Source organism: Martes martes (genome assembly GCF_963455335.1).
Source record: "Martes martes genome assembly, chromosome: 10".
Taxonomy (NCBI): Eukaryota; Metazoa; Chordata; class Mammalia; order Carnivora; family Mustelidae; genus Martes; species Martes martes.
This window is the reverse complement of record NC_137898.1, coordinates 15,340,516-15,412,604: the sequence shown is the minus strand read 5'-3', so window position 1 is coordinate 15,412,604 and position 72,089 is coordinate 15,340,516. Positions and strand designations below refer to the sequence as shown.

At 36.9% G+C, this 72,089-nt stretch overlaps 6 protein-coding genes and 1 pseudogene across 7 annotated transcripts; 2 read left to right on the top strand and 5 right to left on the bottom strand.

Annotated features, from left to right (window-relative positions):
• Nucleotides 1-5,806: 5,806 nt before the first annotated feature.
• Nucleotides 5,807-6,799, top strand: LOC308350725 (olfactory receptor 5T1-like; the record flags this gene model as incomplete). Its single annotated transcript, XM_080816233.1, has 1 exon — nt 5,807-6,799. One exon carries the CDS (start codon nt 5,807-5,809, stop codon nt 6,797-6,799), a length of 993 nt encoding a protein of 330 aa, XP_080672359.1.
• A 6,910-nt stretch (nt 6,800-13,709) lies between these two features.
• LOC308351048 (olfactory receptor 10AG1-like) lies at nt 13,710-14,666 on the bottom strand (the record flags this gene model as incomplete). Its single annotated transcript, XM_080816532.1, has 1 exon — nt 13,710-14,666. One exon carries the CDS (start codon nt 14,664-14,666, stop codon nt 13,710-13,712), a length of 957 nt encoding a protein of 318 aa, XP_080672658.1.
• A 10,424-nt stretch (nt 14,667-25,090) lies between these two features.
• On the bottom strand, nt 25,091-26,035 carry LOC308351078 (olfactory receptor 5F1-like; the record flags this gene model as incomplete). The annotated part of the gene is made up of 1 exon (XM_080816558.1): nt 25,091-26,035. The coding sequence occupies one exon, from the start codon at nt 26,033-26,035 to the stop codon at nt 25,091-25,093; it is 945 nt and encodes a 314-aa protein (XP_080672684.1).
• Nucleotides 26,036-33,253: 7,218 nt separating this feature from the next.
• Nucleotides 33,254-34,151, bottom strand: LOC308351165 (olfactory receptor 10AG1-like; annotated as a pseudogene). Its single transcript has one exon. The product of its transcript is annotated as an olfactory receptor 10AG1-like (transcript).
• A 20,383-nt stretch (nt 34,152-54,534) lies between these two features.
• LOC308350724 (olfactory receptor 5T1-like) lies at nt 54,535-55,527 on the top strand (the record flags this gene model as incomplete). Its single annotated transcript, XM_080816232.1, has 1 exon — nt 54,535-55,527. The coding sequence occupies one exon, from the start codon at nt 54,535-54,537 to the stop codon at nt 55,525-55,527; it is 993 nt and encodes a 330-aa protein (XP_080672358.1).
• A 3,074-nt stretch (nt 55,528-58,601) lies between these two features.
• On the bottom strand, nt 58,602-59,558 carry LOC308351047 (olfactory receptor 10AG1-like; the record flags this gene model as incomplete). The annotated part of the gene is made up of 1 exon (XM_080816531.1): nt 58,602-59,558. One exon carries the CDS (start codon nt 59,556-59,558, stop codon nt 58,602-58,604), a length of 957 nt encoding a protein of 318 aa, XP_080672657.1.
• A 10,368-nt stretch (nt 59,559-69,926) lies between these two features.
• On the bottom strand, nt 69,927-70,871 carry LOC308351076 (olfactory receptor 5F1-like; the record flags this gene model as incomplete). Its single annotated transcript, XM_080816556.1, has 1 exon — nt 69,927-70,871. The coding sequence occupies one exon, from the start codon at nt 70,869-70,871 to the stop codon at nt 69,927-69,929; it is 945 nt and encodes a 314-aa protein (XP_080672682.1).
• Nucleotides 70,872-72,089: the final 1,218 nt, after the last annotated feature.

Genomic DNA, 72,089 nt, shown 5'->3' with positions numbered 1-72,089 from the left:
TCACTCGTTGACGGATATTTGGATCATTTCTAGTATTGGAATAAATTGAATAAAGCTGTTATAAATGTTGCAATAAGGACTTTGTGTGAACATGTGTTTTCTTTTGTCTTGGGTATGTAACCCAAGTGAGATTTCTGGGATATGTGGTAAGTGTATTTTCACTTTGTAGGAAACCATCAGATTGTTTTTCTAAAATGGCTGCACCACTTTGCTTCTTAGTAGCAAGGAGTGAGGGCTCCATTTGCTCTGCATCCTTGTGAGTATTTCTATTGTCATTTACTATTTATGCTTTAACAATTCTAGTCCTTCTAATGGGTGCATGAGACCATATTGAGGGTTTAAGTGATATTTCCCTAATCTCAAGTGCTACTGAACAATTTCTCATGCACTTAGTTGACATCTGTTTATCTTCTATGATGATGTGTTTATGTCCATTTTTATTGTTTATTTTTCTTTTATTTTCACATGATTGAGTTATTAGTATCTTTAAATCTTTTGGATATATCCAGATATATACCCGCTCTTTATCAGGTAGCTGTCTAGCAAATGTTTTGTACAAGTATGTGGCTGGCTCACGCCCACGACAGTGTCTTCTACTAAGCTAAGATTTTAATTACAATGGACAGTTTATCATTTTTATTTTCTCCTATGATTAATAACTTTTGTGTTTTATATACAGATTTGTGGCTAACCCATGGTCACACAAATATCTTTTCCTCTCTCTACAAATGTTATAAGGTAAGGTTTTATATTAAGGTCTAAGATCCATTTTGAGATGAGGTTTTTTATATGGTGCAAGGAATGAGTCACTGTCTCCTTTTTTGTGCTGTAAGATTATTCTTCATATTCAACATCATTTTTTTAAAGACTATCTTTTCTCCATGGATTTCCTTAGAAACTGTCAAAAATTAATTGATTATATTCTGTGAATGAAATTCTGAAGACTATTGCCTTCCACTTATCTAGATGGCTATCTTTTCACCCATGCCATACTCTTTATTATTTCAGCTTTGTAGTAAATCTTGATGAACTCGTGTGAATCCTTGTAACACTATCGTACTTTTACAAATTGTTTTGAATATCCTTATTTCCTTTGAAATTACGTATGAATTACCCTGTCAACTTCTGCAGAATGGTTATTGATTTTATTCATTTTAATTAGAATTACATTGAATGTGTGGATAATTTGGAATTGCATTTAATGAATAGATCCTTTGTTCATAATTGGAGTGGCTACAAATACCATCTTCTCAGCTGGGATGCCTATGAATTTTTTCTTCATTCCTTCCTCCCTCTCTTCCTCTCCCCCTCCTTTCTTTCTTTCCTTCCCTTTGCTTTCCTTTCCTTCTTTCTTTTTTTTCTTTCCTTCTCTTTTCTTTTCTTCCTTCCCTGCTTCCTTCCTTCTTTCTTCCTATCCTTCCTTCTTTCTCTTCCTTCCATCCTTCTTCCTTCCTCTCTGTCTTCCTTTCTTTCTTCTCTCTCTCCCCTCTTTTTTCCTCCCTTTGTCTCTTCCTCTCTTTCTTCTTTTTCACCCGATTCTATGGCCAATATTCTTTAACTACTAATTTAGAATCTCTGAGTGTACAGTTCAGGCATCCATGTATTGTTTACAATTTCAAAAAATTAAATATATAAGTAGGTACTAATATATAGATTAGTATATGGGATTAGTATACATATCTCATATATATAAGACATGTTGTGCTGCATTAGATTTCTATTCCAGCCCTATGCATTTTTTTTTTTTAACTAAGGATCAGGTTATTCCAGAGGCCAAACTGCACCATATAACCATTTTTCTCATGTAGTTAATTAACCCAGAACTAGTCACTTATTCATTATGGAAAAGAATTAAGTCATCTTGTTACTTCTCTGTCCCAGAAGAGAACTATTGTGTTTTGTCCTCGGGGCATTGTTGTGGACTTCAAGAAAAGCTTGGGAACCTGGCATACAAGTCCAAAAGCTTAATATTTATAGAGAACCTTAGCCGAGTGAGCAGTTCATTTCCACAGGTAAGAGGAAAGGATTTTCATCACTTATAAAATATTTTAGAGGCTATGACCTTAAATGTCAAACTAGATTCTACATTTTAAATTTAGATCTGAGATAGAAAGTTCTAGTCAACTCACTGTTGAATTAAGAATTGAAGGAGGGTATTCCAGGGAACATAGTAGGCGAAATAGGAAATATTTCCATTATACTCAGGTCACTAGAGTTATAAATTAGAAAATCACTCTAATTTCTTTGATGGGAGGTAACAGTGAGAATGAAGATAGTAGAAATAAATGGCTATATTTAAAATTTGGGAAATTTATTAACTGGGAAAATTAATTATCAGCCAGCCATTGAGAATATGCCATTTGGGGTTCAAAAATCACCTTAAAATTTATGTTATTAGTTAGCTAATTGATCTACAAACCACTGCAGATTTTTATTTCATGTGCTTTAACATCATAGTGTACTCAAGCTTGGTGATTTCTTAATGAAATTCAAATACACGTAGATGTTATATTGTATTGATTCTAGGAGATAGCGTTTCCAGAATTAGAACATGTCACAATGAGTCTGCAAAATGGACAAGTGGAAGTAGCTTAAAATGTGTGACAGAGACTCCTGGACTTTTATCCTCCTTCTGTTAGTAATTTATTGTGTGGGTTACGTCAATTTACAGTTCTCGCTGGTCCATAGTGTTCTCATCTATAAAAGGATCCAAATTATTTAGTTTGTAGGTTGCACAAGATGAAATACACAAAATCCCTAACCTCTCTTGACCACTTTATAATTTGTGGTAGTTGCCATCATAGTTTGGTTTCTTCTCAAGCTTAGTGTTTATAGTAGAGTTCTCATGGGTGTCCATACAGTCTGTTTCTAGCTGTGTTAGGGCTGAGGAACTCATTTGACTTTAGTTTGGGATCTATATTTTTGCCTTTCAAGCTTCTGTCTCTCAAAGCAAAATCAGGTAGGTATAAAAACAATCAGTTTTAATTTCTTTAAATATTAGGTGACAGAAAGGCCTGTTTAGACCCATCTAGGATGAAATAAATGAACCTCGTGTTTTGTGTCTACATAATTGCTCTAATAGGACATTATTTGGAATAACATTTACCTTCATTCATAAACTACATTCCTGTCCTACACATAGGATCAGATGTCATGAGTTATGGGAAATTATTATGGATAAAATGATGAGGAGGATTTAAATAAACATACTATTATTTTATAGAAATGCCCAAAGTCAGAATGCAGTGTCCTAGGTGCATTTTTAAGATGTCTGATACCATAGAATATTGGGATTCACTGGATTTGGTCTCATGAGAATGGTATTTTAATATGTAAGTGTCGTATAACACGCATATGCCTACTAAAGAAGAAACACTTGGGATCCTTTCATTGCTCAATGCTTGGATGAAAAATTGATTTTATAACTCCCTGTTTATTTTGTTGTAGTTAAATAAAACTTGGAAGTAATATATCATATGTATGCATCCCTCACATATAACAAACCCTTTACTAAAACATATTTCAGTGCATGTCATATAAAGCACTCTGCAATCACATGATATTCATGTAGCTGAACAAGACATGCACAAAAATTTTGTCCATCTTAATTAGTCTTTGGTTAGGAGGATAAAGTTAGTAATCCCAGGTCATATTAGGTGCTAAAGCTGAGACTCTATTACAGAGTTTGAGACTCGAAGTGTAATGTTCTTTATCTTTCACAGGTGTGCTACCTGAGACACATCAGTTAAGTAAAGGTTAGAATTATATTGAGGCTGGAATTTCCCATATGTATGTTAGTCAACATGTATTTTTTAAGGGATTCCTTTAGTAGACCACCTATTAGTCCATTTTTTAAAATTTGCTTGTATATTTTAATTTCTTTTCACTCTGCTTCTTTCTATCTCCTTGATTCCTATTTTGTATCTGATTCTCCTTAGTAAATTTTTTTTTTATGCAATGCATGGATTCTGGAAAGAGAAAGAGAAAACAAAAAACTTGTTTAAATATAAATGTATGTTTTGATGGTCAAACGATACATTACTGCATTTTAGTGTTGGTAGTTGATGGTTTTACAAGATATTTCATTCACATAACCATTTACACTAAGCTAAATTTTTTATAAAGCATTTGTGTGTACCTGTGTTCTCATGAGTAAAGTATGAATTCTCTGAATTGACACAGATGTCAATATTTAGCTTAATTACATTTTTTTTTTTTTGCTCTGTAATTCTCTAAGGATCAGATAGACTTTTTTTGTTTGTTTGTTTGTTTGGTAACCCCACATTTAAAAAGCTATTTGTTCTATATATCCAGAAGAATTTCTCCATGAATCTGGGAGGAATCTTGGAGAGAAAATAAAGAAATGTGGATTTCTTCTCCTTCTAATAATAGTTTTAAGCTGATTTGCGCATTCTTTCCCTGATGTACGGTGTCTCAATATTACAAAAATAAAGTATGTTTCATGTTAGGAATATAAATCATTGCTACTCACTGAATTCAACCCAGTCCTATGCACTACAGATTTGTCACTCCTTTATAAATATTGGTCTTTGACATGCTGTGGAAAAACAGGATTCACCATGCTAAAGTCTTGCTTCTAAATATGGTAGGTGCAATATTTAATTATGTTTCAGGGTCGGAGGCTTTCAGTTCAGATACTAGTGACACCTCAACATTCTGTTATACACTTTCCTTTCTTCATGCTCCACTGAGTAAGAGACAGTCTGACAGCACAGAAAGAACAATAATTATTAGACTATGTTGTGGCTTACACAAGGATTTTATTGTTTTAGTGATCACTTCTATAAGCAGTTTTATGAAATTTATTTTATAGTAAATATAGAAAGTCTGTAAGCAACTGTAACCTAGAAGAGGAGTGACCATGAATTATCTTTCACAGAAATGAACCTGAAAATACACCAAGGACTTTTCAGGGACGATGACTATATGTGCAGAGAAAAATCTTGAATTAATACAAAGTTAAAATTTGAAAAACAATAACAGTAAAATAAGCAGTGACAATAATAAACAGGTCAAGCAGGGGCAACTTACTGTTGTGTGTTTCAGAAAGCGAGACTGGAAAACACACAAAAAAACATTGCTCTGTTTTTGTTTGCAAACAAGGTACTTCCAGTTTCAAAAGGTCTTTGGTTCTGCCCATCACTGTTCTCAAGAAATACTAATGAAATGACACAATAGCCAGAAAACAGGACAGAAAACACTTTGGTTGGAAAATGTTGCCCCATATGACACACTGAAAAGTAAGTCTCTTTTCCTAGCAATCTGGAAAATTTGGAAATTAAATGATTTTCACATTGATTTTTCATGTAAACCCAATCCAATCTTGTGACGTAAGTGTATTTGCTCCCATTTTACCCATTACGGACATTAAGGAAAGGCATTCCATGCACCGTGGACTATCTAGGATTAGTACTCAGATGTCTATTTTCTATCACATATTTTTGTATTCAAAAACTCCTATATTTAAGTGTCTTTCTGAATGTGAAGATGATGTAATATGAAAACAAGAGGTACTAAATTTAACGGAAAGTGAACTGGAAGTTCTATCACGTAAGGTGCCACTATTTTTCACACAGCAAATTTAGCCAACAATGACATCAAATAATGTATTTAATCTGTTTGTACAGGGTAACGCATCCACTTGGACCACATTTTTTCATCTCTGCCTATCCCTTCGGGACCAAAGGTATCCATACGACCTTGTAAGAGACAGATATGAGGATATGACTGAGTAGATGATATATTCAAAAAAAATTGTCTTTAAAACCTGTAAATAAAAATCGAAATGTCGGCGGTGCCGTCAGATTTACATTTTTACAGGATTCAGATGGAAAATGTGACTCAAGTCACCACATTTATTTTGATGGGCTTCACAGATGATTTTAAGCTGCAAGTTTTCCTATTTTTACTATTCCTAGCAATCTATCTTTTCACTCTGGTAGGAAATTTGGGAATGGTGATACTGGTCATTGGGGATTCGCGGCTCCACAACCCCATGTACTATTTTCTGAGCGTGTTATCCTTCCTGGATGCCTGCTATTCCTCAGCTGTTACCCCCAAAATGTTGGTCAATTTCTTATCAGAGGATAAAACCATTTCATTCCTTGGATGCGCAGCAGAGATGTTTCTCTTTATTACTTTCGGGACCACGGAATGCTTTATCTTAGCTGCAATGGCGTATGATCGCTACGAGGCAATCTACAACCCTCTCCTGTATTCTGTTAGAATGTCCCCCAGAGTCTACGTGCCACTCATAATTTCCTGCTATGTTGCTGGTATCCTGCATGGTACTTTACACACTGTGGCTACTTTTACTCTATCCTTCTGTGCATCCAATGAAATTAAGCATGTCTTTTGTGACATCCCTCCTCTTCTTGCCATTTCTTGTTCTGACACCCACCTAAACCAGCTTCTGGTCTTCTACTTTGCCGGATCTATTGAGATATCCACGATCGTGATAGTCCTGGTCTCTTATGGTTTCATTCTGTTGGCCATTCTGAGGATGCATTCTGCTGAAGGGAGGCGGAAGGTCTTCTCTACATGTGGCTCTCACCTAACTGGAGTGTCAATTTTCCATGGTACGGTTCTCTTCATGTACGTGAGACCTAATTCCAGCTATGCCTTGGATCATGATATGATAGTATCAGTATTTTACACAATTGTGATTCCCATGCTGAATCCCATCATCTATAGTCTGAGGAACAAAGATGTGAAAGACGCAATGAAAAGAGTATTTGGTAAGAACTGGTTTGCCAATAAAGTATGCTTTTCATGCTAAACATCAAATTGAAAGAAATTAAGACTGATGTAATTGTCTTCATCTGAAAACACTATGAGTACATTGTTTCGTTTTCATTTATTAGTGTCTTTCTATTCTACTTGGACATTTTTAACTAACGATCAGAGTCAACTCACTGCCAATGGGGTTTTTACACATGCAGAAACTGTCATCCATTTGCTTCTCTGGACTGAATAAAGGGAAACCCATTTAGGACGGAGTGAGGAGGCCAGGAAGAGGAGCGTTACATGCTACCGCTTGTGGTCAGCAACAGAACAAATGGGAAGAGTTGGATCTTGTATTCCCAGCAGAAAGAATTCTGCCCTATACCAACCCTAGCAAGAGGGAGAGAGGTTTCCTCCTCCCCTGCAACAGCCAAGCCGGTGAGAGACTGTCACAACCCAGCCAATGCAAAACCACTATTCTTGGAAATCTCAATTTAGTCCAATAGACTTTTGCTTATAACAATCCTTCGCACCTCCCGCCTTCCTCTATAAAAGAACAACTCCCCTCTTTCATGATCTGGGTTTGCCAATGTTTTTACATAGCCTGCATGGCCCAAAGAGCAATTCTCTGTTACTCTTGAATACACCCATTTTATAAAGTAATCAGCTGTTTTATTTTTAAGGTTAGCTCTCCTTAATTATATATGCACATAAACATGCATGCACATAAAATATCATGCTGATGCTGGTTGTATTGGTTTGCTGGGGCCACCATAACAAAGGTACCACAGACTGGTTGCTTAAACAACAAATTTTTATTTTCTCTCTCTTCAGGATACGAGAAGGTGATGCCAGGGTTGATTTCTCCTGATACCTCCCTTCTACATTTGTAGATGGCAGTCTTCATCCTTTGTCCTTAAGTGATCTTCTTTCTCATGTCAGTGTCTTAATCTCTTCTTCTTACGAATTAAATAGTCATATTGGATACAACATCATTTGAAGCTAATTACCCCTCAAAGACCCTATCTCCATATACACTTATATTCTGAAGTACTAGGGGATAAGATTTCAACATACATTTACTGGGTTTATTTACAGGCACATATACCCATAGACATGCATGGAGTCACATACGCATGTCCTCTCTACCTTGGATTATATAGTATTATCTTTCATCTCCATGTAACTCAAATTGGATAGGCACCCATAGTTGCAAGTATAAGTAAACATTATACTTTTATCTAACTTGTGCAAATATCACTTCATTCATAGCAAAACCACCACTCACATAATCCCAATTCATTTTTCAAGGAGTCATTCGCATCTGGTTCCAGATCAAACGCTCTGCTCTAACCTTGAGCGTGGGCAGCAATCTGATCCCAGCCTGACTCTGGGTCCACAGAGAGTTTGTTCAAGTGCCTGGTGTCATTACCGGATTCCTTGTGAGAATGCATTTCTCCCACTTTTATTATTTCATTCAGAGCATGGATATTGAATGAACTTTTACTTCTACATAGAACACAGAGACCAGGCGGTAGCATTAGTCAAAATTATACTTAAACTCAAGAATAACAAAAGACAGGCACAATTCAGGGTAAGATATAACCAGATGGCAGATTTGGGTCATGACACAACTAAGCCCCAACCCATCTTGACAGATATCTCTACATGCTTGGTTCAGACTCAGCTTTGGCCCTTTTTTTTTTTTTTTAAGATTTTATTTATTTATTTGACAAACAGAGATCACAAGTAGGCAGAGAGGCAGGCAGAGAGAGAGGAGTAAGCAGGATCTCCATGGAGCAGAGAGCCTGATGGGGGGCTCGATCCCAGGGCCCTGGGATCATTACCTGAGCCGAAGGCAGAAGCTTTAACCCACTGAGGCACCCAGGCGCCCCAGCTTTGGTCTTTTTCCTAGCACCCTGGCATGCCCTTACAGATGGCACCACTCCTCAGTGCCTGGGCCTGAGAACCAAGGCACAGAAGAGAGTCTCTACCATACACATCTTTAGTCCTGCTTTTGACACGCCTTATTTGCACTGTAAGGATAGATCTCCCTCAATGTTGATTATAGACACACCTCGGAGACATTGCAGATTTATTCCAGACCACTGAAATGAAGCGAATATCACAAATAAGCAAGTCAAATGAGTTTTTTTGGGGGGGCGGGGGTTCAGTGCCTCTAAAAGTTATATTTACACTACACTGTATCTTGAGTGTGCAATATCATTTGTCTAAAAAACAATGTTCATCCCTCAAGTTAAAAATACATTATTTCTAAAAAAATATTAACCATCATCTCAACTTTCAACAAGTTATTATCTTTTTGCTGGTGGAGGGTCTCGCCTCAGTGTTGACAGCCGCTGACTGAGTAGGGTGGTGGGTGATGAAGGGGGGGCGCAGCTGTGGCAATATCTTAAAATGAGACAACAATGAAGTTTGCTGCATTGATTGGCTCTTCCTTTCATGAACGATTTCTCTGTAGCAGGTGATGCTGTTTGGTAGCATTTTACCCACAGGGGAAGTTTCCAAATTGGAGTTAATTCTCACAAAAACCTGCTGCTGCTTTATCACCCAAGTTCATGTACTATTCTAAATCCCTTGTTGTCAATTCAACAATCTTTACAGCTTCACCAGGAGTAGCTTCCATTTCCAAAGACCACATTCTTTGTTCATCCACACAAAGCATCTCCTCATTCGTTAGTTTGATCATGAGATTGTTGGAATTTAATCACATGTTCAGGCTGCCCTTCTAATTCTGGCTCTCTTGCTATTTCCACCATAGCTACTTTCCTTCCTTCACTAAAGTCTTGAATCCTGGTACTTCCTGCACTAAAGGCATTGGGGATGGTGAATCCTTTCCAGAAGGTTTTTCAGTTTATTTTGTCCAGATCCATCAGAGCAATCACTCCATATGGCAACTCTATCTTTACAAACAGCACTTCTTAAATAATAAAACTTGAAAGTTGTCGTTCCTACCTGACCCATGAGCTGCAGAATGGATGCTGTGTTAGCAGGCACGAAAACAACACTAATCTTGTCCATCTCCATCAGAGCTCTTGGGTGATCAGATGCATTGGCAATGAGCAGTAATATTTTGAAAGGAATCTTTTTTTCTGAGCAGTAGGTCTCAACGGTGGGCTTAAAGTATTCAGTAAAAACCATGTTGTCAATAGATGTGCTGTCTTCTAGGCTTTGTTGTTCCATTTAAAGAAAGGCAAAGTAGAGTTAGCATGATTCTTAAGGATCTTAGGACTTTCAGAATGGTAAATGAGGGTTGGCTTCAACTTAAAGTCACCAGCTACATTCACCCCTACCAAGAACGGCAGTCTGCTCTTTGAAGCTTTGAAGCCAGGCATTGACCTCTCTCAAGCCATGAAAGTCCTAGATGGCATCTTTGTTCAATGGAAGGCTGTTTCACCTACATTGACAAGCTGTTGCTGAGTGAGGCCATGGTCATTAACATCATAGCTAGATCTTGTGGATTGCTTGCTGCAGCTTCTCTCCCAGCAACTGCCCCTTCACCTTGCACTTCGATGTTATGGAGACGTTTTCTTTCTGAAATCTCAGGAACAAACCTCTACGAGCTTCAGACTTTCCTTCTGCAGCTTCACTTCTCTCAGCCTTCATAGAATTGAGGAGAGTCAGGGTCTTGCTCTGGATGAGGCTTTGGGTTAAGGGAATGTTACGGCTGCTTCGATCGTCTATCCTGACAGCTCAAACGTTCTCCGCGTTGGGAGGAAGGCTCTTCCACTTTTTTATCGTTTAAGCACTTTTAATTTCCTTCAAGAACTTTTCTTCTGCATTTACAACTTAGCTGTTTGGTGCGAGATGCCTACCTGTCAGCCTATCTTGGCATTGACCATGCCTTCCCCCCTGACCTTAATCATTTCTAGCTTGTGCTTTAAAGTGAGAGTTGGGTGACTCCATCTTTCAACACTTAGAGGCCATTGTAGGGTTTTTAATTGACCTAATTCAGTATCGCTGTTTCAGGGGATAGGGATGCCTGAAAGGAGGGTGAGAGACAGGGGCACGGCTGGTCAGTGGAGCAGTCTGAGCACACACAACATTTATTTGATGAAGTTCACTGTTTTATATGCATAGAGTTCACAGCGTCCCCCCAAATGACAAATGTAACATCAAAGACCAGATCACAGAGTCCCATAATATTTGTAATAATAGTGACTAAAATTTGAATATTGCAAGAGTTACAAAATGTGATACAGAGACATGAAGTGGACAAAGGCTACTGGCAAAATGGCTCCAAAAGGCTTGCTCAGTACAGGGTTGCCACAAACCTTCAACTGGTATAAATGCAGTGCCTTGTGAAGCCCAATAAAGCAGAGGACTGAAGGAGAGGTGTGCCTGTGTGGGCAGCTTGGCAGGACACAATGTCCCGAGAGCCCCTGGCTTCTTCACTCCAGAAACATGTTCTAAATGTCGCCTTCATGAGAGGTATTCAAAAATAAATAACCACAACCTCCTGACCTGCTTTGACATATTCCATCAGAAAATTTTCAAGGCCTTCCTCACTTCAAATGCTTCAGATTAGTACCACTTGCTCTGTGGAGTCAGCAGAGATAAAAATGCCTATAAGTTAATGTCCTGTGTCCCCAACAACTTGGCAGTATTTTGCAGCTCAAGAGCTCATCCTCACCTGGGACTCCCCTCTGGTGTGGCTGGTCTCCTCATCCACAAAGTCAGGCTGAAGCTAGAAACCCCACCTTTCTCCATGGCGTTCATAGGACTCGGGAAATCCTCCAGACCACACAAGGGTTTTGCTCTTTTCAATAGCTTTTCTATAATATTCCTATTTCTTTCATCCTTCTCAGACTGGATGTTCCATATGTAGGGTCTAATACAACCACATGGTAAAGCCACACATTTTAGAAAGAAATACAATTCTGTTGTTCCTATATTGACTGAATGCAAAGTTTAGAATACCAGCCCTGTGCACCCCGATACCCATCCTTTCTTCTGCTGCTACAAACATCTTTCAGAATTTTAATATTCCAAACAGGATAGACAACCCCGATCTTATTGGGGGAGGAGGCAGTTCTAGAGGTGACATTGCTAAAAAATAAAAATGAATAATCCCCCTGATACTTGTTTTGGTAGCACTTTCACGTGGAAGTTAAAAACATCTCTAAGATCTATTTTCTTATGATATGTTTCTCTCTTTCTCAGAGATAACGTTTTTTGTTACAATTGAACACTATTATGACCTTGATAATTATTTCTTAATATATGTGTTTTTTTTTCTTTTTTCTATTTTAAGTTGAGGTTTTATGCCAGGGAAAATTGTGGAGAAGTTGTGTTGTGTGTACTCTCTCTTCCTTCTAAAGGACTCTGATGATAAATGCAGCAGGGGATGCAGAAGGTGGAGCGGAGTGAAGGTACTCCGTGTTTTGAAAGGAATATGATGGGGATCCTGGTGGGAGTACCCAAGGGCCTGGAATCATTGGTACCAGAAGTGTACAAAATTCAGGATCGTGTGGAAGAAATGGTTGTGGGAAGAACAGTGTTGTTTTATATTGGTTTTATAAAATTTTGTTTCTTTCTTTTTTACCTTTTAAAAGATTGTATTTATTTATCTGAGAGAAATTGAGAGCGAGCTAGATCACAGAGGGAGAGGAAGAGGGAGAAATAGACTCTGAGTAGAGAGTAGATGAGGGGCTGGATCCTAGGACTCTGAGATCATGACCTTAGCCAAAGGCAGATGCTTAACTGACTAAGCCACTCAGGCACCCCAGATTTTGTTTCTTTAATGTTCAAATTTACTCTTTCTTGTCTTTCTGCACAGTCATTTCTTTGTCATTAAGTCACTATAAAATTTATTTTAATAAGAGGAAGAAGAGGGGGTACCTGGGTGGCTCAGCCCATAAAGTGACTGCCTTCAACACAGGTCATAATCCCCAGAGTCCTGGGATTGAGTCCTGCATGGGGCTCCCTGCTCAGTGAGGAGCCTCCTTTTTCCTCTCCCTCTGCCCTTCTCCCCTGCTTGTGCACGCTCTTTCTCTTCTCCACACAAATAAATAAAATCTTAAAAAGATAAAATGGGAAAATTGAGGAAAAAAAAAGAAAGAAAGAAAGAAGGGAAATTGCCGATTTCTCCTTTAAGAAGGGAGGAAGAGGTAAGGAAAGAAACTTACACAGCCCAGAACAAACATTTTAATAGTTCTACAAAAAAATTGTTTCAATTACTCAAATACTTTTATCTGCCCCCTACTTGTGTCCTCTATGTACATTTATAATCTATATATCTATATAGAATTTACAACCAAGTCTCCTAATTAATATAATAAAATTAAAGGGGATTAGCTAGTATTGCAGACTAAGACTGGATTCTGGAACTGAGATAATGTGTCCTCCCCTTTTCCATATGTGAATTTAGTTTTAGGGAATTAGCTGATGAATCACCAATAAAAATCAACTCTGTAACACATCAACCCTACTCACTGCTGTTAGATTCAAGTCCTTCCTTTCCTTATGTGACGCCACCTGATGATTATAATGCAATTGTTGTTCATGAGTAGATAAAATATCAGTAGTTCAGCTTTTCCTATTAATCATCCTTTCAATCTAACAAAGTTAATTAGATGTCTGTTATTTTTCATAAAGTATGTCGGGACTGGAGATATGAAAATGAATAATCTTCTTGTGAAACAGAAAATGTTGGCCATATTCTGGAATCTTAAAAAGCAGCAGGAACAGCAACTTTTAATAACTTCTATGTGTTATTTTCACTATTTCAATACCTGGAATTAAGTTTGGAATTAATTAATATTTCAAAATAACAATCAAATTTATTTCACAGAAGATAAAAGAATGACAGCACTTTCGTAGAAGAATTAAGAGTCATGGCAAAAATTGGAGAAGCACCAGCATGAGTATATGGGGACTGTGATAAATAAGTAACAGATTTCATAAAGTTATGTTTTTGAGTTATAGTACAATCCATTTCTGAGTCATAATACAATCCATTTCAGTAGGAATTTTTTGAGTGCCACCATAACGTCTTTGTTTCTCAGACAATATATTACGGGGTTAAACATTGGTGTCACAATGGTGTAAAAAAGAGAAAGAAACTTGTCTGTTCCTGTTAAATTACTGGACTTGGGGCTCAAGTATGTCATGATGCCTGATCCAAAGAACAAAACCACAACCATGAGATGTGAGGAACACGTGGAGAATGCCTTGGCTCGCCCAGCTGCTGACGGCAACTTCAGGATGGTTGAGATTATTTTCCCATAAGATCCAAGAATCAACATAAAAGGAATAGTGACCACTAGAACAGCAACCGCATAAACCAACATCTCAATCGTAAAAGTATCCCCGCAGGCAACCTTAAGTACTGGAGGTATGTCACAGAAGAAGTGATTCAACTGATTGGACCCGCAGAAGGGTAGAGAGAAGATCAGGTAGGTGAACCCTATGTGTACTGGAATTCCAGTGACCCAGCAGCTAACTGCCAGGTGGATGCAGAGCCTGTTGTTCATGATGAGAGGGTAGAGTAAGGGGTTGCAAATAGCAACATACCTGTCATAAGCCATTGCGGTCAGAATGAAGCACTCAGTGGCTCCAAACACCAGAAAGAAATACATTTGTATAGCACAAGCCAGAAAGGAAATACTTCTATTTTGTCTACAAAGATCTGTTAATAATCTGGGGACAGTGACTGACACATAGCATATTTCCAAGAAAGAAAAGTTCCTAAGGAAAAAGTACATGGGAGTCTGGAGGGAGGGATCGACCTTGGTTATTATGATAATGAGGCTATTTCCCATCAGAATAATCATGTACATGATCAGAAACACCCCAAAAAGAAATCCTTGGAGGTCAGGAACATCAGAAAAGCCAAGCAGGATGAAATCCATTAATGGAGTCTGATTCCCTTGCAGAGGATTTTGTCCTGTGGATTCCATCTATAAACAAAATGATTTCAAGGCTTAGAATTCACTTCAATTGCTGGGCCCAGTTGCAGAATGGGACATAGTAAATAGACGATTTCAAATCCACTGACAAAGGATAGATACTCAGCTTTTTTGTTTTTTTGTATTTTGGGTAATAAATTTCAAACCTAATACCCCAAATTCTGGTAGATAAAAACAGAAAGTAACCAACTCTAATCTTCCTGCTAATATTAATAGTATATATAAATGAACAACACACCAAAGCACACAATAACAAAATAAAAGCAAAACATGTCAAATAGCCTATTCTCCAGTGTTAGTTAACACAGGACATTCTCTAATGAGATTAGTATCTCCTTCCTTGTCAATCAGGTATTTAATGCATCTTTAGGTTTTTCTGCTTACCACCCTTTTTTTTTTTAAATTAACCTATCATGTATTATTTGTTTCAGGGGTACAGGTCTCTGATTCATCAGTTTCACACAATGCACTCACCATAGCACATACCCTCCACAATCTCCATCACCCAGCCACCCCATCCCTCCCACCCTCAAACCCTCCAGCAACCCTCAGTTTGTTTCCTAAGTTTAAGAGTCTCTTATAGTTTGTCTCCCTCTCTGGTTTCACCTTGTTTCATTTTTTTCCTCTCTTCTTCTATGATCCTCTGCCAATTATCATATGATAATTGTCTTTCTCTGATTGACTTATTTTGCTTAGCATAATAGCCTCTAGTACCATCCACATTGTTGCAACCGAATATTTGATTGTTGTATGTTTGGTTTGATGTTTTCCCTGTGACCTGCATGTCACATAACCACAGGGCAAGGTGGTCAGGAAGAATGCATAGCCAGGCCCAGCTCAGACCAGCCTGGGATGCTCATTATCTGGGAAAGAGACTGAGACTCTGATCAGGAAAACAGGGAATATTGTCTAGTCTCCATCATAGAAAACCATTTCATTTAAGATATCATACAAAGTTGTATTAGAAATCATGCATCAGGGGCACCTGGGTGGCTCAGGGGGTTAAAGCCTCTGCCTTTGGCTCAGGTCATGATCCCAGGGTCCTGGGACCGAGGCCCGCATCGGGCTGTCTGCTCAGTAGGGAGCCTGCTTCCCTTCCTCCCCCTCTGCCTGCCTCTCTGCCTACTTATGATCTCTGTCTGTCAAATAAATAAATAAAATCTTAAAAAAAAAAGAAAGAAATCATGCATCATAGCAAGTCATACGTTTAGAATGTGAAATAAATTATATAAGATTTGACTATAATATGTCCTTAAATGTACCATGGCCTCCAAAATCTTAGTAATTCTGCTTATATTCTGAATGGTATGACTTTGGGGATGCGTGGGTGGCCCAGTTGGTTGAGTGTGTACCCTCAGTTAAGGTCATGACCCCAGGGTCCTGGGATCAAGTCCCACATCAGGGTCCTTGTTCGGCAGGGAGCCTGCCTCTCCCTCTGCCTGCTGCTTGCCCTGCCCTTCTCTCTCTCTTTCTCTGACAAATGAATAAATCTTTAAAAAAATAAATGCCATGACTTTAGGAATAATTAGATAAGTTTAGGGCATTTACAGGATAATTAAATAAGGAAAAGGAAAAATAAAATGGGCAAGAGAATTTGATCTTAGGGTTCATATACCTGATGCCAGACAAAATGTGAAATTCATTTTTGTGTACCCTTTCTTATCTCTGAGTTGCTGAATATGTATAATACATATTATCAATATACACTATATTATTCGTTTAAATATATATTATGAACATGCCAATTGATATAGATTTTGAAGTACATATTATAGCTTATGTTGAATAAATGCTATGTGTTATGAATATAATATATCAGTTGACCCTTGAGCAATGAATGCACCAATCCCTCTCCAGGCAGTCAAAAGTCTGCATATCACTTTTAACTCCCTCAAAACTTAATTACTAACATAAATAATCAATTAACTCATGGTTTGTATGGTATATGCATTCTGCACTGTATTCATACAATAAAGGAAGACAGAGAGAAGAAAATGTTGCCAAGAAAATCATAAGAAAGAGAAAACAATTACGGTGTGAACTGTAAAAATCTGAGTAGAGTGGACCAATGAGGTTCAAACCCGTGTTGTTCAAGGGCCAAGTGTATTCTCAATATCTACAGCTGACCAGCCACCAGGAATCACAGGGCTAAACGCAGTGTAGGCAGATTCCGGCCAGCTCTTTCAAGAATCAAGCATTTTTCGACCGCTTAAGTTCGGTCTCTCTGCCACACAGTGCACCTTAGACGCCATATTCCTTTTTGTGACCTCCATCTAGTCTTTCATGAATATTAACCTGGGACCTTTTTCACAGATTGTCACATACTCTGAAACCCAGATTGCCGTGGGTTTTGAAGTCTCTTTGTCAATTTCCCAGGTTCCAAATTTGCCTTCCTTCCTCCACCATATGGCCGCCCTTTCTTCTTTTAAGACCTGATTCCTTTCACCTGTGACAGATCCCAGACGGCCGAAACAATTTGCAATGTCTACTTTGTATTCCCTTCTTCTCACTGTTCCTAAATCTGTGGTTTATTAAGGGTAAACACTGAGCATCTTCACGACAAAGTAGACTAAGGACACTAATGACAAATAAAGGAGCTCAGTTTCCATCTTTACAGAGTTTACAGAAGTCAGCTGTCAGGTGTTGCTGGGAATGTGCATGGTCTATGAAGAGAGAATTACAGGATGCTCTGGGAGCACCAGACAATTTCATATGAATATGGTATCTCATCTAGTACTTCATTAGATTTTAAGGTATCAGAGAAATCATTTTGTGATTTTTGATTTTGAGTAAAAATAGTAAAGCATATCTGAGGAACAAAAGGTCCTCGGGTGTTCCTCAGTTTCATATCCCAATAGCTAATCAATTTCTTGCATGGGTTTTTAAATATTTTTAATTTTAATTTTAATTTAATTTTAAATATTTTTAAATAGTTTTTAAATATTTAAATATTTCCTCTTGGGTAATGGCAAAATGAAGTTTCCCTACTGATCTCAGCAATCATGCTGCATTCAACAAGATTCAAATTCACTGACCAAACAATCTCATGTTGAGTGACTTACAATGGAAATTAGGTATATTCTGGCAATATGTCCTTAGTTAAATGACCAGAGCTCATTTTTCCTTGTTTGAAAGTATATGCTATAAAGATAACATGAAACTCAGGGAGCTGTCTTGAGGACTAAGCAGCTTGGATTGTATTAATCACTTTATTTAGACTCTATTACAAGTATCCTCCTCATTTTGTTTATCATTATGACTTAAATTTATATATTTTTTTCTTCTTTTGAATTTTGCTCATCTTCCAACTCTTCTGGAGTAGAGTTTTCTTAATCTGGGGAGGAGAGGATGTATGGGGTAGTATTTTCCAGGAAAACTAACATTATCAGTAGACTCTTCTATGCTGGATAGATGCTAACATAGAAATAATAGTAAATAAAGAGCTGGAGTTTTCATGTTAAAATTGCAAAAGGCCATTCATTGTTAATAAAGAGAATAGATCAGTTTCAGAAAAGAAAATAACCAAAAAACGTTATTGCTGAGGATGCTTTCATATATTAAATGGGATTTGAGTTAGGCTTTAAAATTTACTTTTGCTTAGACATCTATAACAAAGCCTGCTTCTCTTATTTGCTCAAAGTACAGGACGCTGGCAGAGATGAGAGGGAAAACAAAAAAACAAACCTGAAAATGAACATCCAGCAAATTAAAGTGGTTTTCCCCCAGATACTGCTGCTAGTTAGTAAGAATGGGAATAGCTATGGACAGTAGAGAGACCTGATCATTCGAAATTCTTTTTATTAGTGTTAGGTTTTGAACATTTATTATGTGCTAACCACCCTGTTAAGGACTTTTCCCGTATTAGCTCATGTATTACATTCTGAATGTAGTAGGTACTGTTATTACTCCCATTTTGCATAAAGAGTGAGAGGCATACAGGGATTAAGTTAATGTGCCCAATGTCAGGAAGCTCGGATGTGACCTGACTTCAAACTCAGCCATGTAATGTCAGGGTCCATTTTCTTTTCTTTTCTTTCCTTTCTTTTCTTTTCTTTTCTTTTCTTTTCTTTTCTTTTCTTTTCTTTTCTTTTCTTTTCTTTTCTTTTCTTTTCTTTTCCTTTCCTTTTCCTTTCCTTTTCTTTCTTTTCTTTTCTCCTTTTCTTTTCTTTCTTTTCCACTCTTTTCTCTTCTCTTCTTTTCTTTTCTGTGTGTTTATTAGGATCAGTGATCCAGCATATAGAACATCATTAGTTTTTGATGTGGTGTTCAATGGTCCATTTTCTTAATCAAAACATAATGGGTTTCATAGAACGGTACGGTCGGTGGCAGATTGTAGCTACACTTGTGATGAGCATAGAACAATATATAAGGTTGTTGAATCACTATGTGGTACATTTATAATTAATGTAATTTGTGTGTTTGTGTGTCAACTATACTCAAAAAATCTCAGTGGGCTTCATAGACTATTGAACGATAATACCATTTTGATTTTAATATTTTAGTAATAGCAACATAACTAAGAAATATAAAGCTTTTCATAATCACAAAAGGATATCATGTCCATTTTATATCTCATTTACTCTTATAAAAATGAAAGAGTGATTACTTATAATTATACAGTGTATATATTACACATTCAAAAAATTTATCTCATAGACGATTCTGATTGGACTTTTGAATCTTGAATTTAAAATACAGTTCAATAAAATAAACAGGGTAAAATAATTAAAGCTTACGTTTTTAGGGGTGCCTGGGTGGCTCAGTGGGTTAAAGCTTCTGCCTTCTGCTCGGATCATGATTCCAGGGTCCTGGGATTGAGACCCACATCAGGCTTTCTGCTCTGCGGAGAGCCTGCTGCCTCCTCTCTCTCTGCCTGCCTCCCTGCCTACTTGTGATCTCTCTCTCTGTCAAAGAAATAAATAAAATTAAAAAAAAATAAAGCCTACCTTTTTATATTATGAAAGAAACACTATGTCACTCTTTTATAAAGACTGTGGTCTTATATGATATAACTTTTGGTTTTGGATTATTCAAGGAACAATTTCCAGCCATCCTTGTTTTTTTTTTGTGAAACTTACACTTTACTTAGCTAGGTCAGTGGAACTCTGGTAGAAAATAGCTCCTGGGGCACCTGGGTGGCTCAGTGAGTTAAAGCCTCTGCCGTCGGCTCAGGTCATGATCCCAGGGTCCTGGGATCGAGCCCCACATGGGGCTCTCTGCTCAGCAGGGAGCCTGCTTCCCTTCCTCTCTCTCTGCCTGCCTCTCTCCTTACTTGTGATCTCTATCTGTCAAATAAATAAATTAAAAAAAAAAAAAGAAAGAAAATAGCTCCTTACTCATTGAAGAGACATCTTTTCTCCATGGCATGTTACATTTTAAGATCAATAATCTGTCGAGTGGTAACTTAGAGAATAACCAAGGTTGTCTCTGGTTGGATCCGTGCTGCCTTGAAGGCACTGTCCCTATGGAGTATGATCTGAGGAACAGTAGCCTCCTGGCCACTCCTCTCTACCTTTCTCTCCAGCCTCATCATCCTTGGAGAATAGAATAATTCCCCTACAAGGGCATTCAAAGACTTAAAGCTGGTTTATATTTATGCACAAAATCTCAGAATACTTAGTTTGAAATTATTAAAATGTCACTTCTTAAACTCAAATACTGCGAGTTTGAAAGTATCTAGATTCCATGCATCATCTAAGATGTTTGCACGTTAAGGTCCTCTCTCCGCTCATGCTGTAGGTGGAATTCTTTACTTACATATACATACATAAGGAAAAAAGTGAATTTTGAGAAGAAGGCACATACACTGAATTTCAAGTTTTCTATATTGTGAAGCTGAAGGTGGGAAAATGATATCATGAGGGCTTTAACGCTATTAGGAGAGAAAGATAAATTTTTCTGTTGCTATAACTTTCAACTTTACTATGTTAAGAAATGGTGGCTTACTTCTGTTTTTCTTTGAACTGTTTTGGCCAGCAAAAATAATTATTGTTCATGTTGGCAGAAGTAGAACATTTGCCAGCATGAAAAAGCACTATTTAGAATAGTGTTGAGCATACCATGACATATATTTTCTTTGTTTAAAACACAGGTGACAACAACAGTTACATTTGTAGGATGTACACAAATGCCCTGGAATCAAGGGTCTAATGACAAGGAGAGAAGGTCAAATTCAGAAAAAAAAAAAATGAAATGGGTCATGTATCATGGGATATGACACACTAGCTCAGTTTCACAGAGGAACACAGGTTCGGTAGTCTAGAGAGTACAAGGTTTTCTGTGCCTCATGTAGTGTATAGCACAACACCTTACGTGGTTAGATACTTTTGAATGCTTCCATAAATAGAGAAAAGCTGAATGTATTTGCTAATTATTTTGATACTATCAGTTTGTATAGAGTAAATTCTCCTCACCTTGTTTCTAACCTTTGCTTGATATCTAGAGCTCTAAAAATTGATTTAACATTTTTTAGTATATTCTTTGCTTTATTAAAGACATGGTGATTCACAGAGGTCCTTGCCCCCATTAGAGAAGTCCTCTGTATTCCTTTTATTTCTTTTTTTAAATTGAAAAAATTTAGATCACTTACTAATATCATTCATCATATGGATCCATATGGACAGAAAGCTAATTTAGTAATCATCACTAGAAACATCTTCATATATGTATTATTGGTATGAAAGATTTCCTATACGTCAAATTGGTGACAAATGTAAAACACTGCTTTTTTTTTTTTTTTGGTGGTGGTGGTGGAATGTCATTTTTCACCATTGAAGAATCATTGTAAGAATTAGGGATAATTTCACATCAAATACATTATGCTTTGTGCATCTGAACAGATCAATAGTAGATAGCTCCTTCATATAGGTCTTATATGAAATTATCAGCCTATCGGAGGGGATAAATTTACACACATTTTTTAAAGGGAAAAATACATTGTAAGAAATAAGCAAAGAGTGTATGTTCAATTTTGTTTGCATGTGAGAAAAAAATCACTGACCATAGCCACTTAAAAATAAAATTTGTGTCTTGTCACTCTGCTTCTAATATCTGTTGGCACCATTGTATGAGCCCATATTTGGTGTTTGTATTGGACCCTACCACTGAGGGTTGAAGTATGTCACTGCAATCAGCTGTAGAGATATCTTTAGCATTGGCTTCTTAAACATGACGTTCCTTTTGACTACTCTCACCAAATCTAGCATTTAGGATAATTCTGACACACGGTTCTCTTCTGCAATACATAATTTGGGCATGATAATGTTATGATGTGTGAAATCTAACCTCAGTCTTTATTTTGCATGTTTTTAATGCTGCTTTTTCTGTTTCCAAACTAAATAAACCTTCTGTTTCTATATCCTCTCCAAATCTGTAACTTCTTTTTATCTAGCTGTTTCTCTCATCAGTGTGTAAACGAATCTGACACACTCTCAGCACAACCTTAGCTAATAAGTTATATTTTGTTCATTTTACTTTACAACACATGGTTAAAATGATCATAAAACTTCAGGAGATTGAGGGTTTGGAGCCCAATTTGGAAACTCAGCTTTTGACATAGATCTTGATCCAGTTGATCTCCTATTTGCAAAAACTCACCATGACCTGGTCCATATTCACTACCTTCCTCTTTAGGGAAGATCTGGGTGTAATAATTTTTGTTAGGTGACTGAAAATCATCAAGAATTCTTCTGAGACTTTGGAATGGTACATGGACATATACAATGTTTTCACATTCAAGATTAAAATTACAAAATTTCAAGAGAACCCTAAAGATAGTACACACCAGTTTCTCAGTCAAAATAGTAAATTATAGGGATGCCTGGGTGGCTCAGTGAGTTAAGCCTCTGTCTTCGGCTTAGGTCATGATATCAGGGTCCTGGGATCGAGCCCTGCATTGAGCTCTCTGCTCAGTGGGGAGCCTGCTTCCCCCTCTCTCTCTGCCTACTTGTGTTCTCTCTGAAAATAAATTAAAAAAAAATTTTAAAAAATGGTAAATTATACCTAAGGTGAACCACAATGACCACACTTCTGCTTTCTGTTGCAACACATTCTATTTGATGTGTGTTCTATGTTTTCAATAAACATACTTGTTTTAAGATTCTTTTAAGATTGTTTCTATAAAGCTGTATATTTCCATGTAGTTATACATTTTCTTTTTTTTAATTTTAAGATTTATTTTTTTGTTTGGTGGGGAGGGGCAGAGAGAGAGGGAGAATCTCAAGCAGACTCCCCACTGAGTGTGGAGCCAGATGCTGGTCTCGATCTCATGGCCCTGAGATCATGACCTGAGCTGAAATCAAGAGTCAGAAGCTCAGTAGACTGAGTCACCCAGGTGTCCCAAAGCTTTAAATTTTCAATACAGCTCTTTGTACATTCCTTTTCTACTGATTACATCTTCTCACATCAGCTCAACTACTTTTTTAAAAAATATTTTCTGTTTATGCAGCCATTTTGGCATTATCTTCTTGACAAAATTTCACTTATCTCTATCCTCTGGAGGCTTATTATGAGTTAACACAGTATCTTTTATTTTAGCAGCATGAAATTAAATGGATTGTTACTTCACTTATTTCAGCACCTAGCTTTTACTTAATTATGGTTTACAAACATATACCTGCCATTTTTTTATACCTGTCATTTTTAATGGACTAATGGAAATTATGTCATCCATGTTAAATTATGCTTAACAAAATAAATCCAAAATTATTCTTATACGTAATATAAGACTGTACAATTTTTTTTTGCCCAAATACAGGATTTCAATAACAATAATATTTCTTCTTTTGGTTGTTTATTTGGACCTATATGATTCTTGAATACCTATTCTTCATTATTTCGAACTTGTCTGCTCACTCAATATAATAATTAGAAGTCTCAGTGGTTTCACAGGTTAAATTAATTTTGAGTTAATGAAAATAAACCGTATTTGCAACATTTTTCACATAAATGCATTGTACACTATACACAAAATTATGATAATTAAAAAAATATTTTTACCAGTTTATGGGTTAAAGAAATAATCAGAATTTACATAATAAACTCATAATTAAGTAATTAAAAAGCAGACAAGATAATTAAGTGATTATAGCCCAGAATATATAAAGTATTTGTAGACTCTGTACATAAGATAAAGTAAGTGTATAAAAAAGCTGCATTAGAGAGCAGAGAACATGACCTAAAATAGGATATGTCTAAAAATCAAATCTCAGGATAACTGGATTTTCTCTCCGAAACATTCTTTCAATTGTTAAATGTTACTAGAAAATCAAACATCTAGTGGAAGGAATACGTGATTGCCGTTGACTTATGAAATATCTTGGTCTTAATATATGATCCCACCAAATACTGGGGACGGGGAATGCAGCATGAATCTAGCCAGTGAGCAGCCAGCTGGTGCAGAAGATTGTAGGCAAACTACTCAGAGGATGGACAAATGATCTCAGAGAACAAACTGGCATTCTGCTGTGGGGTGTCCAGGCCAAGCAACCACTCAGGACCTGTGAGTGAGAGTAAAGCTCACAGGTGCATAGACAACACCCATGACATCACAAACACCTGTCTGGGCAATTGAGAGATATCTATAAGAGGAAATCCATGAGCTTATTATGAAGAATCTATGTCAGATTCATCCACTGAACGTTGATGTACCTCCTATGGAGCTATGCACTGATTAAACTCGGCAGCAGCTGAATGTATGCGTATGTAACTTGGTCCTATGGGTCAGCCCAAGAGAATGGAAGGGAAAGAAAGGTTAAACATTTTGAAGACCAGAGAAGGGAATATGAGAGTTGTGACTGGTGCATTCTAATGAGATGACACCTCTCCTGATATCACATTTTGGACAAGCTCACACGTCTTTCTTAATGAATATATATGTATATGCAGAGAATGATATGGAGGAAGAAAGATGGTGAGTTGATAGCTGCAATTAAAACAGTAGTCCTGAAATTGGATTTAAGCCTCTCCCCCATAAGATAATTCAATAAGTTAAAATGTTACTCTATTTTAAATTCAAATTGTTTTACACATAAGTGATACATGACAATCTCTTACAAACCACAAATGGTGAAAAAAAGATGCAGGAGAAAAATAAGTCGACAATTACAAATGTTCTATATGGTTCGTTTCATGTGAAATTGGGACTTTTGATTCTAAATACTGAGTCCCTTTCATTCTCTAACCAAGATTTCATTAGAAATACGCCCTATTTGAGAAAACCCAGCAAAAACAGACAATAATTACATGAAATCCCTGAGTCCCTATATAAGACTGGTGAATCATTTGCACATAAATGGATCCCTGCACTCAAGTATTAACAGAAAGCAATTACTTAGAAATATCCTAATGAAAACTGTAGGATACAATCAACCTAGAAAATTCATTTAATACCTAGTTGAGAAAATTTACCAAGCATATCAGAGAAAGGAAGGGAACGTTGTCCTGGTAGTTACATTCCATAAAGCTTTCTTTACTTCCTTATTCCTGAGGCTGTAGATCAGAGGATTCAACATAGGGATCATCACCGTGTAGAACACAGAAGCCACTTTGTCCTGATCCAGGGAGTAGCTGGAACTGGGTCTCAGATAGGTATAGATGGCAGTGGCATAGAACAGAGTTATAGCTGTCAGGTGGGACCCACAGGTTGAGAGGGCTTTGTGCCTCCCCTCCCCTGAATGCATACGGAAGATAGAAAAGAGAACATGGGAATACGAGGTGAGGATGACCAGCAAAGCCCCAACCATATTCACACCGGCAAATGTGGAAAAGATGCTTTCATTCAGGTGTGTGTCTGAACAGGAGAGCCTAAAAAGTGGAGGGCTGTCACAGAAGAAATGATGAATGACATTGGAACTGCAGAATGGCAAGCTGCTCACATAACTCGTGTTAACCATGGAGTTCAAGAACCCTGCTGTAAAAGCCCCTGCTGCCATTTTGAGGCAAACTGTCCTGGACATGACCAGGGAGTAAAGTAGAGGGTTGCATATGGCCACATAACGGTCATAGGCCATTAACCCAAAAAGGATGCATTCGGTTGTGGCCAAGGCGATGAAAAAGTACAGTTGCAGAAAGCAGCCAGCAAAGGAGATGGTTTTCTCCTCTGATAACAGGTCCACCAGCATCTTAGGGGTGATGGTGGAGGAGTAACTAACATCCACCAAGGACAGGTTAGCCAGGAAGAAATACATGGGTGTGTGAAGTCGGGAATCAATCCTGATTAAGAGGATCATCCCAACATTCCCCAGAACTGTAAGGGTGTAAATCATCAGGAAAAGCAAAAAGAGGACAATCTGTAGCTCCATCGTGTCTGCTAATCCCAACAGGATGAACTCAGTCGGTGAAGAGTGGTTTCTTCTGGTCATTAGTTGCACATATAGTTTGCTTAAACTTGCACCAGGTGTAAATATTTTCCTCTCCTAAGTTTATAAGAAATAGAAATGTTAATGAGGTCATTCACCCATGGGGGAAAACCACAACCTAGGATAATACAACACAATAAATTGAGTGATGAAGGAAGAGGAAACTGGGCGACAAATAGACCAGCCTTTGAATTTAATGAACAAGTGTCTGAACTGAATCAAGATTGGGGATCTCTCAACTCACTACTGCAGGACCACACACTCCCATTCAGTTTCCCAGAAGCTACTTACATGATACTATTGTCTTGATACAGTCTATGTCCAAATGAATGGATAAAAATATCCTTGCTGACATCTCTCTCATTCACTGAGCAGGTATGTGAGTCTAGCTCTATTTTTTTTTCCTTTCCATTTATCCTCAAAACCACTCTGAATATTCTCCAGCTCTAAAATTCATGCATTCCTTTCCAGAAATCACTCTTGAGCACTTTAAGCAGCAGCCATACTGACCAATTCCAATAATCAGTATTTAGACTCCTATCATATATTTAAAAATGATTGTCTTGTGTTTTAAAAGGGATCCAAAAATCTCTTCCCATTACAAAGTTCACTTCTAAATAACATCCTTAGCAGGAGACATGCAACCTGTCCAACTCAGTGAGTAACAGCACAAAATCCTGATCACTTGCTTCCCAGTGTCTTACCTGGGGAGTCTAGGATTTTCTTTTTTGATGAGATGTTCTCTAATCAAATGGAGTTTACAGAAAAAGGAAGAAAATTTCATTTTTAAAAGTAAATGAAATGCAGTAGGCATTCAATTTACTTTTTTTGTAGACATTTGAAATGGCTTCTGAGTAAATACACACTGCCACACTTTTATTTTCTTTTCGTAAGGAGGAATGAGTAACCATGGGACTAGATTATTGGTAATTGTGAGTCAGACCTCTAGGGACAGACACTCCAGTCTCAGAAGTGCACAGTATATAATCACAGGTAGATATATGGAATCAAACGTTATATGGGACTTGCATCACAAAGTAATTTCTGATCTCTATGTTACTTTAAAAAAGTCTTACTGAAGTAAAAAAAATAAGTAATAATACTTTTAATTGGTTGCTGATACTGCTTCTCCTTTTGTATTTTTATCTTATCCCAAATGGATACAAAATCCAGTACCAAATTATTTTTCTTCCTTTGTTATTTTAGTAATTGAAAAAAGCATTCTTTGTTTCATTTTGTGTGAAATTGTGTTTTTGTGTATTTGTGTGCGTGTGTGCATGAACACACACACACGCCCTTTGTCTGAGTAAGTGTATCTCTGCATTCAATTCTCTCTTGAGTGAAATTAATGAGAAGGAGAAACTAACTTAAGTGCACAATATTTAAAGAAATACTAAACCCTGGGCAAATAATACAATGGATAAGAAAATGAACTCATGTTTTTATGATTTCAGAATTGTGTTAGATTTTGAAAATACTGCCTATGATTCTGTACCTAGAAGGGGATGACATGACAGATTTTCCAGGTCTAAATACAAGCAAAGCTAGGTGAAATAAACCTCATATGGGGGTCCATATGCATGGAGAGCCTATGTGCATTGAGAACTCAAAACATATAGCTCTTTTCCTTTTAACTCTTCAGTTAATTCTCCCTGCCAGTCTTTGAGGTTGACATTATTATTTTATGCATTTTGCAGCTGAGATTTCAGATTATTAAATGACTTTTCAATAGACAAACTGTTATAAAGTGAGAGAATCAACTGGAACACAATCTTAGCAGAAGGAAATAATACCCAGATACCTAATTTCCTTGTCCCGTCCCTTTTTATCCTAGTCACTCCTATGCACGTACATGTATAATGTGTGTGTGTGCACATCTATTAAATACGTATTTGTTGTTTACAATTGTACACTTCTCATTTTTAATAGAGCAATGAAAATTACATTGTGCATGTTAGTTTACATTTAACAAACTAAACCAAAATAAATTATTTGAGCGTTCAGATTAAACTCTCTGTACACATTTTTTCTGCCTAAATGCAGGACTTCATCTTCTAATAGTATCATCTCTATTTCTTATGCTGTGTTTTTAGATGTATGTGATTGTTGATACTGATTTCATCATTTCTTCCAAATTGCTTGCTTATTTTTTTCAACTTTGTGATGCTAACAGGCTTTATAAGTTAGCCTCTCCTGGCCTCACCTAATCACTGATGAAAATATTGGCCAAAACAATGCCTAAATGCATACAATTTAAACATAAACATCTTTCATTAATTATAGTAAATAAATTACTCAAAAATCATTGAATAAGGCAATATTTTTGTTGACACCTGTATATTTGGATAAGGAATGTGAATTAGTATTCAACCAAAACAAAAGAATGAGGGAGACAGAAAAAGAGAAAAGCAATGACATAGTGTATCAAAGAGGCAAAAACACTATTACATTCATGAAGAAGGGCTTAGTAAATATTGCCAAGGACTTAAGACAAAAGAGAATGATAAATCACCATTCTATATAATAATGAGAAGACTCAATGTTTTTGTAGTTTAAATTTACCTTGAGTTACATAAAATATATAATAATGGCACATTTTTGCACAAATTCAATAAACAATAAACAAAAATTAGGATAATTTAAAATGTCTTTATAAGTAGTTTTGATTAAAGAAATAATCAAAATGTACATAAGAAACATGTGTTCATCTTGATCTCAAGGGGAAGGCTGTCAGCTTTTCCCCATTGAGGATGATATTTGCTGTGGGTTTCTCATAGATAGATTGTATGAAGTTGAGGAATGTTCCCTCTATCCCTATACTTTGAAGGGTTTTTAATCAGGAATGGATGCTGTGTGGCAGGATACAAAGTCAGTGTACAGAAATCAGTTGCTATCTTACACACTAACAATGAAAATATAGAAAGGGAATTTAGAGAATCGATTCCATTGACTATAGCACCAAGAACCATAAGATACCTAGGAATAAGCCTAACCAAAGAGGTAAAAGACCTGTACTCGAGGAACTACAAAACACTCATGAACACTCTATTTCCCCCCTGCTTATTTGTTTTGTTTCTTAAATTTCACCTATTAGTGATATCATATGGTATTTGTCTTTCTCTGACTGACTTACTCCACTTAGCATTGTACCCTCTAGCTCCATCCATGTCATTGCAAATGGTAACATTTCATTCTTCTTGATGACTGAGTAATATCCCATTGTATATTTATACCACATCTTCTTTATCCATTTGTCAGCCAACGGACATTTGGGCTCTTTCCATAATTTGGCTATTACAAATAATACTGCAAGAAATATAGGGGTGCATGTGCCCCTTTCGATCCGTATTTTTCTATCTTTCGGATATTTACCTAGTGGTGTAATTGCTGGGTCAGAGCAGAGGCCTATTTTCATTAAAGCTTTATTATGTTGCATTTCATATTTAGGTTTGCAAACTACCTGGATTTTTTTTTTTATAAATAATGTGAGGTATGGGTTTATTTTTTAAAATATATTCACTTCTAATTAAATTAGTACAATTTATAAAAACTCATCTTTTCCATATTATTCTGCAGTTTTTACATATTCAAGTGAGTCCATTTGCTTGGTATGTACTGAGCTCCCTATTTTGTGCCACTGGTCTCTTGATCTATTGTTGAATTCTTTCCTCTGGTCTGAATTCCCAGTTTATAATGTGTCAGGATGCCCAACAGAGTAGGTGCTCCCACTCCACTTCTCTCCAGCAGTGGTTTGGCTATTGCTGGCTGTCTTCATTTCCACAATAGTTTTAGAATCAGGCTGGTACATTACAAACACACATCTTGCACACATACAGATGGGATTTTATTGTATTGTATTGAATTTGTGGTTCATACTGAGGAAAACTGACCCCTGAAAAGTATTATTAACATTTTCAATTATTGAAAAATACTGAGTTTTAATTCATGAAAATGTCCTTGCAATCCATTTACTTTATTTTTCTAAAACTTTCCACAAATTATCTTCTAGTTTACTGGGTAGACTTCCTGCATGTTTGTTTTCTTACCACGTTTCTCTTAAGAATTTGATATATTCAATCCCATTTACATAGTGCTTTAATGTTAACTTATGTTTGCTTCTTTTGTGTGGAAATACATTGATTTTGTTTATTGATTATGCATTCAGCACATATATAGGATTAATTTATTAACTCTAGTAATTTCAATGTAGATTATGGAATATTTCTATATCTACATTTAGGTAATTGCCAGTAATTACTTTAACACTTATCTTTCCAATTCTCACACCATTTCTTTGTCACTGCAGAATCTACTATTGCCAGTAAAATGATGACTACAAACTGTAAGACACAGTCTTTTTCTTGGTCTCAATTGCAGAAAGACACATTTCAGTATTTTTACACATAATTATATTTATTAGCTCATATTCTAACACGTCTCTTTCTTATTGCCATGTATATATGTGCTGTATCTTATATAAACTAGTGAGTTGGAACCCTTCCTCTCCTATTTTCATTTATCATTTCTTCATTGTCTTCACTTATCATTTTTAACTTAATAATATGTAAGATTCTTTTCTGTAGGTGAGTCCTATTGGTGAGATTAAAAAAAAAAGAAACCTCAGTGCCTGTCCTGATGGAAAATATTCTTTAACCTCTGATTACCAAACTAAATTAAAAAGTGTTCTATTACAAATGCAATCTCAATCACTTTACTGTACATGATTTACTTCATAATTTTAGACTATCTTATTAATGTATTTTTTTAATTAATTTTTTTAAAGATTTATTTATTTATTTATTTATTTTGGAGCGAGAGGGATTGAGCACGAGTGAGGGGAAGGACAGAGGGAGAGAATCCCCAAGCAGACTCTCCACCAAGTGTAGAGCCCTAAGGCAGAGATCATGACCTGAGCTGAAACCAAGTTGGATGCTCTCAGCTGACTGAGGCACCCAGGCTCTATTCTTACTAATGCATTTATCTAAGGATTTAACTGCTTCTTCCCATGTATATGTAAGTTACATAAGAACTAGATTTTTTTTTCTCTGAAATCCACGATTGTAACGATATCATATGGTAACACAAAGTAATATATAGTAATACAAAGCTATTTTAGACATCACAGATCAGACCAGTTACCATCTGAATACTCCTTTAGTGACCACAGTCAGTGTCACATGGAACAGAATAATCACTCAGTGGATCCTGCCCCAATCCCTGACTCATACCCTTGTGAGTTACCATAAAGTAATGTTTTTCTAAGCTACAAACCTAGGGTGTGATTTGTTATGCAACAGTAAAAAACTGAAACAGGACACTTCCAAATAGTTACAAAATCAACATTCTTACCTTTCCTTCCATTATTTCTCTGGATGGTTAATATGTTATAGTAACAGTTGCTCTCTGAACATTCTCTTCTCTGAAAGGAGTACCTTAATTGTTCTGTATGTTTAGATGTCTTTATTGATGCCATGATACCTCTTTAAACAAGAGAACTAACTGATGTATAAGTTGTGGATATTATTTAAACTTATAGAGAAGAGGTACAATAAATAAATACCTTAAAACAATAAAAAAACTGTATACAGACTGCATTATTTTCCAGTCAAGTTTCATTGAAAATATATCCCAATGGGATTTCTGTATTTTAATGGGAAACATCTGTATTGTTTTTGTATTTTAATGGAAACATCTAAAGAAATATGACTTTTGCTTCTTAATGGTAACTTTTGTTTGTTTAAGTATAATGATTCTCTTTTCTCACTTATTCTCCTTTCATCCAGAAGGACTTGGCAAAATAATGCAATAAATATCAGAAACGCTTCTATATTAATCTCAGTTATATGTCCCATCAAAATGATAAAAAAAATTAAGTCAAGCAATCTTAGAGAATGGGTGAATCCTTTTGGGAACAAAGTAGTTCAATCCCATACATGTTGTATGTCTGAAAAGCACAGTGCACTCATTTTTTTGCATTAATAAAATATAAGGTAAGAAATTATCAAAACATCACTGGTCATGATTCAGTCATATAGAAAAAGCATATGCCAAAGAGAAAACCAGGCTGACTATCGAAAAAAAAAAAAAAAAAAAAAAGCAGATGGTAAAAGATGCATTGCCATATTATCAATTTCTTTTTCTTTAAGATTTTATTTATTTGACATGCAGAGATCACAAGTAGGCAGAGAGGCAGGCAGAGACAGAGGCGGAAGCAGTCTCCCCGCTGAGCAGAGAGACTGATATGGGGCTTGATCTCAGGACCCTGGGATCATGACCTAAGCCAAAAGCAGAGGCTTAACCCACTGGGCCACCCAGGTGCCCCAATCTTATCAATTTCCAAATATCCATAATCAAAGGACTTTTGTTTGTTGTAGTCTTTCCTTTGGTGTTCTCAAAACTATAACAAAGGAAATCCAGTTTGATGAGTGGTAAAATGTCTGATAAAAGTATAATCATGTAGACATTTAGCAAATATTCTCCAAAGGCTTAGTATATTTACAATCGAACAATTTCATGAGAAGAAAAAAAGACTGTTACATAAAAGGGAAAGTATCAAAAACATTCACTAGACCATTGTTTAATTGCAAGTTCCTGAAATAAAGTCCATTAGCTCTAAGTAAAAAAAATAAAATAAAGACTATAATTTTTAGGTGGAAAAAAGTATATGGCAACAATTACTAGATAAGAAAAATTACATTTTTCAGTAAAAAATAACTAGTAGTTACTAGTAACTTTGAAGGAGAAGTAGAGTGGTGGCCTGAATATGGAATTGGCTGGATATTAGTTTCCTAATTTCTTTTTTTTTTTTTTTTTTTTTTTTTTTTTAAAGATTTTATTTATTTATTTGACAGAGAGAGATCACAGTAGACAGAGAGGCAGGCAGAGAGAGAGAGAGGGAAGCAGGCTCCCTGCTGAGCAGAGAGCCCGATGTGGGACTCGATCCCAGGACCCCGAGATCATGACCTGAGCCGAAGGCAGCGGCTTAACCCACTGAGCCACCCAGGCGCCCCAGTTTCTTAATTTCTTAATTGGCATGACCACCTTGTGGATATAATCCTGATATTAGAGCCCAGCAAAAAACAATAAGTTGCGCAATGAGTACAGGTAACTACTGTATAGTTAAATAGGAAAACAAACTAATATTAATTTTTGATTGCACAATGGCAGAATTAAATAAGAAAACTGACAATGAGTTCAAATCAGCAACTAATACATTAAACTTCAAGGCAACAATTTTCTCAAGGCTACCATGACATCCTTATTTCTCAGAGTGTATATCATGGGATTAAACATTGGGGTGACGATGGTATAGAAAAGAGAGAGAGAAACTTGGTCTGTTCTGGAAGAATGTTTAGATTTGGGCCGTAAATATGTAATGATTGCAGATCCAAAGAACATGGCCACAGTTATGACATGAGATGAGCAGGTGGAGAAAGCTTTGGCTCATCCTATTGCTGATGGCAACCTCAGGATGGTAGAGATGATTTTACTGTAGGATCCAAGAATCAACAGAAAAGGGATCATGACAAAGAGCATAGCAACTGTGAAGACCAACATGTCATTCAGGAAAGTGTCCCCACAGGCCAGACTGAGTAGTGGGGGAATGTCACAGAAGAAGTGATCGATTTGGTTGGACCCACAATATGGCAGAGAGAAAATCTGGCATGTCTGTCCTATCTCGACTAGAACGCCAGTGATCCAGCAGGCTGCCACTAGCTGGACACAGACCTTGTGGTTCATGACGAGAGGGTAGTGCAGAGGGTTACAAATGGCAATGTAGCGGTCATAGGCCATGACTGTCAGAAGGAGGCACTCTACGTTTCCAAGCATAAGCACATAACTCATTTGTGTTGCGCAGGCAAACAAGGAGATACTTCTTTTTTGAGTCCAAAGATTTGTGAGCATTCTGGGAAGAGTGGCAGATACAAAACAGACTTCCAAGAAGGAAAAATTACTAAGGAAAAAATACATGGGAGTCTGGAGATCCTGGTCAACCCTGGTTATGAGAACAATAATGCCATGTCCCATCAGAATTATCATGTAGACAAAGAAGAATATTACAAAAAAAAATTTGAAGATTGGGATAATCAGAAAATCCCAAAAGAATAAATTCCATCATTGAAGTGAGATTTACTTCAGCTGGGGTTTTTTCCACCTGTGAAAATCATAAAATTAGCCATTTATCTTTTGAGGGCTGCTTTCCAGTTTGGTTTTTTTAAATATCTAATGGACTAAAGGGACTTGGGGGAATTAGCCTATAAAATTTCTATTGTTTACTAATTTCCAACTTTTTACATCCTGGTCTCTAAGAACACAACTGAAGTCTAGTGGAGAATACATGCTAAATTCTAAATAAATCAACATATTTGATATTTAAGGCTAGGTTTGGGTTTGGATGAAAGTGGTATGTTCTAGAATTATTAATTTGAATTTTTGTATGTTTGTGTATAGACCAAATTAGTCCATTTATTTCTTCATATTAACAAACAGAATCCTGAGGCAGAAACTTTTACATCACATTTTCTCCGTGGTATATTACCATCATATTTCAAATTATTATTTTTTTTTTTGTAATTTGTCCACTCTTCCAAGTAGAAGGCATGCCTTTCTTTCCACATGGTACAGCTGTAGCTATTACTATTCATGCATGCATGTTATTTGAACCCATCTGGTTTCATTTATTTATCAAAAGAAACAACATGGTCATCAGGTATTACAATACAAGATCTTTTATTTATCTTATTCAAAGATACAGTAAATGTTTGAGTATTTTTGAACCTATTGATTATTTAACTAATAATGACAATATTAAAGGAATTACACTGATGATATGATTTCTAAAACTCTGCCTAGTAAATTTATGTTCCAGTGACTTGCTACCTGCCATTGGCCATTTTCATCTAACAATTTTCATTTTAATAATATGTCAGAGGTAGGGGTGCCTGGGTGGCTCAGTGGGTTAAAGCCTCTGCCTTCGGCTCAGGTCATGGTCTCAGGGTCCTGGGATCGAGCCCCACATCGGGCTCTCTGCTCAGCAGGGAGCCTGCTTCCTCCTCTCCCTCTCTGTCTGCCTCTCTGCCTACTTGTAATCTGTCTATCAAATAAATAAATAAAATCTTAAAAAAAAAATAACATGTCAGAGGTGAAAAACATAAAAATCATAATGGAATGCTACAAAGTATTTTAAAATATCATTATTAGTTTCCAGAAATATCAAAGACAGAGAATAGATATTTTAGCTAGAGAGTGAGCAAGTGTATTTTGATCATGAGTAATTAATAAGATCTACAGAGACTCAATAATCTCATGTGTTGAGATATAGGTGGACAATATGGAAATTTAAACAGGAAAGACTATTACATTATACCATTAAACAATATCTGAGAAAACAAAGGACAAATGTGATTTTATTTTTTTTTTATTTTATTTTATTTTTTTTTAAATTTTTTATTTATTTTCAGCGTAACAGTATTCATTGTTTTTTCACCACACCCAGTGCTCCATGCAATCTGTGCCCTCCCTAATACCCACCACCTGGTTCCCCCACCCTCCCACCCCGCCCCTTCAAAACCCTCAGGTTGTTTTTCAGAGTCCATAGTCTCTCATGGTTCACCTCCCCTTCCAATTTCCCTCAACTCCCTTCTCCTCTCCATCTACCCTTGTCCTCTATATTATTTGTTATGCTCCACCAATAAGTGAAACCATATGATACTTGACTTTCTCTGTTTGACTTATTTCACTCAGCATAATCTCTTCCAGTCCTGTCCATGTTGCTACAAAAGTTGGGTATTCGTCCTTTCTGATGGAGGCATAATACTCCATAGTGTATATGGACCACATCGTCCTTATCCATTCATCCGTTGAAGGGCATCTTGGTTCTTTCCACAGTTTGGCGACCGTGGCCATTGCTGCTATAAACATTGGGGTACAGATGGCCCTTCTTTTCACTACATCTGTATCTTTGGGGTAAATACCCAGCAGTGCAATTGTAGGGTCATAGGGAAGATCTATTTTTAATTTCCTGAGGAATCTCCACACTGTTCTCCAAAGTGGCTGCACCAGTTTGCATTCCCACCAACAGTGTAAGAGGGTTCCCCTTTCTCCACATCCTCTCCAACACACGTTGTTTCCTGTCTTGCTAATTTTGGCCATTCTAACTGGTGTAAGGTGGTATCTCAATGTGGTTTTGATTTGAATCTCCCTGATGGCTAGTGATGATGAACATTTTTTCATGTGTCTGGTAGCCATTTGTATGTCTTCTTTGGAGAAGTGTCTGTTCATATCTTCTGCCCATTTTTTAATATGATTATCTGTTTTGTGTGTGTTGAGTTTGAGGAGTTCTTTATAGATCCTGGATATCAACCTTTTATCTGTACTGTCATTTACAAATATCTTCTCCCATTCCGTGGGTTGCCTCTTTGTTTTGATGACTGTTTCTTTTGCTGTGCAGAAGCTTTTTATCTTGATGAAGTCCCAGAAGTTCATCTTTGCCTTTGTTTCCTTCGCCTTTGGAGACATATCTTGAAAGAAGTTGCTGTGGCTGATATCAAAGAGGTTACTGCCTATGTTCTCCTCGAGGATTCTGATGGATTCCTGTCTCACGTTGAGGTCTTTTATCCATTTCGAGTTTATCTTTGTGTACGGTGTAAGAGAATGGTCAAGTTTCATTCTTCTACATATAGCTGTCCAGTTTTCTCAGCACCATTTATTGAAGAGACTGTCTTTTTTCCACTGGATATTTTTTCCTGTTTTGTCAAAGATTATTTGACCATAGAGTTGAGGGTCCATATCTGGGCTCTCTACTCTGTTCCACTGGTCCATGTGTCTGTTTTTATGCCAGTACCATGCTGTCTTGGTGATCACAGCTTTGTAGTAAAGCTTGAAATCAGGTAACATGATGCCACCAGTTTTATTTTTGTTTTTCAACATTTCCTTAGCAATTCGGGGTCTCTTCTGATTCCATACAAATTTTAGTATTATTTGCTCCAGCTCTTTGAAAAATACTGGTGGAATTTTGATTGGAATGGCATTAAAAGTATAGATTGCTCTGGGCAGTATAGACATTTTAACGATGTTTATTCTTCCCATCCAAGAGCATGGAATGGTCTTCCATCTTTTTGTGTCTTCTTCAATTTCTTTTAGGAGTGTTCTGTAGTTCCTCGAGTACAGATCTTTAACCTCTTTGGTTAGGTTTATTCCGAGGTATCTTATGGTTTTTGGTGCTATAGTAAATGGAATCGATTCTCTAATTTGCCTTTCTGTATTTTCATTGTTAGTGTATAAGAAAGCCACTGATTTCTGGACATTGACTTTGTATCCTGCTACATTATTGAATTGCTGTATGAGTTCTAGTAGTTTGGGGGTGGAGTCTTTCGGGTTTTCCATAAAAAGAATCATGTCATCTGTGAAGAGAGAGAGTTTGACTTCTTCCTTGCCAATCTGGATACCTTTTATTTCTCTTTGTTGTCTGATTGCTGTTGCTAGGACTTCTAATACTATGTTGAACAAGAGTGGTGAGAGTGGGCATCCTTGTCGTGTTCCTGATCTCAATGGGAAGGCTGCAAGCTTTTTCCCATTGAGGATGATATTTGCTGTGGGTTTTTCATAGATAGATTTGATGAAGTTCAGGAATGTTCCCTCTATCCCTATACTTTGAAGCGTTTTAATCAGGAACGGATGCTGGATTTTGTCAAAAGCTTTTTCTGCATCAATGGAGAGGATCATGTGGTTCTTCTCTCTTCTCTTATTGATTTGTTCTATCACATTGATTGATTTGCGAATGTTGAACCATCCTTGTAACCCAGGGATGAATCCTACCTGGTCATGGTGGATCATCTTTTTAATGTGCTGTTGCATCCTGTTTGCTAGGATCTTGTTGAGAATCTTAGCATCCATATTCATCAGTGATATCGGTCTGAAATTCTCCTTTTTGGTAGGGTCTTTGCCTGGTTTGGGGATCAGGGTAATGCTGGCTTCATAAAAAGAGTCTGGAAGTTTTCCTTCTGCTTCAATTTTTTGAAACAGCTTCAGGAGAATAGGTATTATTTCTTCTTTGAAAGTTTGATAGAATTCCCCAGGGAATCTGTCAGGTCCTGGGCTCTTGTTTTTTGGGAGGTTTTTGATCACTGCTTCAATCTCGTTACTAGATATCGGTCTATTCAGGTTGTCAATTTCTTCCTGGTTCAATTTTGGGAGTTTATAGTTTTCCAGGAATGCATCCATTTCATCTAGGTTGCTTAGCTTATTGGCATATAACTGTTGATAATAGCTTCTGATGATTGTTTCTACTTCCTTGGTGTTAGTTGTGATCTCTCCCTTTTCATTCTTAATTTTATTAATTTGGGCTTTCTCTCTTTTCTTTTGGATTAGTGTGGCCAATGGTTTATCGATCTTATTGATTCTTTCAAAAAACCAGCTTCTAGTTTCGTTGATACGTTCTACTGTATCTCTGGTTTCTACCTCGTTGATCTCTGCTCTAATCTTGATTATTTCCCTTCTTACATGTGAAGTTGGTTTGATTTGTTGTTGATTCTCTAGTTCTTTAAGGTGTAGAGACAGCTGGTGTATTCTGGATTTTTCAATTTTTTTGAGGGAGGCTTGGATGGCTATGAATTTCCCCCTTAGGACCGCCTTTGCTGTATCCCATAGGTTTTGGAGTGAAGTGTCTTCATTCTCATTGGTGTCCATAAATTGTTTAAGTTCTTCTTTGATCTCCTGGTTGATCCAAGCATTCTTAAGCAAGGTGGTCTTTAGCTTCCAGGTATTTGAGTTCCTTCTGAACTTTTCCTTGTGATTGAGCTCCAGTTTCAAAGCATTGTGATCTGAGAATATGCAGGGAATCATCTCAGTCTTTTGGTATCGGTTGAGCCCTGATTTGTGACCCAGTATGTGGTCTATTCTGGAGAAGGTTCCATGTGCACTTGAGAAGAATGAGTATTCTGTTGTTTTAGGGTGGAATGTTCTGTATATATCTATGAGGTCCATCTGGTCCAATGTATCATTCAATGCTCTTATTTCTTTATTGATTTTCTGCTTCGATGATCTGTCTATTTCTGAGAGAGGCGTGTTAAGATCTCCTACTATTAATGTATTCATATCAATATGACTCTTTATCTTGATTAATAGTTTTCTTATGTAATTGGCTGCTCCCATATTGGGGGCATAGATATTTACAATTGTTAGATCATCTTGGTGGATAGTCCCTTTAAGAATGATGTAGTGTCCTTCTGTATCCCTGACCACTGTCTTTAGTTTAAAATCTAATTTATCTGATATGAGAATCGCTACCCCGGCCTTCTTTTGAGGCCCACTGGCGTGAAAGATGCTTCTCCATCCCTTCACTTTCAGTCTGGGTGTATCTTTAGGTTCAAAATGGGTCTCTTGTAGACAACATATGGATGGGTCCTGTCGTTTGATCCAATCTGCAACCCTGTGTCGTTTTATGGGTGCATTTAGGCCATTCACATTGAGAGTGATTATTGAGAGATACGTTTTTATTGACATTGTGTTATCTTTGAAGTCTTTCTTTCTGTCGATTGTCTCTATATTTCTGTTCAATGCTATTCTTAGGATTTTTCCTCTTTTATAGAACCCCCCTTAATATTTCCTGCAGTGTCGGCTTGGTGGTTGCATAGTCTTTCAAGCCTTGCCGGTCTTGGAAACTCTTTATCTCTCCATCCATTTTGAATGTCAGTCATGTTGGATAAAGTATTCTTGGCTGCATGTTCTTCTCATTTAGTGCCCTGAATATATCTTGCCAGCCCTTTCTGGCTTGCCAGGTCTCTGTGGACAGGTCTGACGTTATTCTGATGGGCTTTCCTCTGTATGTAAGGAGCTTCTTTGTCCTAGCGGCTTTCAAGAGATTGTATCTACAATTATGATTCCTCAATTTTACTATGAGGTGCCTGGATGTTTTTTTTGAATTTATAATCTTGGGGGGGGACCTTTCTACTTCTAGTACATGAACACTTGTTCCATTCGCAAGATTGGGAAAATTTTCATGAAAAACTTGTTCCACTATATCTTCTAGACTTCTTTCTTTCTCCTCCCCTTCAGGGATTCCAATAATTCTGACGTTGGAACGTTTCATGGCATCATTTATTTCCCTGATTCTGTTTTCGTGGCTTCTAAGCTGTTTGTTCCAGGCTTCCTCCTGATCCTTTCTCTCTATTTGTTTGTTCTCCAGATCACTAATTCTATCTTCTGTCTCAGTTACCCTAGCTTTTAGAGAATTTAGATTAGATTGGAACTCATTGAGAGCGTTGTGAACCTCATCCCTGGTGGCCTTCAGCTCTGTCCTAACATTATGAACCTCCTCTCTGGTCGCTTTCAATTCTGCCCTAATCAATTCTGTTTGGTCATCCATGGCTTTCTCCAACCTAGCTATTGCCTGGATAATTGTTAGCCTGAATTCTCTTTCTGACATATTGTCTATGTTGATAGCCGTTAGCTCTGTTGCAGAAGGCCCATCCTCTGTATTTTTCTTCTGTTGGGGATTCCTCCTCCTAGTCATTTTGGTGAGAGATGACTGGACAGATGTAGCTGGATGTATTGACCGTGGTGCAGTCAAGGTGCGCCCTGGAACGCTTCTGAGCACTCAGGATTCCCCACCCAAATGAGAGAAAAAAGAAAAGAAAAAGAAAAAAGAGGGAGAGAGAGAGACAGGAAGAAAAGGGAAGATAAAAGAAAAGGTTCAGCCCAAATGGGCCCCAGGGTAAGGTTTATGACGTATACAAACAAAAACAGACAAACAAAAAGACTGATAAAAGTATATGACGAGAGAAAATATATATATATATATAAGCAAAAAAAAGGAGGAGCCTCGTCAAGAAGAACCCCAAGTATAAGATTTATATACTATCTGGACAAATATAAATACACAGAGACACTGGCAGAAGAAAAAGATGGGAGCATGGTTATAGATTCTCGGTGTGGGCGAGGAAGGTTATTTTGATTCTTCCTGGAAGTATCTTGATATCTTTGTTAAAGGACTCAACTTTCCTAAGAAAAAGGGGGATTAAAAATTGGTTCACCTATAAGGGTAGCATTGCTTGGAGAAAGGGGATTACCTTGAAGTTTAACTCTATATGAATATTAGAAAATAAAAATAAAAAAGGAATAAACTGGACTAAACTAAATTAAAAATTTTTTTTAAAAATTAAGAAAATAGAAAAGCAAAAGAAAAACACATGTGTATGTATCAAAAAATTCAGGTTAGAAGTTTATCATGGAATTTGATGTACTGGACATCTCACTGTGATGGTAAATAGGTTAAAAAATTATCTATATAAAAAAAGAAAAAAAATGAACCAGAATAGTGGGAAAGAATTAAAAATAAAAGTTGTATCTATGAAGTAGTGGTGGTTGTTCTCTTGTAGTCTTTTTTTTTTTTTTTTTCCTGATTTGTTTTCTGGGGGAGGGGGCTGCCATGTGGGTTTTCAGTCTATGATGTTCCCTGAGTTAAGTCCTCCCGACCCCCTCAAGGGGGTGGGCTCTGAGAAAAACGTTTTTTTTCAGGTTTTTGTTCTCTGGAGGTTTTTATGTTTGTTCACTTCTTTTCTCTCGCCTTGACAGCTTTTGATGGTTTTTGGAGGTTTAGAGGAAAGAAAACTGCACCCCAACCTCCGTCTCAGAGAGAAGCCTCAGTCTGCTCCCCTGCAGGTGCTGCAGCTGCTGGGCCGCTGGCAGAGCAGGTTCTGAGTCACGGTCCCTGGGGACGCAGGATCTCCTGCTTGTATGCAAAACCAAGGCAGCTGTGGCTGTCTGGGCAGCTCCAGACCGCCAGAGAGGTTCCAAGCAGCAATCGCACACTGAGATTTTCCCGCTGGCTGGGGTTGAGAGCTCAGTGCTTGCGCGCACCTCTCCCAGGGGATGGTTTGGGGCGCGGCGCCTCCAGCTCTATCGGCTCTATCGCCGCGTGGGTGTATCGCCGCGTGGGTCCCAGAACACCAGGCTGGGCGTTCGTGCAGCTCTCTCAGGGGAGGTTGAGGCACGCGCGCATCTCCAGTAAGGTGCGCGTTCTGCCCTCTGGTGTGGCTCCCAGCCCCTCACGGGAGCCGGACTCCACCCGTTCTCGGGCGCACTGGCGGCTCAGGGACAAAGACCAGGTTTCTCCGCCGCACTCTCCGGCTCAGCGCCAGGGGAAGCTGCCCTGGGTCTGGGGACTTAAGCCCCTATCCCTATCCGCCCCGATTCCCACAATTTCCCCGCTCGAGTCTTTGCTCTTTTGAGTGCTTTCAACAAGACTCCAAGTTAATGCTGGTCCCCAGATGCCGGGCACTCTCGTATTGGGGTATTATTTTCCAGTCGGTCGCCTCTGGTGGCTCCCTCCCCCTTTTGTTTATTTTCCGATATCAGTCCGACATTCCCACTCCACTTTACCTGCCCACTGGCATCTTCTGGCCCCCGTAGAGATCCAGACGTGTATAATTCTGATCTCAGGCTGATTTCATGGGTGATCGGAGTTCTTTGGTAGGTAATCAGCTCACTTTAGGGTACAGGTTGAAAAGGCGCCTCCTCCTACTTCCCCGCCATCTTGTGTCCCTCCAAAAGTGATTTTAACTAAGTGACCATTGTGTTGGCTAAGAACGTGCAATAAGACCTCTCATGTAGTCTTAACTGATCTTGAATTCTATGTTGGTGTCTTCATGGTACATTATAGGTGGAAGTACTTAAGCTCAAACAGTGGTATGACTAACCTAAAAACTCTTCCATTTGGGTCCCAATATTTATGAGCATTCTGGGAGGGTAATGGATACATAGCAGATTTCCAAGAAGGACAAGAAAATTCAAAGATTTTATTAGGAAAAAATTTTTTTTTTAAAAAACAAAGTCTGCATGTCAACCCGGACAATGGGGTCCAGTTCTTTCTTTTTTAGAAATAATGGCACCATTGTCCATCAGCATAAGGATATAGACAACTATCCTGTGGATTATCACTGTAAAATCGCCCCTGAAAGTTCCTTGAGGGTCATTCCATTCACTCTCTGAAAACAACCCAGGATAAAGAAACTATATGCCATTCAGCAAAGGCTCTGGAACATTGGCTATTGTGGAGACAGACTCCAAGCTTTGCCATATGACCTTACTTTCTTAATTGACTGCACTTTTTGACAATCCTATTGTACTTTTCCATGCTGTTTTTTGTTTAGTAGCACTTTTTTTTTTTTTTTAAGATTTTATTTATTTATTTGACAGAGAGAGAGATCACAAGTAGGCAGAGAGGCATGCGGGGGTGGGGGGAGCAGGCTCCCCGATGAGCAGAGAGCCTGATGTGGGACTCCATCCCAGGACTCTGAGATCATGACCTGAGCGGTAGGCAGAGGTTTAACCCACTGAGCCACCCAGGTGCCCCCAGTAGCACTTTTCCATCAAGTGTCTTTTCACATATATTTTCAGCCACCAATTTCAGGCCTTCATTCCCCTGTCCTCACGTGTTGACCTTGAGCTTAAATGCCCCTATTATTCAGCTCAAATTATTAGATTTTTTTAATTGTTAGAACTGTTATCATCTCATGAAAACATCTTTTAGAAGGCTTCTAGGTGGAAAACACAAGGTTTTATTAAAAAATATTAGCTAGAGAACACTGATTCAGATAAAAAACACTAAAGGCAGTCGACCTTGGGGAAACAGGGTTACCCAGAAATGGGTTCACTGCCAGTGATCTGTATGTGTGTGGGTGCGTGGAGAAAAGTTGTCTACATCTGGTTTAACCCTGTACAATGTGCACCCTCCATTATCTTTGTTGGTCCTCCGGACATACTCCCTCATCACCATTTCTAAACTCAGCATTCTTTAAAGATAAGGATATTGGGCCTCACAAAATGTGGGTCGTTGACCAGTGGCATATGTTTGTAACTGCAAACTAGTGATTTTTTTTGTTTTCATCTTTGAATCCTTTCTCCATGATTTATCATTTGTGTAATGTTAAATAATCATTTAAACTTTCTAAATGGTGCTTCTTCATTTGTGAGAAATGAATGGGAGACTATTGATAACATTATTACCTATCAAATTTAAGCTGATTACTTATTAGTTGGGATTAAATAATTACAACTAGGATTATATTTTGTTCTTTGACTGTATTCTCCAGGGTCACGGTGCATTGCCAGCAGAATTTCCTGTCATAGAGTTATTGCATCCTCCTGTTGGTCATCACTCTTTTCCACTCATCCCTTTCTCAGGGCCAGGATTAGTGAGGAGAAGGAGGCTCTGGAGAGTGATTTTAAGGGGGAAGGGGAGTGCAATCATGCTCACGTCTGCTCCTGGGCCTGTACAGATCTATCTCCATGTGAGCCCCTCCTTGACTGTTGCACGCCCACGTCTTTTGGCTGACCACAAGGTCCACCCAGCCTGTCCCTCATCTCTCCATCTTGATGGGATTGGACATGGTTCATGAAACTTAGCACCTGTGCAAGGTCATAGGTAAGGAGTACAGTCCTCCACTGGTGGACGGAACTGAAGCCTGGCCCCTCCACTGCTAGTCTGTGACTGGTACAAGTGACTCTGTTCTCTCAGTCCAAAGTGATCCTGCTGCTCTTCCAATGCTTTGGGTCATTATGTGAATTAAATCATTTAATATACGCAAAATCTGGAAGAAGCCTTGGCATTTATAAAAGTTAACACAAGTGTTGGTTATGATCATTATAACCAAAAACTAGGTTTTATTCTTCTGCATTATACTCAGAGTTCCACACAACTTGGAAAAATGCCCTGTAAATAACTTTTCTTTGTGTCACACAATTATTAGAGAAATGCAGTGAGATTTTAAAGCAATCACTGAATGTTATAAACATCCCAAACAATTAAACACTCAAAGTTGCAAATTCTCCTGAATTCTCTGCCAATATATAGAGTTTTAGAACTATTAACCTTGCCTACAAAACTTGCATAACTGTTCAAGATTTAGTGCTACAATTTGCTAAATTCCTTTTGTTTTCCTTTCTTTAACCACCACTAAATTATCTGATGGGAAGGACTGTAATCTCTTTCCTATAGGGATACATACAGATCAATAAATAAATAAATAAATAAATAAGTAAAAGAAATACGATATATGTATCACGGCGCTCAATATTTGATTCTACAATGAACTGAGGATGTAGATTCTATTTAAGAATCATCACTCTTAAAAGGGATAAAAGGATTAGTGCAAGAAAGAATGAGAGTCTAATGTTTGTCCATCGCTTTAAAGAATGGCAGCATTTAGTTTAAATTATTTCACTCTAATTATTTCAATGTAACAGCCTCCAGTGCTGAATAAAATATAATTTCTAGTTGGACAAACCCTACTTTTTCACACTTAAATCATCAAGGTAAAACATGAACCGTGTAAGATGTGCATAGGCTACTCTCATGAGGGAACAGAGTAGAAAGAGCAAATATTTACTTTGTGTCTCTCACAAAAATATCCATATTATTCTCCTTTCCTATAAATGTTTAATTATTTATTCATCAAGAACAAAATAAAAATGTTCTAATATAGCTATCTTTTAAATTCAAGCTTCTATTCTCTGGAAATATCCAAATGATTGAGGGACTGGGCAATATTATTCTAAATCAGTTCGATATTTGCCATATTAACATCTCTACTGGCTTTACTTATGTTTGTATATTTACTATTGATGAGCAAATGAAACCCTGTAATTAATTATAAGATCATTTTTTCTTTATTTTGAAGAATAAAATATTCCTTGGATTCTCATAAAACTTTGATTGTATTAGCTGAATTATTTTATTTTAAAATCTTTTAGTAAATGTCATCAAGGCTAAAATTAAGAAATAAATGTGTATTCATTACCAGGTCTTGGGTCAAAATTAAGTTTGACTCTATTATGTGTTTACCATACTTACAGAGAAATATCAGTTATTCAAGTTTGGAATATTTCAAGGAGATTTAATATCCCACTATTTAATATTATTATTAAACTATAAATTATATTTAATATCAGAAATCTGTAGGACTTGCTTTAATATGACACATTTGCAATATATATTAAATATTAATTTTTTTAACTTAAACATATTATGACTGAAGCTTCCAACAGTTTGAAATAGTTCACATTTACCTTTCTTAGGTGGGATGATACTGATTTTTTTCTCACTGTAGAGGATTTAAATATTCATATTTACTTTAGATGATATCACTTAGTCCATCAAAGACATTCAACTATAAGTTGTTCTGTTCTTTCCAAAAATAAAGTGCTCTTTAAATAAAAGATAGTCATCTTCACACTATGAGTTCTCTCCAACCAGACATGCTTAAATCTCTAATTACAAGTATCATTTTGAAATTCTGTGATTTGTTGCATTTTTTTCCAGATAGCTCTCACTCTACCCAGAACACTTTCTCTTCAGCCTCTCCATGGAATAATGCACTATGTGCATTATTTGTTATTTGTTATTACTGTGTGCATCTTATTTGTTACTATGAATAGAGTACTGAGCAATATCATTTAAGACCATCCAGAATTGATATACATCCAATTCATCCACTTTTATGAACACTCCATATAGAGCTTGTTTCTGTTAGACTCACTCCCATCACACTTTCCTACACCATTTTTTTTCTTACTCTTCTCTATATTCAGAGTTCTGCCTGTGTAATCGTTGTAAATGTCCTGATGACAAAAAAATATTTTAACCTGTTATTTTATGACTTCTTCATGAACACCAAGACAGCCTGAGAGCTAGCTGTTGGATTTCATTGAAGATTCTGGAATATGTTCTGTGTATACATGCATTTATGTCCTATGACAATTGTAGTAAGTATAACAATTTTTACTCTGCCTTTCTTCCCCTTTTACACCTGCATTTAATTTATTTTTTCTTTTTTAAAAACTGAATCACATGTAGGATTCTGTTGTCTAGATGAAAGTGTCATTGGTGAGATAAATGAGATGCATAATGCCAGTTACAATGGGAAAATGTTTTGTAATCTTTGATTACCCAAAACAAATTAAACACCGCTAAATACTGCAAATACAGTTTTTAGGCACATGATTGTACTTGATTTATTTCATTATTGTATATAATCTTAACAATGTGTTTCTTTTAATTTAACTGGTTTTCCCCAATAGAACATAAGTTACACAAAACTGGATTTTTGTCAAGCCATTTTGTACATTGTAGATTAGCCCCATCACCACCTGAGTCCCCCTGAGTGACCACAGTCAGTGCCACATGAGATAGAACGATCACCAGCTGTCCCCTGCCTTAATTCCTAACCTCTACATTTATGAGATACAATAAAGTGATAATACTCTAAATCAAAAAGTCTGTCTTGTCTTTTTGTTTGTTTGGTTGGCTTTTTTTTTTTTTTTAATGCAGCAGTGGAATGCTGGAACAGAGGCATTCCATAACTGTTATAAAACCAACTTTCTTGGTGAATCATTTCTTCCATTATTTCTCTAGATTGGCACCATCTATAGACATTTGATCATCAGTTACTATTAACATTCTGAGCTCTGAAATCATGGTCTTAATTCATTGGTGTTGTATTTGTAAAATGATATTGGAACCATATCTATTTAGATTACAAAAGAACGAACTAGGTAAGTTAGGGTCTATCAAAGATAAATTAGTTCCTGCAAGCATTATGTTAAAGAAGAGAGAGATTAAAAAAATGCCTCACTCATCACTTAATCCAGTATGATTGAAAATGGATCCAAATGAGTTGGCAGTAATTAGTGGGAAACATCTGAAGGAAAACAAACAAAACTTGGCTTCCTTAATGGGAACATCTTGCCACTTTTGGGGGGCAGTGTAATAATGCTCCTTCCAGATGTCATCTTTCTCAACCAGAAAGACTTGGCAAAATGATGCAGTGAATGTTTCTAGCACAATTATTTTAATTTCTATTAATATTATCCACCAAAAGAATTAATAAAGTCAAAAAATTTTAGAGAATAGGTGATTCCATATTTGAGCAATAAAAAAAAATTGTCTCATTTCTCTGAAACAAACAAGGATGTGTTCATGTTTTTGCATTAGTAAAAGGCATAAAATTCTGGGGATATCAATATATGATTCTGCCATATATTCAAATCATTTCTACAAATGGAAAATAAGGTTAACAGAAGAGCAGAACAGAAAGATAAAAAAAAAAAAATTCTGAGCTTGTTCAGATAACTAGTTCTAATTTCTCCTCATGGCTATCCACCTCCACTAGTTTAAAATACAGGGGGTGGAAAACTTAAATAATGCATTTCCATATCGAAAGCTTCTCAAATAACATTTTCATTAAGGTTTTATTGTCCATCTGTTCTTAGATTAATTATAGGTTAAATTTTAAATCAGAAAGAGGCAACATCCATCTTTTGAATGGGTAGAACTTCTAAAAATATAAGCTAGAATCATTCAAGAAGTTATTCTCCAAAGGCTTACCATACAATATTCTTTATGAGTTGATGTCTTTTTGGGAGCAAATATAAAGTACTTGACAGAGGGGAAGCAACAACGATATCCACAATAATTTTTCTTAGGGAAATAGTATTGGGACATCAACCATTAAATAAGAAAGATGAATTACCAGTGAATTTTTTGTTGGGGAGAATAGACTAGCTCACCTAATATGAGATTTGATGAAAAAAAATTAGTTTCTTATGGGCAGCAGAAATACTGTGAATATAGCAGAAATTCCAGCACAAAGCAACAAGCTCCGGTATGAGTAAGGATAATGGATGTACACAGTTTTCCCACTCACTCGTTGACGGATATTTGGATCATTTCTAGTATTGGAATAAATTGAATAAAGCTGTTATAAATGTTGCAATAAGGACTTTGTGTGAACATGTGTTTTCTTTTGTCTTGGGTATGTAACCCAAGTGAGATTTCTGGGATATGTGGTAAGTGTATTTTCACTTTGTAGGAAACCATCCGATTGTTTTTCTAAAATGGCTGCACCACTTTGCTTCTTAGTAGCAAGGAGTGAGGGCTCCATTTGCTCTGCATCCTTGTGAGTATTTCTATTGTCATTTACTATTTATGCTTTAACAATTCTAGTCCTTCTAATGGGTGTATGAGACCATATTGTGGGTTTAAGTGATAGTTCCCTAATCTCAAGTGCTACTGAACAATTTCTCATGCACTTAGTTGACATCTGTTTATCTTCTATGATGATGTGTTTATGTCCATTTTTATTGTTTATTTTTCTTTTATTTTCACATGATTGAGTTATTAGGATCTTTATATCTTCTGGATATATCCAGATATATTCCCGCTCTTTATCAGGTAGCTGTCTAGCAAATGTTTTGTACAAGTATGTGGCTGGCTCACGCCCACGACAGTGTCTTCTACTAAGCTAAGATTTTAATTACAATGGACAGTTTATCATTTTTATTTTCTCCTATGACTGATGAATTTTGTGTTTTATATACAGAGTTGTGGCTAACCCATGGTCACACAAATATCTTTTCCTCTCTCTACAAATGTTATAAGGTAAAGTTTTATATTAAGGTCTAAGATCCATTTTGAGATGAGGTTTTTTATATGGTGCAAGGAATGAGTCACTGTCTCCTTTTTTGTGCTGTAAGATTATTCTTCATATTCAACATCATTTTTTTAAAGACTATCTTTTCTCCATGGATTTCCTTAGAAACTGTCAAAAATTAATTGATTATATTCTGTGAATGAAATTCTGAAGTCTATTGCCTTCCACTTATCTAGATGGCTATCTTTTCACCCATGCCATACTCTTTATTATTTTAGCTTTGTAGTAAATCTTGATGAACTCGTGTGAATCCTTGTAACACTATCGTACTTTTTCAAAATTGCTTTGAATATCCTTATTTCCTTTGAAATTACGTATGAATTACCCTGTCAACTTCTGCAGAAATGGTTATTAATTTTATTCATTTTAATTAGAGTTACATTGAATGTGTGGATAATTTGGAATTGCATTTAATGAATAGATCCTTTCTTCATAATTAGAGTGGCTACAAAACCCATCTTCTCAGCTGGGATGCCTATGAATTTTTTCTTCATTCCTTCCTCCCTCTCTTCCTCTCCCCCTCCTTTCTTTCTTTCCTTCCCTTTGCTTTCCTTTCCTTCTTTCTTTTTTTTCTTTCCTTCTCTTTTCTTCCTTCCCTGCTTCCTTCCTTCTTTCCTCCTATCCTTCCTTCTCTTCCTTCCACCCTTCTTTCCTTCCTCTCTGTCTTCCTTTCTTTCTTCTCTCTCTCCTCTCTTTCTTTTTTCCTCCCTTTCTCTCTTCCTCTCTTTCTTCTTTTTCACCCGATTCTATGGCCAATATTCTTTAACTACTAATTTAGAATCTCTGAGTGTACAGTTCAGGCATCCATGTATTGTTTACAATTTCAAAAAATTAAATATATAAGTAGGTACTAATATATAGATTAGTATATGGGATTAGTATACATATCTCATATACATAAGATATGTTGTGCTGCATTAGATTTCTATTCCAGCTCTATGCATTTTTTTTTTTTAACTAAGGATCAGGTTATTCCAGAGGCCAAACTGCACCATATAACCATTTTTCTCATGTAGTTAATTAACCCAGAACTAGTCACTTATTCATTATGGAAAAGAATTAAGTCATCTTGTTACTTCTCTGTCCCAGAAGAGAACTATTGTGTTTTGTCCTCGGGGCATTGTTGTGGACTTCAAGAAAAGCTTGGGAACCTGGCATACAAGTCCAAAAGCTTAATATTTATAGAGAACCTTAGCCGAGTGAGCAGTTCATTTCCACAGGTAAGAGGAAAGGATGTTCATCACTTATAAAATATTTTAGAGGCTATGACCTTAAATGTCAAACTAGATTCTACATTTTAAATTTAGATCTGAGATAGAAAGTTCTAGTCAACTCACTGTTGAATTAAGAATTGAAGGAGGGTATTCCAGGGAACATAGTAGGCGAAATAGGAAATATTTCCATTATACTCAGGTCACTAGAGCTATAAATTAGAAAATCACTCTAATTTCTTTGATGGGAGGTAACAGTGAGAATGAAGATAGTAGAAATAAATGGCTATATTTAAAATTTGGGAAATTTATTAACTGGGAAAATTAATTATCAGCCAGCCATTGAGTATATGCCATTTGGGGTTCAAAAATCACCTTAAAATTTATTTTATTAGTTAGCTAATTGATCTACAAGCCACTGCAGATTTTTATTTCGTGTGCTTTAACATCATAGTGTACTCAAGCTTGGTGATTTCTTAATGAAATTCAAATACACGTAGATGTTATATTGTATTGATTCTAGGAGATAGCGATTCCAGAATTAGAACATGTCACAATGACTCTGCAAAATGGACAAGTGGAAGTAGCTTAAAATGTGTGACAGAGACTCCTGGACCTTAATCCTCCTTCTGTTAGTAATTTAGTGTGTGGGTTACGTCAATTTACAGTTCTCGTTGGTCCGTAGTGTTCTCATCTATAAAAGGATCCAAATTATTTAGTTTGTAGGTTGCACAAGATGAAATACACAAAATCCCTAACCTCTCTTGACCACTTTATAATTTGTGGTAGTTGCCATCATAGTTTGGTTTCTTCTCAAGCTTAGTGTTTATAGTAGAGTTTTCATGGGTGTCTATACAGTCTGTTTCTAGCTGTGTTAGGGCTGAGGAACTCATTTGACTTTAGTTTGGGACCTATATTTTAGCCTTTCAAGCTTCTGTCTCTCAAAGCAAAATCAGGTAGGTATAAAAACAATCAGTTTTAATTTCTTTAAATATTAGGTGACAGAAAGGCCTGTTTAGACCCATATAGGATGAAATAAATGAACCTCATATTTTGTGTCTACATAATTGCTCTAATAGGGCATTATTTGGAATAACATTCACCTTCATTCATAAACTACATTCCTGTCCTACACATATGATCAGATGTCAAGAGTTATGGGAAATTTTTATTGATAAAATGATGAGGAAGATTTAAATAAACATACTATTATTTTATTGAAGTGCCCAAAGTCAGAATGCAGTGTCCTAGGTGCATTTTTAAGATGTCTGATACCATAGAATATTGGGATTCACTGGGTTTGGTCTCATGAGAATGGTATTTTAATATGTAAGTGTCGTATAACACGCATATGCCTACTAAAGAAGAAACACTTGGGATCCTTTCATTGCTCAATGCTTGGATGAAAAATTGATTTTATAACTCCCTGTTTATTTTGTTGTAGTTAAATAAAACTCAGAAGTAATATATCATATGTATGCATCCCTCACATATAACAAACCCTTTACTAAAACATATTTCAGTGCATGTCATATAAAGCACTCTGCAATCACATGATATTCATGTAGCTGAACAAGACATGCACAAAAATTTTGTCCATCTTAATTAGTCTTTGGTTAGGAGGATAAAGTTAGTAATCCCAGGTCATATTAGGTGCTAAAGCTGAGACTCTATTACAGAGTTTGAGACTCGAAGCGTAATGTTCTTTATCTTTCACAGGTGTGCTACCTGAGACACATCAGTTAAGTAAAGGTTAGAATTATATTGAGGCTGGAATTTCCCATATGTATGTCAGTCAACATGTATTTTTTAAGGGATTCCTTTAGTAGACCACCTATTAGTCCATTTTTTAAAATTTGCTTGTATATTTTAATTTCTTTTCACTCTGCTTCTTTCTATCTCCTTGATTCCTATTTTGTATCTGATTCTCCTTAGTAAATTTTTTTTATGCAATGCATGGATTCTGGAAAGAGAAAGAGAAAACAAAAAACTTGTTTAAATGTAAATGTATGTTTTGATGGTCAAACGATACATTACTGCATTTTAGTGTTGGTAGTTGATGGTTTTACAAGATATTTCATTCACATAACGATTTACACTAAGCTAAATTTTTTATAAAGCATTTGTGTGTACCTGTGTTCTCATGAGTAAAGTATGAATTCTCTGAATTGACACAGATGTCAATATTTAGCTTAATTACATTTTTTTTTTTTTGCTCTGTAATTCTCTAAGGATCAGATAGACTTTTTTTGTTTGTTTGTTTGTTTGGTAACCCCACATTTAAAAAGCTATTTGTTCTATATATCCAGAAGAATTTCTCCATGAATCTGGGAGGAATCTTGGAGAGAAAATAAAGAAATGTGGATTTCTTCTCCTTCTAATAATAGTTTTAAGCTGATTTGCGCATTCTTTCCCTGATGTACGGTGTCTCAATATTACAAAAATAAAGTATGTTTCATGTTAGGAATATAAATCATTGCTACTCACTGAATTCAACCCAGTCCTATGCACTACAGATTTGTCACTCCTTTATAAATATTGGTCTTTGACATGCTGTGGAAAAACAGGATTCACCATGCTAAAGTCTTGCTTCTAAATATGGTAGGTGCAATATTTAATTATGTTTCAGGGTCGGAGGCTTTCAGTTCAGATACTAGTGACACCTCAACATTCTGTTATACACTTTCCTTTCTTCATGCTCCACTGAGTAAGAGACAGTCTGACAGCACAGAAAGAACAATAATTATTAGACTATGTTGTGGCTTACGCAAGGATTTTATTGTTTTAGTGATCACTTCTATAAGCAGTTTTATGAAATTTATTTTATAGTAAATATAGAAAGTCTGTAAGCAACTGTAACCTAGAAGAGGAGTGACCATGAATTATCTTTCACAGAAATGAACCTGAAAATACACCAAGGACTTTTCAGGGACGATGACTGTATGTGCAGAGAAAAATCTTGAATTAATACAAAGTTAAAATTTGAAAAACAATAACAGTAAAATAAGCAGTGACAATAATAAACAGGTCAAGCAGGGGCAACTTACTGTTGTGTGTTTCAGGAAGCGAGACTGGAAAACGCACAAAAAAACATTGCTCTGTTTTTGTTTGCAAACAAGGTACTTCCAGTTTCAAAAGGTCTTTGGTTCTGCCCATCACTGTTCTCAAGAAATACTAATGAAATGACACAATAGCCAGAAAACAGGACAGAAAACACTTTGGTTGGAAAATGTTGCCCCATATGACAAACTGAAAAGTAAGTCTCTTTTCCTAGCAATCTGGAAAATTTGGAAATTAAATGATTTTCACATTGATTTTTCATGTAAACCCAATCCAATCTTGTGACGTAAGTGTATTTGCTCCCATTTCACCCATTACGGACATTAAGGAAAGGCATTCCATGCACCGTGGACTATCTAGGATCAGTACTCAGATGTCTATTTTCTATCACATATTTTTGTATTCAAAAACTCCTATATTTAAGTGTCTTTCTGAATGTGAAGATGATGTAATATGAAAACAAGAGGTACTAAATTTAACGGAAAGTAAACTGGAAGTTCAATCACGTAAGGTGCCACTATTTTTCACACAGCAAATTTAGCCAACAATGACATCAAATAATGTATTTAATCTGTTTGTACAGGGTAACGCATCCACTTGGACCACATTTTTTCATCTCTGCCTATCCCTTCGGGACCAAAGGTATCCATACGACCTTGTAAGAGACAGATAGGAGGATATGACTGAGTAGATGATATATTCAAAAAAAAATTGTCTTTAAAACCTATAAATAAAAATCGAAATGTCGGCGGTGCCGTCAGATTTACATTTTTACAGGATTCAGATGGAAAATGTGACTCAAGTCACCACATTTATTTTGATGGGCTTCACAGATGATTTTAAGCTGCAAGTTTTCCTATTTTTACTATTCCTAGCAATCTATCTTTTCACTCTGGTAGGAAATTTGGGAATGGTGATACTGGTCATTGGGGATTCGCGGCTCCACAACCCCATGTACTATTTTCTGAGCGTGTTATCCTTCCTGGATGCCTGCTATTCCTCAGCTGTTACCCCCAAAATGTTGGTCAATTTCTTATCAGAGGATAAAACCATTTCATTCCTTGGATGCGCAGCAGAGATGTTTCTCTTTATTACTTTCGGGACCACGGAATGCTTTATCTTAGCTGCAATGGCGTATGATCGCTACGAGGCAATCTACAACCCTCTCCTGTATTCTGTTAGAATGTCTCCCAGAGTCTACGTGCCACTCATAATTTCCTGCTATGTTGCTGGTATCCTGCATGGTACTTTACACACTGTGGCTACTTTTACTCTATCCTTCTGTGCATCCAATGAAATTAAGCATGTCTTTTGTGACATCCCTCCTCTTCTTGCCATTTCTTGTTCTGACACCCACCTAAACCAGCTTCTGGTCTTCTACTTTGCCGGATCTATTGAAATATCCACGATCGTGATAGTCCTGGTCTCTTATGGTTTCATTCTGTTGGCCATTCTGAGGATGCATTCTGCTGAAGGGAGGCGGAAGGTCTTCTCTACATGTGGCTCTCACCTAACTGGAGTGTCAATTTTTCATGGTACGGTTCTCTTCATGTACGTGAGACCTAATTCCAGCTATGCCTTGGATCATGATATGATAGTATCAGTATTTTACACAATTGTGATTCCCATGCTGAATCCCATCATCTATAGTCTGAGGAACAAAGATGTGAAAGATGCAATGAAAAGAGTATTTGGTAAGAACTGGTTTGCCAATAAAGTATGCTTTTCATGCTAAACATCAAATTGAAAGAAATTAAGAGTGATGTAATTGTCTTCATCTCAAAACACTATGAGTACATTGTTTCGTTTTCACTTATTAGTGTCTTTCTATTCTACTTGGACATTTTTAACTAACGATCAGAGTCAACTCACTGCCAATGGGGTTTTTACACATGCAGAAACTGTCATCCATTTGCTTCTCTGGACTGAATAAAGGGAAACCCATTTAGGACGGAGTGAGGAGGCCAGGAAGAGGAGCGTTACATGCTACCGCTTGTGGTCAGCAACAGAACAAATGGGAAGAGTTGGATCTTGTATTCCCAGCAGAAAGAATTCTGCCCTATACCAACCCTAGCAAGAGGGAGAGAGGTTTCCTCCTCCCCTGCAACAGCCAAGCCGGTGAGAGACTGTCACAACCCAGCCAATGCAAAACCACTATTCTTGGAAATCTCAATTTAGTCCAATAGACTTTTGCTTACAACAATCCTTCGCACCTCCCGCCTTCCTCTATAAAAGAACAACTCCTCTCTTTCATGATCTGGGTTTGCCAATGTTTTTACATAGCCTGCATGGCCCAAAGAGCAATTCTCTGTTACTCTTGAATAAACCCATTTTATAAAGTAATCAGCTGTTTTATTTTTAAGATTAGCTCTCCTTAATTATATATGCACATAAACATGCATGCACATAAAATATCATGCTGATGCTGGTTGTATTGGTTTGCTGGGGCCACCATAACAAAGGTACCACAGACTGGTTGCTAAAAGAACAAATTTTTATTTTCTCTCTCTTCAGGATACGAGAAGGTGATGCCAGGGTTGATTTCTCCTGATACCTCCCTTCTACATTTGTAGATGGCAGTCTTCATCCTTTGTCCTTAAGTGATCTTCTTTCTCATGTCAGTGTCTTAATCTCTTCTTCTTACGAATTAAATAGTCATATTGGATACAACATCATTTGAAGCTAATTACCCCTCAAAGACCCTATCTCCATATACACTTATATTCTGAAGTACTAGGGGATAAGATTTCAACATACATTTACTGGGTTTATTTACAGGCACATATACCCATAGACATGCATGGAGTCACATACGCATGTCCTCTCTACCTTGGATTATATAGTATTATCTTTCATCTCCATGTAACTCAAATTGGATAGGCACCCATAGTTGCGAGTATAAGTAAACATTATACTTTTATCTAACTTATGCAAATATCACTTCATTCATAGCAAAACCACCACTCACATAATCCCAATTCATTTTTCAAGGAGTCATTCGCATCTGGTTCCAGATCAAACGCTCTGCTCTAACCTTGAGCGTGGGCAGCAATCTGATCCCAGCCTGACTCTGGGTCCACAGAGAGTTTGTTCAAGTGCCTGGTGTCATTACCGGATTCCTTGTGAGAATGCATTTCTCCCTCTTTTATTATTTCATTCAGAGCATGGACATTGAATGAACTTTTACTTCTACATAGAACACAGAGACCAGGCGTTAGCATTAGTCAAAATTATACTTAAACTCAAGAATAACAAAAGACAGGCACAATTCAGGGTAAGATATAACCTGATGGCAGATTTGGGTCATGACACAACTAAGCCCCAACCCATCTTGACAGATATCTCTACGTGCTTGGTTCAGACTCAGCTTTGGCCCTTTTTTTTTTTTTAAGATTTTATTTATTTATTTGACAAACAGAGATCACAAGTAGGCAGAGAGGCAGGCAGAGAGAGAGGAGGAAGCAGGATCTCCATGGAGCAGAGAGCCTGATGGGGGGCTCGATCCCAGGGCCCTGGGATCATTACCTGAGCCGAAGGCAGAAGCTTTAACCCACTGAGGCACCCAGGCGCCCCAGCTTTGGTCTTTTTCCTAGCACCCTGGCATGCCCTTACAGATGGCACCACTCCTCAGTGCCTGGGCCTGAGAACCAAGGCACAGAAGAGAGTCTCTACCATACACATCTTTAGTCCTGCTTTTGACACGCCTTATTTGCACTGTAAGGATCGATCTCCCTCAATGTTGATTATAGACACACCTCGGAGACATTGCAGATTTATTCCAGACCACTGAAATGAAGCGAATATCACAAATAAGCAAGTCAAATGAGTTTTTTTTTGGGGGGGTGGGGGTTCAGTGCCTCTAAAAGTTATATTTACACTACACTGTATCTTGAGTGTGCAATATCATTTGTCTAAAAAACAATGTTCATCCCTCAAGTTAAAAATACATTATTTCTAAAAAAAATATTAACCATCATCTCAACTTTCAACAAGTTATCATCTTTTTGCTGGTGGAGGGTCTCGCCTCAGTGTTGACAGCCGCTGACTGAGTAGGGTGGTGGGTGATGAAGGGGGGGCGCAGCTGTGGCAATATCTTAAAATGAGACAACAATGAAGTCTGCTGCATTGATTGGCTCTTCCTTTCATGAACGATTTCTCTGTAGCAGGTGATGCTGTTTGGTAGCATTTTACCCACAGGGGAAGTTTCCAAATTGGAGTTAATTCTCACAAAAACCTGCTGCTGCTTTATCACCCAAGTTCATGTACTATTCTAAATCCCTTGTTGTCAATTCAACCATCTTTACAGCTTCACCAGGAGTAGCTTCCATTTCCAAAGACCACATTCTTTGTTCATCCACACAAAGCATCTCCTCATTCGTTAGTTTGATCATGAGATTGTTGGAATTTAATCACATGTTCAGGCTGCCCTTCTAATTCTGGCTCTCTTGCTATTTCCACCATAGCTACTTTCCTTCCTTCAGTAAAGTCTTGAATCCTGGTACTTCCTGCACTAAAGGCATTGGGGATGGTGAATCCTTTCCAGAAGGTTTTAATAACCTTTTAATAACCTCTATGTGTTATTTTCACTATTTCAATACCTGGAATTAAGTTTGGAATTAATTTGATATTTAAAAATAACAGCCAAATTTATTTCACGGGAGATAAAAATATGACAACCCTTACATAGAAGAATTAAGAGTCGTGACAAAAATTGGAGAAGCACCAGCATGAGTATATGGGGACTGTGATAAATAAGAAACAAATTTCATAAAGTTATGTTTTTGAGTTATAGTACAATCCATTTCCGAGTCATAGTACAATATATTTCAGTAGGAATTTTTTGAGTGCCACCGTAACATCTTTGTTTCTCAGACAGTATATTATGGGGTTAAACATTGGTGTCACAATGGTGTAAAAAAGAGAAAGAAACTTGTCTGTTCCTGTTAAATTACTGGACTTGGGGCTCAAGTACGTCGTGGTAGCAGATCCAAAGAACAAAACCACAACCATGAGATGTGAGGAACAAGTGGAGAATGCCTTGGCTCGCCCAGCTGCTGATGGCAACTTCAGGATGGTTGAGATTATTTTCCCATAAGATCCAAGAATCAACATAAAAGGAATAGTGACCACTAGAAGAGCAACTGCATAAACCAACATCTCAATCATAAAAGTATCCCCGCAAGCAAGCTTAAGTACTGGAGGTATGTCACAGAAGAAGTGATTTATCTGATTGGACCCATAGAAAGGTAGAGAGAAGATCAGGTAGGTGAACCCTATGTGTACTGGAATTCCAGTGACCCAGCAGCTAATTGCCAGTTGGATGCAGAGCCTGTTGTTCATGATGAGAGGGTAGAGTAAGGGGTTGCAAATAGCAACATACCTGTCATAAGCCATTGTGGTCAGAATGAGGCACTCAGTGGCTCCAAACACCAGAAAGAAATACATTTGAGTAGCACAGGCCAGAATGGAAATATTTCTATTTGGTCTCCAAAGATCTGTTAATAATCTGGGGACAGTGACTGACACATAGCATATTTCCAAGAAAGAAAAGTTCCTAAGGAAAAAGTACATGGGAGTCTGGAGGGAGGGATCGACCTTGGTTATTATGATAATGAGGCTATTTCCCATCAGAATAATCATGTACATGATCAGAAACACCCCAAAAAGAAATCCTTGGAGGTCAGGAACATCAGAAAAGCCAAGCAGGATGAAATCCATTAATGGAGTCTGATTCCCTTGCAGAGGATTTTGTCCTGTGGATTCCATCTATAAACAAAATGATTTCAAGGCTTAGAATTCACTTCAATTGCTGGGCCCAGTTGCAGAATGGAACATAGTAAATAGACGATTTCAAATCCACTGACAAAGGATAGATACTCAGCTTTTTTGTTTTTTTTTGTATTTTGGGTAATAAATTTCAAATTTAATACCCCAAATTCTGGTAGATAAAAACAGAAAGAAATCAACTCTAATCTTCCTGCTAATATGAATAGAATATATAAATGAACAACACACCAAAAGAGACAATAACAACATTAAAGCAAAACATGTCAAATAGCCTATTCTCCAGTGTTAGTTAACACAGGACATTCTCTAATGAGAAATGTGTCAATAGGTATTTAATGCATCTTTATGTTTTATGATGCAGGTATTTAATGCATCTTTATGTTTTTCTGCTTACCACCCTTTTTTTTTTTTAAACTAACCTATCATGTATTATTTGTTTCAGGGGTACAGGTCTGTGATTCATCAGTTTCACACAATGCACTCACCATAGCACATACCCTCCACAATCTCCATCGCCCAACCACACCATCCCTCCCACCCCCATCCCATCCAGCAAGCCTGTTTGTTTCCTAAGTTTCAGAGTCTCTTACAGTTTGTCTCCCTCTCTGGTTTCACCTTGTTTCATTTTTTTCCTCTCTTCCCCTATGATCCTCTGCCTTGTTTCTAAAATTCCACGTATCAGTGAGATCATATGATAATTGTCTTTCTCTGATTGACTTATTTTGCTTAGCATAATAGCCTCTAGTTCCATCCACATTGTTGCAACCAAATATTTGATTGTTGTATGTTTGGTTTGATGTTTCCCCTGTGACCTGCATCTCACATAACCACAGGGCAAGGTGGTCAGGAAGAATGCATAGCCAGGCCCAGCTCAGACCAGCCTGGGATGCTCATTATCTGGGAAAGAGACTGAGACTCTGATCAGGAAAACAGGGAATATTGCCTAGACTCCATCATGGAAAACCATTTCATTTAAGATATCATACAAAGTTATATTAGAAATCATGCATCATAGCAAGTCATACGTTTAGAATGTAAAATAAATTATATAAGATTTGACTATAATATGTCCTTAAACCTACCATGGCCTCCGAAATCTTAGTAGAAATTCTGCTTATATTCTGAATGGTATGACTCTGGGGATGCGTGGGTGGCCCAGTTGGTTGAGTGTGTGCGTTCACTTAAGGTCATGATCCCAGGGTCCTGGGATCAAGTCCCACATCGGGGTCCTTGTTGGGCAGGGAGCCTGCCTCTCCCTCTGCCTGACGCTTGCCCCGCCCTTTCCTTCTCTCTCTCTCTCTCTCTGACAAATGAATAAATCTTTAAAAAAATAAATGCCATGACTTTAGGAATATTTAGATAAGTTTAGGGCATTTACAGGATAATTAAATAAGGAAAAGGAAAAATAAAATGGGCAAGAGAATTTGATCTTAGGGTTCATATACCTGATGCCAGACAAAATGTGAAATTCATTTTTGTGTACCCTTTCTTATCTCTGAGTTGCTGAATATGTATAATACATATTATCAATATACACTATATTATTCATTTAAATATATATTATGAACATGCCAATTGATATAGATTTTGTAGTACATATTACAGCTTATGTTGAATAAATGCCGTGTGTTATGAATATAATATATCCAGTTGACCCTTGAGCAACGAAGGCACCAATCCCTCTCCAGGCAGTCAAAAGTCTGCATATCACTTTTAACTCCCTCAAAACTTAATTACTAACATAAATAATCAATTAACTCATGTTTTGTATGGTATATGCATTCTGCACTGTATTCATACAATAAAGGAAGACAGAGAGAAAAAAATGTTGCCAAGAAAATCATAAGAAATAGAAAACAATTATGGTGTGCACTGTAAAAATCTGAGTAGAGTGGATCAATGAGGTTCAAACCCATGTTGTTCAAGGGCCAAGTGTATTCTAAATATCTACAGCTGACCAACTACCAGGAATCACAGGGCTAAACACAGCGTAGACAGATTCTGGCCAGCTCTTTCAAGAATCAAGCATTTTTCGACCACTTAAGTTCAGTCTCTCTGCCACACAGTGCACCTTAGACGCCATATTCCTTTTTGTGACCTCCATCTAGTCTTTCATGAATGTTAACCTGGGACCTTTTTCACAGATTGTCACATACTCTGAAACCCAGATTGCCATGGGTTTTGAAGTCTCTTTGTCAATTTCCCAGGTTCTAAATTTGCCTTCCTTCCTCCACCATATGGCTGCCCTTTCTTCTTTTAAGACCTGATTCCTTTCACCTGTGACAGATCCCAGACGACTGAAACAATTTGCAATGTCTACTTTGTATTCTCTTCTTCTCACTGTTCCTAAATCTGTGATTTATTAAGGGTAAACACTGAGCATCTTCACGACAAAGTAGACTAAGGACACTAATGACAAATAAAGGAGTTCAGTTTCCATCTTTACAGAGTTTACAGAAGTCAGCAGTCAGGTGTTGCTGGGAATGTGCATGGTCTATGAAGAGAGAATTACAAGGTGTTCTGGGAGCACCAGACAATTTCATATGAATATGGTATCTCATCTAGTACTTCATTAGATTTTAAGGTATCAGAGAAATCATTTTGTGATTTTTGATTTTGAGTAAAAATAGTAAAGCATATCTGAGGAACAAAAGGTCCTCGGGTGTTCCTCAGTTTCATATCCCAATAGCTAATCAATTTCTTGCATGGGTTTTTAAATATTTTTAATTTTAATTTTAATTTAATTTTAAATATTTTTAAATAGTTTTTAAATATTTAAATATTTCCTCTTGGGTAATGGCAAAATGAAGTTTCCCTACTGATCTCAGCAATCATGCTGCATTCAACAAGATTCAAATTCACTGACCAAACAATCTCATGTTGAGTGACTTACAATGGAAATTAGGTATATTCTGGCAATATGTCCTTAGTTAAATGACCAGAGCTCATTTTTCCTTGTTTGAAAGTATATGCTATAAAGATAACATGAAACTCAGGGAGCTGTCTTGAGGACTAAGCAGCTTGGATTGTATTAATCACTTACTTAGACATCTATTACAAGTATCCTCCTCATTTTGTTTATCATTATGACTTAAATTTATATATTTTTTTCTTCTTTTGAATTTTGCTCATCTTCCAACTCTTCTGGAGTAGAGTTTTCTTAATCTGGGGAGGAGAGGATGTATGGGGTAGTATTTTCCAGGTAAACTAACATTATCAGTAGACTCTTCTATGCTGGATAGATGCTAACATAGAAATATTAGTAAATAAAGAGCTGAAGTTTTCATGTTAAAATTGCAAAAGGCCATTCATTGTAATAAAGAGAATAGATCAATTTCAGAAAGTAAAATAGCCAAAAAAGTTATTGCTGAGGATGCTTTCATATATTAAATGGGATTTGAGTTAGGCTTTGAAATTTACTTTTGCTTAGACATCTATAACAAAGCCTGCTTCTCTTATTTGCTCAAAGTACAGGACGCTGGCAAAGATGAGAGGAAAATAAAACAAAAAATCTGAAAATGAACGTCCAGCAAATTAAAGTGGTTTTCCCCCAGATACTGCTGCTAGTTAGTAAGAATGGGAATAGCTATGGACAGTAGAGAGACCTGATCATTCGAAATTCTTTTTATTAGTGTTAGGTTTTGAACATTTATTATGTGCTAACCACCCTGTTAAGGACTTTCCCCGTATTAGCTCATGTATTACATTCTGAAAGTAGTAGGTACTGTTATTACTCCCGTTTTGCATAAAGAGCGAGAGGCATACAGGGATTAAGTTAATGTGCCCAATGTCAGGAAGCTCGGATGTGACCTGACTTCAAACTCAGCCATGTAATGTCAGGGTCCATTTTCTTTTCCTTTCCTTTCCTTTCCTTTCCTTTCCTTTCCTTTCCTTTCCTTTCCTTTCCTTTCCTTTCCTTTCTTTTCTTTTCTTCTTTTCTTTTCTTCCTTTTCCCTTCTCTTCTCTTCTCTTCTCTTCTTTTCTTTTCTTTTCTGTGTGTTTATTAGGATCAGTGATCCAGCATATAGAAGATCACTAGTTTTTGATGTGGTGTTCAATGGTCCATTTTCTTAATCAAAACTTAATGGGCTTCATAGAACGGTGCGGTGACAGATTGTAGCTACACTTGTGATGAGCACAGAACAATGTATAGAGTTGTTGAATCACTATGTGGTACATTTAAAATTAATGTAATTTGTGTGTTTGTGTGTCAACTATATTAAAAAAAACTCAGTGGGCTTCATAGAATATTGAACAGATAATACCATTTTGAATTTGATATTTTAGTAATAGCAACATAACTAAGAAATATAAAACTTTTCATAGTCACAAAAGGACATCATGTCCATTTTATATCTCATTTACTCTTATAAAATGATTGATTACTTATAATTATACAGTGTATATATTACATATTCAGAAAATTTATCTCATAAAGGTATTGGATTGGAAGAAAATATTTCCTGAATTTTGAATCTTGAATTAGAAATACAGTTCAATAAAATAAACAGGGTAAAATAATTAAAGCATACCTTTTTAGGGGTGCCTGGGTGGCTCAGTGGCTTAAAGCCTCTGCCTTCAGCTCGGGTCATGATCCCAGGGTCCTGGGATCGAGCCCAACATTGGGCTCTCTGCTCCACAGAGAGCCTGGTTCCTCCCTCTCTCTCTGCCTGCCTCTCTTCCGAATTGTGATCTCTATCTCTGTCAAATAAATAAATAAAATCTTTAAAAAATTTTAAGAAATAAAGCCTAGCTTTTTATATTATCAAAGAAACACTGTGTCACTCTTTTATAAAGACTGTGGTCTTATCTGATATAACTTTTGGTTTTGAATTATTCAAGGAACAATTTCCAGTCATCCTTGTTTTTTTGTGAAACTTACACTTTACTTAGCTAGGTCAGTGGAACTCTGGTAGAAAATAGCTCCTTACTCATTGAAGAGACATCTTTTCTCCATGGCATGTTGCATTTTTAAGATCAATAATCTGTCGAGTGGTAACTTAGAGAATAACCAAGGTTGTCTCTGGTTGGATCCGTGCTGCCTTGAAGGCACTGTCCCTATGGAGTATGATCTGAGGAACAGTAGCCTCCTGGCCACTCCTCTCTACCTTGCTCTCCAGCCTCATCATCTTTGGAGAATAGAATAATTCCCCTACAAGGGCATTCAAAGACTTAAAGCTGGTTTATATTTATGCACAAAATCTCAGAATACTTAGTTTGAAATTATTAAAATGTCACTTCTTAAACTCAAATACTGGAGTTTGAAATTATCTAGATTCCATGCATCATCTAAGATGTTTGCACGTTAAGGTCCTCTCTCTGCTCATGCTGTAGGTGGAATTCTTTAGTTACATATGCATGCATAAGGAAAAAAGTGAATTTTGACAAGAAGACACATACACTGAATTTCAAGTTTTCTATATCGTGAAGCTGAAGATGGGAAAATGATATCATGAGGGCTTTAACACTATTAGGAGAGAAAGATAAATTTTTCTGTTGCTATAACGTTCAACTTTACTATGTTAAGAAATGGTGGCTTACTTCTGTTTTTGTTTGAACTGTTTTGGCCCGCAAAAATAATTATTGTTCATGTTGGCAGAAGTAGAACATTAGCCAGCATGAAAAAGCACTATTTAGAATAGTGTTGAGCATACCATGACATATATTTTCTTAGTTTAAAACACAGGTGACAACAACAGTTACATTTGTAAGATGTACACAAATGCCTTGGAATCAAGGGTCTAATGACAAGGAGAGAAGGTCAAATTCAGAAAAAAAAATGAAATGGGTCATGTGTCATGGGGTATGACACACTGGCTCAGTTTCACAGAGGAACACAGGTTCGGTAGTCTAGAGAGTACAAAGTTTTCTGTGCCTCATGTAGTGTATAGCACAACACCTTACATGGTTAGATACTTTTGAATGCTTCCATAAATAGAGAAAAGCTGAGTGTATTAGCTAATTATTTTTATACTATCAGTATTTTAGTAAATTCTCCTCACCTTGTTTCTAACCTTTGCTTGATATCTAGAGCTCTAAAAATTGATTTAACATTTTTTAGTATATTCTTTGCTTTATTAAAGACATGGTGATTCACAGAGGTCCTTCGCCCCCATTAGAGAAGTCCTCTGTATTCCTTTTATTTCTTCTTTTTTTAAATTGAAAAAACTTAGGTCACTTATTAATATCATTCATCATCATACAGATCCATATGGACAGAAAGCTAATTTAGTAATCATCACTAGAAACATCTTCATATATGTATTATTGGTATGAAAGATTTCCTATAAGTCAAATTGGTGACAAATGTAAAACATTGTTTTTGTTTGTTTGTTTGTTTGTTTTTTTGGTGGTGGTGGAACGTCATTTTTCACCATTGAAGAATCATTGTAAGAATTAGGGATATTTTCACATGAAATACATTGCGCTCTGTGCATCTGAACAGATCAATAGTAGATAGCTACTTCATATAGGTCTTATATGATGCTATCAGCCTATCGGAGGGGATGAATTTAACACACATTTTTTAAAGGGAAACATACATTGTAAGAAATAAGCAAAGAGTGTATGTTACAATTTTGTTTGCATGTGAGAAAAAAATCACTGACCATAGCCACTTAAAAATAAAACTTGTGTCTTGTCACTCTGCTTCTAATCTCTGTTGGTACCATTGTATGAGCCCATATTTGGTGTCTGTATTGGACCCTACCACTGAGGGTTGAAGTATGTCACTGCAATCAGCTGTAGAGATATCTTTAGCATTGGCTTCTTAAACATGACGTTCCTTTTGACTACTCTCACCAAATCTAGCATTTAGGATAATTCTGACACACGGTTCTCTTCTGCAATACATGATTTGGGCATGATAATGTTATGATGTGTGAAATCTAACCTCAGTCTTTATTTTGCATGTTTTTAATGCTGCTTTTTCTGTTTCCAAACTAAATAAATCTTCTGTTTCCATATCCTCTTCAAATCTGTAACTTTTTATCTAGCTGTTTCTCTCATCAGTGTATAAACGAATCTGACACACTCTCAGCACAACCTTAGCTAGTAAGTTATATTTTATTCATTTTACTTTACAACACATGGTTAAAATGATCATAAAACTTCAGGAGGTTGAGGGTTTGGAGCCCAATTTGGAAACTCAGCTTTTGACATAGATCTTGATCCAGTTGATCTCCTATTTGCAAAAACTCACCATGACCTGGTCCATATTCACTACCTTCCTCTTTAGGGAAGATCTGGGTGTAATGATTTTTGTTAGGTGACTGAAAATCATCAAGAATTCTTCTGAGACTTTGGAATGGTACATGGACATATACAATGTTTTCACATTCAAGATTAAAATCACAAAATTTAAACCTTAAAGATAGTACACACCAGTTTCTCAGTCAAAATAGTAAATTATAGGGATGCCTGGGTGGCTCAGTGAGTTAAGCCTCTGTCTTCGGCTTAGGTCATGATCTCAGGGTCCTGGGATCGAGCCCTGCATTGAGCTCTCTGCTCAGTGGGGAGCCTGCTTCCCCCTCTCTCTCTGCCTACTTGTGGTCTCTCTGAAAATAAATAAATATATTTTTTTTAAAAAATAGTAAATTATCCTCTGTATTTTTCTTCTGTTGGGGATTCCTCCTCCTAGTCATTTTGGTGAGAGATGACTGGACAGATGTAGCTGGATGTATTGACCGTGGTGCAGTCAAGGTGCACCCTGGAACGAGAGGAGAAGAGAGTTGAGGGAAATTGGAAGGGGAGGTGAACCATGAGAGACTATGGACTCTGAAAAACAACCTGAGGGTTTTGAAGGGGCGGGGTGGGAGGGTGGGGGAACCAGGTGGTGGGTATTAGGGAGGGCACAGATTGCATGGAGCACTGGGTGTGGTGAAAAAACAATGAATACTGTTACGCTGAAAATAAATAAAAAATTGGAAAAAAAAATAGTAAATTATACCTAAGGTGAACCACAATGACCACACTTCTGCTTTCTGTTGCAACACATTCTATTTGATGTTTGTTCTATGTTTTCAATAAACATACTTGTTTTAAGATTGTTTCTATAAAGCTGTATATTTCCATGTAGTTATACATTTTCTTTTTTTTTTTAATTTTAAGATTTATTTATTTGTTTGGTGGGGAGGGGCAGAGAGAGAGAGAGAATCTCAAACAGACTCTAAGCTGAGTGTGGAGCCAGATGCTGGTCTCGATCTCATGGCCCTGAGATCATGACCTGAGCTGAAATCAAGAGTCAGAAGCTCGGTAGACACTCAGGTGTCCCAAAGCTTTAAATTTTCAATACAGCTCTTTGTACATTCCTTTTCTACAGATTACATCTTCTCACATCAGCTCAACTACTTTTTTAAAAAATATTTTCTGTTTATGCAGCCATTTTGGCATTATCTTCTTGACAAAATTTCACTTATCTCTATCCTCTGGAGGCTTATTATGAGTTAACACAGTATCTTTTATTTTAGCAGCATGAAATTAAATGGATTGTTACTTCACTTATTTCAGCACCTAGCTTTTACTTAATTATCATTTACAAATGTATACCTGCCATTTTTTTTACCTGCCATTTTTAATGGACTAATGGAAATTATGTCATCCATGTTAAATTATGCTTAACAAAATAAATCCAAAATTATTCTTATACGTAATATAAAACTGTACAATTTTTTTTTGCCCAAATACAGGATTTCAATAACAATAATATTTCTTCTTTTGGTTGTTTATTTGGACCTATATGATTCTTGAATACCTATTCTTCATTATTTCGAACTTGTCTGCTCACTCAATATAATAATTAGAAGTCTCAGTGGTTTCACAGGTTAAATTAATTTTGAGTTAATGAAAATAAACCGTATTTGCAACATTTTTCACATAAATGCATTGTACACTATACACAAAATTATGATAATTAAAAAAATATTTTTACCAGTTTATGGGTTAAAGAAATAATCAGAATTTACATAATAAACTCATAATTAAGTAATTAAAAAGCAGACAAGATAATTAAGTGATTACAGCCCAGAATATATAAAGTATTTGTAGACTCTGTACATAAGATAAAGTAAGTGTATAAAAAAGCTGCATTAGAGAGCAGAGAACATGACCTAAAATAGGATATGTCTAAAAATCAAATCTCAGGATAACTGGATTTTCTCTCCCAAACATCCTTTCAATTGTTAAATGTTACTAGAAAATCAAACATCTAGTGGAAGGAATATGTGATTGCCATTGACTTATGAAATATCTTAGTCTTAATATATGATCCCACCAAATACTGGGGACGGGGAATGCAGCATGAATCTAGCCAGTGAGCAGCCAGCTGGTGCAGAAGATTGTAGGCAAACTACTCAGAGGATGGACAAATGATCTCAGAGAACAAACTGGCATTCTGCTGTGGGGTGTCCAGGCCAAGCAACCACTCAGGACCTGTGAGTGAGAGTAAAGCTCACAGGTGCATAGACAACACCCATGACATCACAAACACCTGTCTGGGCAATTGAGAGATATCTATAAGAGGAAATCCATAAGCTTATTATGAAGAATCTATGTCAGATTCATCCACTGAACGTTGATGTACCTCCTATGGAGCTATGCACTGATTAAACTCGGCAGCAGCTGAATGCATGCGTATGTAACTTGGTCCTATGGGTCAGCCCAAGAGAATGGAAGGGAAAGAAAGGTTAAACATTTTGAAGACCAGAGAAGGGAATATGAGAGTTGTGACTGGTGCATTCTAATGAGATGACACCTCTCCTGATATCACATTTTGGACAAGCTCACACGTCTTTCTTAATGAATATATATGTATATGCAGAGAGTGATATGAGGGAAGAAAGATGGTGAGTTGATAGCTGCAATTAAAAAGGTAGTCCTGAAATTGGATTTAAGCCTCTCCCCCATAAGATAATTCAATAAGTTAAAATGTTACTCTATTTTAAATTCAAATTGTTTTACACATAAGTGATACATGACAATCTCTTACAAACCACAAATGGTGAAAAAAAGATGCAGGAGAAAAATAAGTCAACAATTACAAATGTTCTATATGGTTCGTTTCATGTGAAATTGGGACTTTTGATTCTAAATACTGAGTCCCTTTCATTCTCTAACCAAGATTTCATTAGAAATACGCCCTATTTGAGAAAACCCAGCAAAAACAGACAATAATTACATGAAATCCCTGAGTCCCTATATAAGACTGGTGAATCATTTGCACATAAATGGGTCCCTGCACTCAAGTATTAACAGAAAGCAATTACTTAGAAATATCCTAATGAAAACTGTAGGATACAATCAACCTAGAAAATTCATTTAATACCTAGTTGAGAAAATTTACCAAGCATATCAGAGAAAGGAAGGGAACGTTGTCCTGGTAGTTACATTCCATAAAGCTTTCTTTACTTCCTTATTCCTGAGGCTGTAGATCAGAGGATTCAACATAGGGATCACCACCGTGTAGAACACAGAAGCCACTTTGTCCTGATCCAGGGAGTAGCTGGAACTGGGTCTCAGATAGGTATAGATGGCAGTGGCATAGAACAGAGTTATAGCTGTCAGGTGGGACCCACAGGTTGAGAGGGCTTTGTGCCTCCCCTCCCCTGAATGCATACGGAAGATAGAAAAGAGAACATGGGAATACGAGGTGAGGATGACCAGCAAAGCCCCAACCATATTCACACCGGCAAATGTGGAAAAGATGCTTTCATTCAGGTGTGTGTCTGAACAGGAGAGCCTAAAAAGTGGAGGGCTGTCACAGAAGAAATGATGAATGACATTGGAACTGCAGAATGGCAAGCTGCTCACATAACTCGTGTTAACCATGGAGTTCAAGAACCCTGCTGTAAAAGCCCCTGCTGCCATTTTGAGGCAAACTGTCCTGGACATGACCAGGGAGTAAAGTAGAGGGTTGCATATGGCCACATAACGGTCATAGGCCATTAACCCAAAAAGGATGCATTCGGTTGTGGCCAAGGCGATGAAAAAGTACAGTTGCAGAAAGCAGCCAGCAAAGGAGATGGTTTTCTCCTCTGATAACAGGTCCACCAGCATCTTAGTGGTGATGGTGGAGGAGTAACTAACATCCACCAAGGACAGGTTAGCCAGGAAGAAATACATGGGTGTGTGAAGTCGGGAATCAATCCTGATTAAGAGGATCATCCCAACATTCCCCAGAACTGTAAGGGTGTAAATCATCAGGAAAAGCAAAAAGAGGACAATCTGTAGCTCCATCGTGTCTGCTAATCCCAACAGGATGAACTCAGTCGGTGAAGAGTGGTTTCTTCTGGTCATTAGTTGCACATATAGTTTGCTTAAACTTGCACCAGGTGTAAATATTTTCCTCTCCTAAGTTTATAAGAAATAGAAATGTTAATGAGGTCATTCACCCATGGGGGAAAACCACAACCTAGGATAATACAACACAATAAATTGAGTGATGAAGGAAGAGGAAACTGGGCGACAAATAGACCAGCCTTTGAATTTAATGAACAAGTGTCTGAACTGAATCAAGATTGGGGATCTCTCAACTCACTACTGCAGGACCACACACTCCCATTCAGTTTCCCAGAAGCTACTTACATGATACTATTGTCTTGATACAGTCTATGTCCAAATGAATGGATAAAAATATCCTTGCTGACATCTCTCTCATTCACTGAGCAGGTATGTGAGTCTAGCTCTATTTTTTTTTCCTTTCCATTTATCCTCAAAACCACTCTGAATATTCTCCAGCTCTAAAATTCATGCATTCCTTTCCAGAAATCACTCTTGAGCACTTTAAGCAGCAGCCATACTGACCAATTCCAATAATCAGTATTTAGACTCCTATCATATATTTAAAAATGATTGTCTTGTGTTTTAAAAGGGATCCAAAAATCTCTTCCCATTACAAAGTTCACTTCTAAATAACATCCTTAGCAGGAGACATGCAACCTGTCCAACTCAGTGAGTAACAGCACAAAATCCTGATCACTTGCTTCCCAGTGTCTTACCTGGGGAGTCTAGGATTTTCTTTTTTGATGAGATGTTCTCTAATCAAATGGAGTTTACAGAAAAAGGAAGAAAATTTCATTTTTAAAAGTAAATGAAATGCAGTAGGCATTCAATTTACTTTTTTTGTAGACATTTGAAATGGCTTCTGAGTAAATACACACTGCCACACTTTTATTTTCTTTTCGTAAGGAGGAATGAGTAACCATGGGACTAGATTATTGGTAATTGTGAGTCAGACCTCTAGGGACAGACACTCCAGTCTCAGAAGTGCACAGTATATAATCACAGGTAGATATATGGAATCAAACGTTATATGGGACTTGCATCACAAAGTAATTTCTGATCTCTATGTTACTTTAAAAAAGTCTTACTGAAGTAAAAAAAATAAGTAATAATACTTTTAATTGGTTGCTGATACTGCTTCTCCTTTTGTATTTTTATCTTATCCCAAATGGATACAAAATCCAGTACCAAATTATTTTTCTTCCTTTGTTATTTTAGTAATTGAAAAAAGCA